Consider the following 71,488-nt stretch of genomic DNA (forward strand, 5'->3'; position numbering starts at 1 on the left):
CTTGCATGTCGATGAGTATAACAACCGGCTGGAGCCATAGGAGTTGTCTTTATTTATTTATGACCTGCGTGTCAACATAAACATCATGTAATTACTTTACTTTATTGCTAAAGCGTTAGCCATAGTGGTAGAAGTAATAGATGACGAGACAACTTCAAGAAGACACGATGATGGAGAGCATGATGATGGAGATCATGGTGTCATGCCGGTGACAGCGATGATCATGGAGCCCCGAAGATGGAGATCAAAAGGACCAAATGATATTGGCCATATCATGTCACTATTTGATTGCATGTGATGTTTATCATGTTTTACATCTTATTTGCTTAGAATGACGGTAGCTTAAATAAGATGATCCCTCATAATAATTTCAAGAAAGTGTTCCCCCTAACTGTGCACCGTTGCGAAGGTTCGTTGTTTCGAAGCACCACGCGATGATCGGGTGTGATAGATTCTAACATTCGAATACAACGGGTGTAAGCCAGATTTACACACGCAATACACTTAGGTTGACTTGACGAGCCTAGTATGTACAGACATGGCCTCGGAACATGGAAGACTGAAAGGTCGAGCATGAGTCGTATAGAAGATACGATCAACATGAAGATGTTCACCGATGTTGGCTAGTCCGTCTCACGTGATGATCGGACATGGCCTAGTTAACTCGGATCATGTTTCACTTAGATGACTGGAGGGATGTCTATCTGAGTGGGAGTTCATTGAATAATTTGATTAGATGAACTTAATTATCATGAACTTAGTCTAAAATCTTTACAATATGTCTTGTAGATCAAATGGCCCATGTTGTCCTCAACTTCAACGCGTTCCTAGAGAAAACCAAGCTGAAAGACGATGGCAGCAACTATACGGACTGGGTCCGGAACCTGAGGATCATCCTCATAGCTACCAAGAAAGATTATGTCCTATAAGCACTGCTAGGTGACGCACCTGTCCCAGAGAACCAAGACGTTATGAATGCTTGGCAGTCACGTGCTGATGATTACTCCCTCGTTCAGTGCGGCATGCTTTACAGCTTAGAACCGGGGCTCCAAAAGTGTTTTGAGAGACACGGAGCATATGAGATGTTCGAAGAGCTGAAAATGGTTTTTCAAGCTCATGCCCGGGTCGAGAGATATGAAGTCTCCGACAAGTTCTTCATCTGTAAGATGGAGGAAAATAGTCCTGTCAGTGAGCACATACTCAAAATGTCTGGGTTGCATAACCGCTTGACTCAGCGGGAGTTAATCTCCCGCATGACGCGGTCATTGACGGAATCCTTCAGTCGCTTCCACCAAGCTACAAGAGCTTTGTGATGAACTTCAATATGCAGGGGATGGAAAAGACCATTCCTGAGGTATATTCAATACTGAAATCAGCATAGGTGGAAATCAAAAAGGAACATCAAGTGTTGATGGTGAATAAAACCACTAAGTTCAAGAAAGGCAAGGGTAAGAAGAACTTCAAGAAGGACGGCAAGGGAGTTGCCGCGCCCGGTAATCAAGCTGCCGGGAAGAAGCCAAAGAATGGACCCAAGCCCGAGACTGAGTGTTTTTATTGCAAGGGAAGTGGTCACTGGAAGCGGAACTGCCCCAAATACTTAGCGGACAAGAAGGCCGGAAACACTAAAGGTATATGTGATATACATGTAATTTATGTGTACCTTACCAGTACTCGTAGTAGCTCCTGGGTATTTGATACCGGTGCGGTTGCTCACATTTGTAACTCAAAGCAGGAGCTGCGGAATAAATGGAGACTGGCGAAGGATGAGGTGACGATGCGCGTCGGGAATGGTTCCAAGGTCGATGTGATCGCCGTCGGCACGCTACCTCTACATTTACCTATGGGATTAGTTTTAAACCTCAATAGTTGTTATTTAGTGCCAGCTTTGAGCATGAACATTGTATCAGGATCTCCTTTAATTCAAGATGGCTACTCATTTAAATCCAAGAATAATGGTTGTTCTATTTATATAAGAGATATGTTTTATGGTCATGCTCCGTTGGTGAATGGTTTATTCTTAATTAATCTCGAGTGTAATGTTACACATATTCATAGTGTGAATACCAAAAGATGTAAGGTTGACAATGATAGTCCCACATACTTGTGGCACTGCCGCCTTGGTCACATAGGTGTCAAACGCTTGAAGAAGCTCCATGCAGATGGACTTTTGGAGTCTCTTGATTACGAATCATTTGACACGTGTGAACCATGCCTCATGGGTAAAATGACCAAGACTCCGTTCTCAGGAACAATGGAGCGAGCAACCAACTTATTGGAAATCATACATACTGATGTGTGCGGTCCAATGAGTGTTGAGGCTCGCGGTGGCTGTCATTATGTTCTCACCCTCACTGATGACTTGAGTAGATATGGGTATGTCTACTTAATGAAACACAAGTTTGAGACTTTTGAAAAGTTCAAGGAATTTTAGAGTGAGGTTGAGAATCAACATGACAGAAAAATCAAGTTCTTGCGATCAGATCGTGGGGGAGAATACTTGAGTCACGAATTTGGCACACACTTAAGAAAATATGGAATAGTTTCACAACTCACGCCGCCTGGAACACCTCAGTGTAATGGTGTGTCCGAACGTCGTAATTGCACTCTATTAGATATGGTGCGATCTATGATGTCTCTTACCGATTTACCGCTGTCATTTTGGGGCTATGCTTTAGAGACTGCCGCATTAACTTTAAATAGGGCTCCGTCGAAATCCGTTGAGACGACACCGTATGAATTATGGTTTGGGAAGAAACCTAAGCTGTCGTTTCTAAAAGTTTGGGGATGCGATGCTTATGTCAAGAAACTTCAACCAGAAAAGCTCGAACCCAAATCAAAAAAATGCGTCTTCATAAGATACCCTAAAGAAACAATTGGGTATACCTTCTACCTCAGATCCGAAGGCAAGATCTTTGTTGCCAAGAATGGGTCCTTTCTGGAGAAAGAGTTTCTCTTGAAAGAAATAAGTGGGAGGAAAGTAGAACTTGATGAAGTATTACCTCTTGAACCGGTAAGTGGCGCAGCTCAAAAAAATGTTCCTGAGGTGCCTCCTGTTGGGGAACGTAGCAGAAATTCAAAAAATTTCCTACGTAACACCAAGATCTATCTATGGAGAGACCAGCAACGAGTAGAAAGGGGAGTGCATCTACATACCCTTGTAGATCGCTAAGCAGAAGCGTTCAACTGAACGGGGTTGATGGATTCGTACTCGTCGTGATTCAGATCACCGATGATCCTAGTGCCGAACGGACGGCACCTCCGCGTTCAACACACGTACAGCTCGACGATGTCTCCCACGCCTTGATCCAGCAAGGAGAGAGGGAGAGGTTGAGGAAGACTCCATCCAGCAGCAGCACAACGGCGTGGTGGTGATGGAGGAGCGTGGCAATCCTGCAGGGCTTCGCCAAGCACCTACGGGAGAGGAGGAGGTGTCACGGGAGGGAGGGAGGCGCCAAGGGCTCAGGTATGGATGCCCTCCCTCCCCTCCACTATATATAGGGGCAGGGGAGAGGGGGGAGGCGCAGCCTTGCCCCTTCCTCCAAGGAAGGGGTGCGGCTAAGAGGGGGGAGGAGTCCATCCTCCCCAAGGCACCTCGGAGGTGCCTTCCCCCTTTAGGACTCTCCCCTTTTTCCTATATCTTGGCGCATGGGCCTCTAGGGGCTGGTGCCCTTGGCCCATGTAGGCCAAGGCGCACCCCCTACAGCCCATGTGGCCCCCCGGGGCAGGTGGCCCCACCCGGTGGGCCCCCGGGACCCTTCCGGTGGTCCCGGTACAATACCGATGACCCCGAAACTTGTCCCGATGGCCGAAACAGGACTTCCTATATATAAATCTTTACCTCCGGACCATTCCGGAACTCCTCGTGACGTCCGGGATCTCATCCGGGACTCCGAACAACATTCGGTAACCACATACAAACTTCCTTTATAACCCTAGCGTCATCGAACCTTAAGTGTGTAGACCCTACGGGTTCGGGAGACATGTAGTCATGACCGAGATGTTCTCCGGTCAATAACCAACAGCGGGATCTGGATACCCATGTTGGCTCCCACATGTTCCACGATGATCTCATCGGATGAACCACGATGTCAAGGACTCAATCAATCCCGTATACAATTCCCTTTGTCTAGCGGTATGGTACTTGCCCGAGATTCGATCGTCGGTATACCGATACCTTGTTCAATCTCGTTACCGGCAAGTCTCTTTACTCGTTCCGTAACACATCATCCCGTGATCAACCCCTTGGTCACATTGTGCACATTATGATGATGTCCTACCGAGTGGGCCCAGAGATACCTCTCCGTTTACACGGAGTGACAAAATCCCAATCTCGATTCGTGCCAACCCAACAGACACTTTCAGAGATACCCGTAGTGTACCTTTATAGCCACCCAGTTACGTTGTGACGTTTGGCACACCCAAAGCACTCCTACGGTATCCGGGAGTTGCACAATCTCATGGTCTAAGGAAATGATACTTGACATTAGAAAAGCTTTAGCATACGAACTACATGATCTTGTGCTAGGCTTAGGATTGGGTCTTGTCCATCACATCATTCTCCTAATGATGTGATCCCGTTATCAACGACATCCAATGTCCATGGTCAGGAAACCGTAACCATCTATTGATTAACGAGCTAGTCAACTAGAGGCTTACTAGGGACATGGTGTTGTCTATGTATCCACACATGTATCTGAGTTTCCTATCAATACAATTCTAGCATGGATAATAAACGATTATCATGAACAAGGAAATATAATAATAATCAATTTATTATTGCCTCTAGGGCATATTTCCAACAGTCTCCCACTTGCACTAGAGTCAATAATCTAGTTCACATCGATATGTGATTAACACTCACAGGTCACATCGCCATGTGACTAACACCCAAGAGTTTTGGGTTTGATCATGTTGCTTGTGAGAGAGGTTTTAGTCAACGGGTCTGAACCTTTCAGATCCGTGTGTGCTTTACAAATCTCTATGTCATCTCCTAGATGCAGCTACCACGTTCTATTTGGAGCTATTCCAAATAACTGTTCTACTTGGAGCTATTCTAAATTGTTGCTCCATTATACGTATCCGGTATCTCTACTCAGAGCTATCCGGATAGGTGTTAAGCTTGCATCGACGTAACCCTTTACGACGAACTCTTTTACCACCTCCATAATTGAGAAAATTCCTTAGTCCACTAGTTACTAAGGATAACTTTGACCGCTGTCCTGTGATCCATTCTTGGATCACTCTTGTACCCCTTGACTGACTCATGGTAAAGCACACTTCAGGTGCGGTACACAGCATAGCATACTGTAGAGCCTATGTCTTAAGCATAGGGGACGACCTTCGTTCCTTTCTCTCTATTCTGCCATGGTCGAGCTTTAAGTCTTAACTTCATACCTTACAACTCAGGCAAGAACTCCTTCTTTGACTGATCCATCTTGAACACCTTCAAGATCACATCAAGGCATGTGCTCATTTGAAAGTACTATTAAGCGTTTTGATCTATCCTTATAGATCTTGATGCTCAATGTTCAAGTAGCTTAATCCAGGTTTTCCATTGAAAACACTTTCCAAATAACCCTATATGCTTTCCAGAAATTCTACGTCATTTCTGATCATTAATATGTCAACAACATATACTCATCAGAAATTCTATAGTGCTCCCACTCACTTCTTTGGAAATACAAGTTTCTCATAAACTTTGTATACACCCAAAATCTTTGATCATCATCAAAGCATACATTCCAACTCCGAGATGCTCACTCCAGTCCTCAGAAGGATTGCTGGAGCTTTGCATACTTATTAGCATATTTCAGGATAGACAAAACCTTCCGGTTGTATCACATACAACCTTTCCTCAAGAATCGTCGAGGAAACAATGTTTTGACATCCTATCTGCAAGATTTCATAAATAATGCAGTAATTGCTAATATAATTCCAACAGACTCTTAGCATCGCTACGAGTGAGAAAGTCTCATCGTAGTCAACTCCTTGAACTTGTCGAAAAACATCTTAATGACAAGTCGAGCTTTCTCAATGGTGACACTTACCATCATTGTCTGTCTTCCTTTCAAAATCCATATGTACCTAACAGCCTTATGACCATCAAGTAGTTCTTCCAAAGTCTACACTTTGTTTTCATACATGGATCCTCTCTCGGGTTTTATGGCCTTGAGCCATTTATCGGAATCCGGGCCCACCATCGCTTCTCCATAGCTCGTAGGTTCATTGTTGTCTAGCAACATGACCTTCAAGACAGGATTACTGTACCACTCTGAAGTAGTACGCATCCTTGTCATCCCACGAGGTTTGGTAGTGACTCGATCCGAAGTTTCATGATCACTATCATAAGCTTCCACTTCAGTTGGTGTACGTGCCACAGGAACAACTTCCTGTGCCCTGCTACACACTTGTTGAAGTGACGGTTCAATAACCTCATCAAGTCTCCACCATCCTCCCACTCAACTTTTCGAGAGAAACCTTTCCTCGAAAAAGGACCCGATTCAAGAAACAATCCCTATTGCTTTCGGATCTGAATTAGGAGGTATACCCAACTGTTTTTGGGTGTCCCATGAAGATGCATTTTATCTGCTTTGGGTTCGAGCTTATCAACCTGAAACCTTTTCACATAAGCGTCGCAGCCCCAAACTTTCAAGAAACGGCAACTTAGGTTTCTCCAAATCATAGTTCATACGGTGTCGTCTCAACGAAATTATGTGGTGCCCTATTTAAAGTGAATGTGGTTGTCTCTAATGCCTAACCCATGAACGATAGTGGTAACTCGATAAGAGACATCATGGTATGCACCATATCCAATAGGGTGCAACTATGACGTTTGGACACACCATCACACTATGGTGTTCCAGGCTGTATTAGTTGTGAAACTATTTCCACAATGTCTTAATTCTGTGCCAAACTCGTAATTCAGATATTCATCTCCATGATCATATCATAGATATTTTATCCTCTTGTCTCGACGATCTTTCAACTTCACCCTGAAATTACTTGAACCTTTCAATAATTCAGACTCATGATTCATCAAGTAAATGTACTCAACATCCACTCAAATTATCTGTGAAGTAAGAACATAACAATATCCACTACATGCCTCAGCACTCATTGGACTGTACACATCAAAAATGTATTACTTCCAACAAGTTGCTTTCTTGTTCCATCTTACTGAAAACGAGGCTTTTTCAGTCATCTTGCCCATGTGGTATGATTTGCATATCTCAAGTGATTCATAATCAAGTGAGTCCAAACGATCCATTTGCATGGAGTTTCTTCATGCATATACACCAATAGACATGGTTCGCATGTCTCAAACTTTTCAAAAACGAGTGAGTCCAAAGATCCATCAACATGGAGCTTCTTCATGCGTTTTATACCATTATGACTTACATGGCAGTGCCACAAGTAAGTGGTACTATCATTACTATCTTATATCTTTTGGCATGAAAAATGTGTATCACTACGATCAAAATTCAATAAACCATTCCTTTAGGTGCAAGAGCACTTATTCAGGTTTAATACTAATCTTGATGGTAGAGGGAGCGTGCGATGCTTGATCATATCAAGCTTGGAAAAACTTCCAACACATATCGTCATCTCACCTTTAGCTAGTCTCCGTTTATTCCGTAGCCTTTTGTTTCGAGTTACTAACACTTAGCAACCGAACCGGTATCTAATACCCTGCTGCTACTAGGAGTACTAGCAAAGTACACATTAACACAATGTATATGCAATATACTTCTATCCACCTTGCCAGCCTTCTTATCTACCAAGTATCTAGGGTAATTCTGCTCTAGTGGTTGTTCCCCTTATTACAGAAGCACTTAGTCTCGGGTTTGGGTTTTACCTTGGGTTTCTTCACTAGAGCAGCAGCTGATTTGCCGTTTCATGAAGTATCCCTTCTTGCCCTTGCCCTTCTTGAAACTAGTGGTTTCACCAACCATCAACAATTGATGCTCCTTCTTGATTTCTACTTTCGCGGTGTCAAACATCGCGAATACCTCAAGGATCATCATATCTATCCCTGATATGTTATAGTTCATCACGAAGCTCTAACAGCTTGGTGGCAATGACTTTGGAGAACCATCACTGTCTTATCTGGAAGATCAACTCCCACTCGATTCAAATGATTGTTGTACTCAGACAATCTGAGCACAAGCTCAACAATTGAGCTTTTCTCCTTAGTTTGCAGGTTAAGAAAGTCATCGGAGGTCTTATACCTCTTGACATGGGCACGAGCCTGAAATCCCAATTTCAGCCCTCAAAACATCTCATATGTTTCGCGATGTTTCAAAAACATCTTTGGTGACTCAACTCTAAACCGTTTAACTGAACTATCACGTAGCTATCAAAACGTGTATGTCAGATGTTCGCAACAACCACAGACAACGTTCGAGGTTCAGCACACTGAGCGGTGCATTAAGGACATAAGCCTTCTATGAAGCAATGAGGACAATCCTCAGTTTACGGACCTAGTCCGCATAATTGCTACTATCAACTTTCAACTAATTTTTCTCTAGGAACATATCTAAACAGTAGAACTATAGCGTGAGCTACGACATAATTTGCAAAATCCTTTTGACTATGTTCAGGATAATTAAGTTCATCTTATGAACTCCCACTCAGATAGACATCCCTCTAGTCATCTAAGTGATTACATGATCCGAGTCAAACTAGGCCGTGTCCGATCATCACGTGAGACGGACTAGTCATCATCGGTGAACATCTTCATGTTGATCGTATCTTCTATACGACTCATGCTCGACCTTTCGGTCTCCGTGTTCCGAGGCCATGTCTGTACATGCTAGGCTCGTCAAGTTAACCCTAAGTGTTTCGTGTGTGTAAATCTGTCTTACACCCGTTGTATGTGAACGTTAGAATCTAACACCCGATCATCACGTGGTGCTTCGAAACACGAACTGTCGCAACGGTGCACAGTTAGGGGAGAACACTTCTTGAAATTGTTTTAAGGGATCATCTTATTTACTACCGTCGTCCTAAGTAAACAAGATGCATAAACATGATAAACATCACATGCAATCAAATAGTGACATGATATGGCCATCATCACTTTGCTCCTTTTGATCTCCATCTTCGGGGCTCCATGATCATCATCGTCACCGGCATGACACCATGATCTCCATCATCATGATCTCCATCATCGTGTCTTCATGAAGTTGCCTCGCCAACTATTACTTCTACTACTATGGCTAACGGTTAGCAATAAAGTAAAGTAATTACATGATGTTTAAGTTGACACGCAGGTCACAAATAAATAAAGACAACTCCTATGGCTCCTGCCGGTTGTCATACTCATCGACATGCAAGTCGTGATTCCTATTACAAGAACATGATCAATCTCATACATCACATATATCATTCATCACATCCTTTTTGGCCATATCACATCACATAGCATACCCTGCAAAAACAAGTTAGACGTCCTCTAATTGTTGTTTGCATGTTTTACGTGGCTGCTATGGGTTTCTAGCAAGAACGTTTCTTACCTACGCATGAACCACAACGTGATATGCCAATTGCTATTTACCCTTCATAAGGACCCTTTTCATCGAATCCGATCCGACTAAAGTGGGAGAGACAGACACTCGCCAGCCACCTTATGCAACTAGTGCATGTTTGTCGGTGGAACCGGTCTCACGTAAGCGTACGTGTAAGGTTGGTCCGGGCCGCTTCATCCCACGATGCCGCCGAATCAAGATAAGACTAGTAACGGCAAGCATATTGAACAATATCGACGCCCACAACTACTTTGTGTTCTACTCGTGCAAAGAATCTACGCAATAGACCTAGCTCATGATGCCACTGTTGGGGAACGTAGCAGAAATTCAAAAAAATTCCTACGTAACACCAAGATCTATCTATGGAGAGACCAGCAACGAGTAGAAAGGGGAGTGCATCTACATACCCTTGTAGATCGCTAAGCGGAAGCGTTCAACTGAACGGGGTTGATGGAGTCGTACTCGTCGTGATTCAGATCACCGATGATCCTAGTGCCGAACGGACGACACCTCCGTGTTCAACACACGTACAGCTCGACGATGTCTCCCACGCCTTGATCCAGCAAGGAGAGAGGGAGAGGTTGAGGAAGACTCCATCCAGCAGCAGCACAACGGCGTGGTGGTGATGGAGGAGCGTGGCAATCCTGCAGGGCTTCGCCAAGCACCTACGGGAGAGGAGGAGGTGTCACGGGAGGGAGGGAGGCGCCAAGGGCTCAGGTATGGATGCCCTCCCTCCCCTCCACTATATATAGGGGCAGGGGAGAGGGGGGAGGCGCAGCCTTGCCCCTTCCTCCAAGGAAGGGGTGCGGCTAAGAGGGGGGGAGGAGTCCATCCTCCCCAAGGCACCTCGGAGGTGCCTTCCCCCTTTAGGACTCTCCCCTTTTTCCTATATCTTGGCGCATGGGCCTCTAGGGGCTGGTGCCCTTGGCCCATGTAGGCCAAGGCGCACCCCCTACAGCCCATGTGGCCCCCCGGGGCAGGTGGCCCCACCCGGTGGGCCCCCGGGACCCTTCCGGTGGTCCCGGTACAATACCGATGACCCCGAAACTTGTCCCGATGGCCGAAACAGCTTCCTATATATAAATCTTTACCTCCGGACCATTCCGGAACTCCTCGTGACGTCCAGGATCTCATCTGGGACTCCGAACAACATTCGGTAACCATATACAAACTTCCTTTATAACCCTAGCGTCATCGAACCTTAAGTGTGTAGACCCTACGGGTTCGGGAGACATGTAGTCATGACCGAGATGTTCTCCGGTCAATAACCAACAGCGGGATCTGGATACCCATGTTGGCTCCCACATGTTCCACGATGATCTCATCGGATGAACCACGATGTCAAGGACTCAATCAATCCCGTATACAATTCCCTTTGTCTAGCGGTATGGTACTTGCCCGAGATTCGATCGTCGGTATACCGATACCTTGTTCAATCTCGTTACCGGCAAGTCTCTTTACTCGTTCCGTAACACATCATCCCGTGATCAACCCCTTGGTCACATTGTGCACATTATGATGATGTCCTACCGAGTGGGCCCAGAGATACCTCTCCGTTTACACGGAGTGACAAAATCCCAATCTCGATTCGTGCCAACCCAACAGACACTTTCAGAGATACCCGTAGTGTACCTTTATAGCCACCCAGTTACGTTGTGACGTTTGGCACACCCAAAGCACTCCTACGGTATCCAGGAGTTGCACAATCTCATGGTCTAAGGAAATGATACTTGACATTAGAAAAGCTTTAGCATACGAACTACATGATCTTGTGCTAGGCTTAGGATTGGGTCTTGTCCATCACATCATTCTCCTAATGATGTGATCCCGTTATCAACAACATCCAATGTCCATGGTCAGGAAACCGTAACCATCTATTGATTAACGAGCTAGTCAACTAGAGGCTTACTAGGGACATGGTGTTGTCTATGTATCCACACATGTATCTGAGTTTCCTATCAATACAATTCTAGCATGGATAATAAACGATTATCATGAACAAGGAAATATAATAATAATCAATTTATTATTGCCTCTAGGGCATATTTCCAACACCTGCACCGACTAGAGAGAAAGTTGATGATGATGATCATGAAACTTCAGATCAAGTTGCTACTGAACTTCGTAGGTCCACGAGGACACGTTCCGCACCAGAGTGGTACGGCAACCCTGTCTTGGAAATCGTGTTGTTAGACAACGGTGAACCTTCGAACTATGAAGAAGCGATGGCGGGCCCGGATTCCGACAAGTGGCTGGAAGCCATGAAATCCGAGATAGGATCCATGTATGAAAACGAAGTATGGACTTTGACTGACTTGCCCGATGATCGGCGAGCCATAGAAAATAAATGGATCTTTAAGAAGAAGACAAGCGCGGATGGTAATGTGACCATCTATAAAGCTCGGCTTGTCGCTAAGGGTTATCGACAAGTTCAAGGGATTGACTACGATGAGACTTTCTCACCTGTAGCGAAGCTGAAGTCCGTCCGAATCATGTTAGCAATTGCCGCATTCTATGATTATGAGATATGGCAAATAGACGTCAAAACGGCATTCCTTAATGGTTTCCTAAGGAAGAATTGTATGTGATGCAGCCGGAAGGTTTTGTCGACCCTAAGAATGCTGACAAGGTGTGCAAGCTCCAACACTCGATTTATGGGCTGGTGCAAGCATCTCGGAGTTGGGACATTCGTTTTGATGAGATGATCAAAGCGTTTGGGTTTACGCAAACTTATGGAGATGCCTGCATTTACAAGAAAGTGAGTGGGAGCTCTGTAGCATTTCTCATATTGTATGTGGATGACATACAGTTGATGGGAAATGATATAGAATTCTTGGAAAGCATAAAGGCCTACTAGAACAAGTGTTTTTCAATGAAGGACCTTGGAGAAGCTGCTTATATATTAGGCATCAAGATCTATAGAGATAGGTCGAGACGCCTCATTGGTCTTTCACAGAGTACGTACCTTGACAAGATATTGAAGAAGTTCAAAATGGATCAGTCAAAGAAGGGGTTCTTGCCTGTATTGCAAGGTACAAGATTGAGCACGGCTCAATGCCCGACCACGGCAGAAGATAGAGAAAAGATGAGTGTCGTCCCCTATGCCTCGGCCATAGGGTCTATCATGTATGCTATGCTATGTACTAGACCTAATGTAAACCTTGCCGTAAGTTTGGTAGGAAGGTACCAAAGTAATCCCGGCATGGAACACTGGACAGCGGTCAAGAATATCCTAAAGTACCTGAAAAGGACTAAGGAAATGTTTCTCGTTTATGGAGGTGACGAAGAGCTCGTCGTAAAGGGTTACGTCGATGCTAGCTTCAACACAGATCTGGATGACTCTAAGTCACAAACCGGATACGTGTATATTTTGAATGGTGGGGCAGTAATCTGGTGCAGTTGCAAGCAAAGCGTTGTGGCGGGATCTACATGTGAAGTAGAGTACATGGCAGCCTCGCAGGCAGCACAAGAAGCAGTCTGGGTGAAGGAGTTCATTACCGACCTAGGAGTCATACCCAATGTGTCGGGCCCGATGACTCTATTCCGTGACAACACTGGAGCTATTGCCCTTGCCAAGGAGCCCAGGTTTCACAGCAAGACCAGACATATTAAGCGTCGCTTCAACTCCATTCGTGAAAGTGTTCAAAATGGAGACATAGAGATTTGTCAAGTACATACAGACCTGAATGTGGCAGATCCGTTGACTAAACCTCTCCCTAGAGCACAACATGATCAACACCAGAACTGCATGGGTGTTCGATTCATCACAATGTAACTAGAATATTGACTCTAGTGCAAGTGGGAGACTGTTGGAAATATGCCCTAGAGGCAATAATAAAATGGTTATTATTATATTTCTTTGCTCATGATAATTGTCTATTATTCATGCTATGATTGTGTTATCCAGAAATCGTAATACATGGGTGAATACATAGACCACAACACGTCCCTAGTGAGCCTCTAGTTGACTAGCTCGTTGATCAAAAGATAGTCATGGTTTCCTAACTATGGACATTGGATGTCATTGATAACGGGATCGCATCATTAGGAGAATGATGTGATGGACAAGACCCAATCCTAAGCATAGCTCAAAGATCGTGTAGTTCGTTTGCTGTAGCTTTTCCGAATGTCAAGTATCATTTTCTTAGACCATGAGATTGTGCAACTCCCGGATACCGTAGGAGTGCCTTGGGTGTGCCAAATGTCACAACGTAACTGGGTGACTATAAAGGTACATTACAGGTATCTCCGAAAGTGTCTGTTGGGTTGACACGAATCGAGACTGGGATTTGTCACTCCGTGTGACGGAGAGGTATCTCTGGGCCCACTCGGTAACGCATCATCATAATGAGCTCAATGTGACCAAGTGGTTGATCACGGGGTCATGCATTACGACACGAGTAAAGTGACTTGCCGGTAACGAGATTGAATGAGGTATTGGGATACCGACGATCGAGTCTCGGGAAAGTAACGTACCGATTGACAAAGGGAATTGTATACGGATTGATTGAATCCTCGACATCGTGGTTCATCCGATGAGATCATCGTGGAGCATCTGGGAGCCAACATGGGTATCCAGATCCCGCTGTTGGTTATTGACCGGAGAGGCGTCTCGGTCATGTCTGCATGTCTCCCGAACCCGTAGGGTCTACACACTTAAGGTTCGGTGATGCTGGGGTTGTAGAGATATTAGTATGTAGTAACCCAAAAGTTGTTCGAAGTCCCGGATGAGATCCCGGACGTCACGAGGAGTTCCGGAATGGTCCGGAGGTAAAGATTTCTATATAGGAAGTCCAGTTTCGGCCATCGGGAAGGTTTCGTGGGTCATCGGTATTGTACCGGGACCACCGGAAGGGTCCCGGGGGTCCATCGGGTGGGGCCACCTATCCCGGAGGGCCCCATGGGCTGAGTTGGGAGGGGAACCAGCCCATAGTGGGCTGGTGCGCCCCCCCCTTGGGCCTCCCCTGCGCCTAGGGTTGGGAAACCCTAGGGGTGGGGGCGCCCCCCACTTGGCTTGGGGGGGGGGGGGAAGCCACCCCTTGGCCGCCGCCCCCTTGGAGATCCATCTCCTAGGGCCGGCGCCCCCCCAAGGCCCCTATATAAAGAGTGGGGAGGGAGGGCAGCCGCACACCCTTGCTCTTGGCACCTCCTCTCCGTCCGTTACACCTCTCCTCCCCGCTTGCGCTTGGCGAAGCCCTGCCGGGATCCTGCTGCATCCACCACCACGCCGTCGTGCTGCTGGATCTTCATCAACCTCTCCTTCCCCCTTGCTGGATCAAGAAGGAGGAGACGTCTCCCAACCGTCCGTGTGTTGAACGCGGAGGTGCTATCCGTTCGGCACTTGGTCATCGGTGATTTGGATCACGTCGAGTACGACTCCATCAACCCCGTTCTCTTGAACGCTTCCGCACGCGATCTACAAGGGTATGTAGAAGCACTCCTCTCTCCCTCGTTGCTAGATGACTCCATAGATTGATCTTGGTGATGCGTAGAAAATTTTAAAATTCTGTTACGTTCCCCAACACCGTCCCTGTCGCACTCGCGGGAATTTTGCTCCTCATCATCTTTTGTTCGGCACGCCACCTTCCTACACTGAGCTTCACATTTTCGGTTGCTTGTGCTACCCTAGCATCGCTTCCACTACTTCTCATAAGCTCGCACCACGGTCCGTGGCCTGTATTTTCTTGGCTATCCCCCCAACAACAAAGGCTACCGCTGCTATGATCCTCTCTCACATTGGTTCGTCACTTCCCGACACGTTTACATTGATGAGATGGTTTTTCCGTTTTAGCAGGTACCTTCGGATGTTGCGGCCTTGCCCGCTCCTAGTGACGGCCGCTCGGGCGCTTCTCTCGGGCCGCCTCCTGGCTTTGAGGGTGCCCCCCGTTCCCCGGGTCGAGTTCCTCCCCGGCCGGTTCCCTTAGGGGCTGCACCCCTCCCGGCGCCTGCGACGCCCCCTGCGCCACCATCGGCATGGGCCTCCTCGGTGCCCCCCGCGCCCTCGCCGGCGGCCTCGCCCACGGTGGCCTCACCCGTGGTCTCACCCGCGGCATCCGTGGCGGCGGGCTCTTCTTCGTCCTCGCCCGTCGTCCCGGACTCGCTGCCCCGCCCGATGACTCGCTCTCGGGCCGGTACCTTCCGCCCGAGTACGCGGTACACCAGCAATGAGTATCTTCTTGCCGCTTCCGTCTCCGAGTCGTCCCCTCTCCCATCTTCAGCTCGAGCCGCCCTTCGGGACCCTCATTGGCTCGCTGCGATGCAGGAAGAGTTCGATGCGCTCCAATGGAACTGCACCTGGCAGCTTGTCCCTCGGCCACCTCGTGCCAACATCATCACGAGCAAGTGGGTCTTTCGGCATAAGACTCGTCCCGACGGGACTCTCAAGCGCTACAAAGCTCGCTGGGTGGTTTGAGGCTTTCGGCAACATGCGGGCGTGGACTTCATCGACACTTTTGCTCCGGTTGTTAAACCGGGCACGACCCACATCGTGCTTCAGCTGGCCGTCTCCCGAGCTTGGCCCGTGCATCAGTTGGATGTCTCCAACGCCTTCTTGCACGGCCACCTCACCGAGCAGGTGTTCTGTGAGCAGCCCACCGGCTTCGTCGACGCCACACATCCGGACCATGTGTGCTTGCTCTCCCGTTCTCTTTACGGGTTGAAGCAGGCGCCTCGGGCCTGGTACCAGCGCATCACTGCCTTCCTACAGACGCTCGGATTTACATCAACCCACTCCGACGCGTCCCTCTTCGTGTACCATCACGGGGTTGACATGGCCTACTTGTTGCTCTACGTCGACGACATCATCCTGACGGCTTCCACTGTCGCGCTTCTCCAGCGGCTTACTGCTCGTCTTCGCGATGAGTTTGCCCTGAAGGACTTGGGGCCCCTCCACTACTTCCTCGGCATTGAGGTGGTTCGACGGCCAGATGGGTTCTTTCTGCATCAGCAGTGTTACGCCCATGAGCTTCTCGATCGTGCCGGCATGCTTAACTGCAAGCCTGCTCCCACGCCTATTGACACCAAGGCCAAGGTTTCAGCTCTGGAGGGCTCTCTCGCATCCGACGCGGCCTTCTATCGCTCCATTGTGGGTGCCTTGCAGTACCTCACTCTTACGCGCCCCGACTTGCAGTATCCCGTTCAGCAGGTCTGTCTTCACATGCATGCTCCGCGTGACTCTCACTGGACCTTGGTGAAGCATATCCTCCGTTACATACGCGGCACTACGTCCATGGGACTTACACTGACGGACTCTGCCTCTACCGACCTCGTCGCCTACTCTGATGCGGACTGGGCTGGCTGCCCGGACACACGGCGCTCCACTTCGGGGTACTGTGTCTACCTTGGGCCGTCTCTGATCTCTTGGTCCTCCAAGCGACAGCCCATAGTCTCTCACTCGAGTGCTGAGGCAGAGTATCGGGCAGTGGCTAACGCTGTTGCCGAATGCTCTTGGCTTCATCAGCTGCTCCAGGAGTTGCTTTGTGATGTTCACAAGGCCACACTCATCTACTGCGACAACGTCTTTGCCGTGTACCTCTCCGCCAACCCGGTCCATCGTCGACGAACGAAGCACATTGAGCTCGACATACACTTTGTTCGTGAGCAGGTGGCCCTTGGGCGCATCCGGGTCCTCCACGTCCCGACGGCGCAACAGTTTGCCAATGTTATGACAAAAGGACTGCCTACTTCTGTTTTCGAGGAGTTCAGGTCCAGTCTTTGCGTCTCCGGCGACGCTTCAACTGCGGGGGGGGGGGGGTGTTGCATATATGGTTTGTGCATGTATATTGTATAGTCCGGCCCACCTCCTAGTCATTTTATAGTTGAGGCTGTGGCACACCTTGTACTCCACATATACGTGCGCTATGCACCGATCAATACATCGAGTTGCATTGCCAAAATATTCGTTTCCAACAATGATCCTCCGCAAAATGGCCAGCAGATCAGCCCTCATTCTCCTTCAATTGGCCTTCTCGACGCATCACAAATCCTGATCAGGTTCACAGTATGGCTACTACTACTTGAACTGACTTTAACCCTACTTTGTAAGGTACGGAGTAGGGATTCTTCAAACTAGCTTGATCTCACTCACGAATTCGAGTCCAGTATCTCGATTACAGGGAAATTGCGATTACAGAGAGGGGAATGGACTAGGGTAGCCGCCGCCGTTGTTGCCTTGATCCACTAGATGCTGATCCAGTCGGTGGTCTCGCCTTAAGTAGTGGCCGCCTCGCCTGGGCTTCACTTAGTCCATTCGGGCCCAGTGACGCGGGTGTTGGGCCTGCGAGCCCGTGGTGCTGGTTCGGCAGCAGTGGCGCCACGCAAGCTGCTGCCGTGTGGACTTGGCCCGTTGGTGACGCTGGGTGTGACGGGGGTGCTAACATCCCCTCCTCCTTGGGATGAGGCTTGCCCCCAAGCCTCTGCACCAGGGAAGTGCGCCTGTAACGCCACCTTGTCCTCCCAAGTGTCTTCCAACACTGATGGGTCCGACCATCGTATCAGGACCTGCTCCACGAGGGTCCCGTTCTTCCGGCGCCAGCGACGCTGCAGAACTGCGACTGGTACCACTGGGATGTTAGTAGGATGGGGAAGAACATCAGAGGTTGGCGTACCCGTGCCAAGGCAGCGGCGAAGCTGGGAAACGTGAAACACGGGGTGCACTTGCGAGTGCGATGGCAGTTCCAATGTCACACCCTAGCTAGTCATGCATTAGAGTGTTGCATCATGTTTACTCTTTCATCAGAAACTTGAAATGGGGATCTGTGAAACCCTCAGAATCATTTTGAAAATGATCCAAATAAAAATTTCTCCAAAAGGGTCCAAGAAAATGCTCATGTGGCTCTCTGAAAATATTGGACAGAGATAAAAATCAAACCAATATTTTTAAGAGCTCATAGGTATTTATTTTGGGCATTTGGAATTAATGCATAAATATTTGCTTTGGAAATATATTAATTATATATATTAATATATGTCCAAATATTATGCCATTTATAAAGGAGCTCTGAAATAATATATCTAGCCCCTGCAAAAATTGGCATAAGTTAAATAAATGATTTAATATATTATTTAAATCAAAACAAATGTCAGAAATTAGAAAACAGAAAAAAATAAAAGGGAGAAGCTTACCTGGGCTCCTCCCTGTGCAGCCCATCCAGCTGGCCGGCCCAGCCAGCTGGCGGCCCAGCCCGTCTCCCTCCTCTGTCGTCTTCGTCCCGACAGAGGGAGGGGAGTGTGGCCGGCGCGCGCGCGCGCCACCGCGCCACGCCACCTCTCTCCCTGCCTGCCTGCCCTCCCCTCCTCGCTCGTTGCCCCGGACGACGCCACGCCTCCCCCCTGCTCTCTCTCACTCTCCCCCGGCTCTCCCCTCCTCTCCCTCGCTCTCTCTCTCACACGGCCGAACACCACCGTCGCCGCCGTTCGCCATAGCAGCCATCTCCGGCCACCCCTCGCTCCCCCGACTAGCTCAGAAGCTCCGCCACAACCCCCTCTTCCTCCCCACCGCTCCACGGGCCTCCGGAAGCCCTGCATCGCCGCCACATCGCCGTTCCCCTCCTCGGGCTCCGACCACCGTCGCCGTCGATTCACCGTCTCCAGCGCGTCCCCGAGCCCGCTTCGATGCCCACTGCAACCGCGGTGAGCTACGCCACCGTTTCCCCCTCTCCTCCCCCTCGTTCCCTCACCGTAGCCTCCTCCCCACCATGGCCGAACCTCCGCCGTCGCCGAGCTCGCCGCCGACGCAGCTCCGGTGACCATTTGGTCACCCCGGCGAGTCCAACGAGTTCGTAAGACCCCGTAGAGCATCCCTAGCGCCTCGCTTCGCTCGCCTTCGAGCTCCAACCCCGTTCCCGTGCACGACCGAACCCCGGCGGCCGCAGCCGAGCTCGCCGCCGTCGATTCCGGCCACCTCCGGCACGACCACCACCACCATTCGATGCGCGGGAGCAAGGGCTCTTCAACGAGCCCAAGAACGGCCTCGCCCGTGCCCTGTGGCGCGATCCCGCATCGCGCCGCCGTCTCGGGCCTCGCCGGCGTCACGTCGCCGGTGGGTTTGACCCACTTTGACCACGGCAGGACCCCTCCTGAGTCCCTGACAGGTGGGCCCAGCCCTGTAGCTAATTAGGATTAGCGCTAACCACTGTTAGTTAACCCCCTGACACTGACCAGTGGGCCCCAGCGCCACTAATTAGTAATTAGGATTAATTTAACCCTATTTAACCCCCCCTGTCACTGACGTGTGGGCCCCACACGTCAGGTTTGACTTCAGCCAGCCGCAGTTGACCACTGACATCATGCTGACGTCATGCTGGCGCAATAATTGTATTTCTGGATTTAATTTAAATCAGGAAATTCCAGAATATTATTTAAACTTCAAAAATTCATAACTTTTATTCTGTAACTCCAAATTGGACAAATTATATATGAAAAATGATCAGAAAAATCCAATCTATCCATCTGTACTATTTTCATGCATGATCAAACAAGTTAAATTGATGTTTCAAGCAGAACAAGGAAAAGCACTTTAAAAGGCCATATTTGAATTTGAAATTTGAATCCTTGATTCAAATTTGCTCAAACCCTTCTGGTTTTAGTTGCATTAGCCCAACACACTCATATTGCCATGTTTCATGCATGCATCATATTGTTGCACATTGTTTGGTGATGGTTGTGTGTCGGTGTCCTTTGCGACAGGTTCTGCCTCCGAGGAGTACCGTGATTACCCTAACGAAGAACCGTATCAGTGCATCGAACCATCAGGCAAGCAACCAACCATTTGATCATATCGATACAATCCCATGTTCTCGCTCCTGCTCTCTTTTACTGCATTAAGACAACGCGTTTCAAACTGCTGTGTGCTACGGTAGTTGAACCCATTTCCTCTGCATGACCTGTCATTGCCACAGTAACTAGATGAAACCCACTAGCATGTGTAGGAGTTGATTGAGCCATATGTATGTGTTGTTCCTACCTTGCTATGCCTGCTATGCTTAGAGTCGTGTCAGGTCTGGTTCATCTGGGTGATGGGCTAGAGTGAAATGATTATGTCGGTAATGAGAGTGGTGTGGTGAACACGATTTGGTAAAGGTATCGATGAGAGGCCATGTAGGAGTACATGGTGGGTTGTTTCATTGAAGCCGACCTTAAGCACTGAGATCTGTATGTGTGATTTAAGATACAGCTACTACCATGCATTGGGCCCTGAAATACGACCCCGCTCGACTTCTTAATCACCCTAGCTCTCTGTCCAGGAGTTGCAAGTAGTTTCTGGTGTTTGTAGCCTACTGGAGGCCGTGGACAGCGCTGACCATAGGGGTGGGCTGTGATGCGGTAGGTACGTGGCACGGTGTACCGAATACCCGTTAGGTATCTCGGGAACCCTGTTCACATCGTTCGGGGCCGTATGGGAAACCTCGGCCGGACTCCCTGCGGATGGAACCTGAATAGGCGATAAACCTGGACTAGAGGCTTAAGTGTTTAGGTAGGTCGTGGTCTACACCCACGTCGGCTTTCGCTTGAAGTCTGCCGAGCACATGTCGTGTGCAGACGCTAAGTGGTGGAAACATGTATGAAGAAGTACACCCCTGCAGGGTTATCATAATCTATTCGAATAGCCGCGTCCGCGGTAAAGGACTACTTGGTTGCCTATACAGTTCATAGACAAGTAAATGGAAACTACTAAAAGCTTCAAGATAAGTGTGAGTGCCGAGGATGGCTCTTCCGTAGGAAGACGGAGGTGGATCCTCGGTAGTGTATTGAATTGGTGAATAGTGGACTCGTGTGCGCAAAACCATTTCAAGTTGGAGTATCGTAGGATAGTCTAGCCAAGAGTCAAAGCTGGCATTGCTGCAATAACTCCACCAACCCTTCTTGATAACATGCATGTATGTAGGATCTGATGTAAGTCTTGCTGAGTACCTTTGTACTCATGTTGCTATAATTTACATTTTTACAGAAGACGCTGCAACCCCTTCTGATGGGTTCTATGTAGACGTTGACATCAACGAGTAGGCTTAAGACCCAGGTGGTGACCCTGAGCTTGTGAAGGACCACGTAGTATAGTTAGGCTTCCAAGCCTCTTTTATTTTACTAGTTGTCTGTACTCAGACAAGTTACTTCCGCTGCTGGTTTGTATGACTGTATGACTTGTATGTTGGGTCGTGAGACCCGCACCTTTGTGTATGTTATGTATGGCTCCCTGAGCCTTAAATAAAGTACTTGTGTCGTAGAGTCATGTTGTGATGCTTCGTTGTATTTGCACATATCGAGCATATTGTGTGTATGATTGAAATGCTTGGTATGTGTGGGATCTGACCATCTAGTTGTTTATCTTTAGTAGCCTCTCTTACCGGGAAATGTCTCCTAGTGTTACCGCTGAGCCATGGTAGCTTGCTACTTCTCTGGAACACTTAGGCTGGCCGGCATGTGTCCTTCTTCGTTCCTGTGTCTGTCCCTTTGGGGAAATGTCACGCTTTGAGTACCGGAGTCCTGTTAGCCCGCTACAGCCCGGTTTACCGGAGTCCTGCTAGCCCAGTGCTACAGCCCGGACCCACTTGCTGATGACCGACACGTTCGAAGCTGGGTCATGGATGCCTGTCCCTGTAAGTCTGTGCCACTTTGGGTTTACGACTAGTCATGTCAGCCCGGGCTCTTTATCATATGGATGCTAGCGACACTATCATATACGTGAGCCAAAAGGCGCAAACGGTCCCGGGCAAAGGTAAGGCGACACCCGTGGGGATACCGTGCGTGAGGCCGCAAAGTGATATGAGGTGTTACCGGCTAGATCGATGTGACATCGAGTCGGGGTCCTGACATCCAACTTGTAGGCAGCATCATTTATCTTGGCGATGATCGGAAATGGTCCATAGTACTTGAAGGAGAGCTTGTGGTTTGCCCTTCTCGCCACCGAGGTTTGTATATACGGCTGCAGCTTGAGATAGACAACTTCACCCACCTCGAAGACGCGCGACGACCGGCGTTTGTCAGCTTGCGCCTTCATGTGCTGTTGCGCCCGATGCAAGTGTTGCTGTAGTAGATCCTGGACGATTGCTCGTTCATCCAACCACGCGTGGAGGGAAGGAACCATGCAGTCAGAAGTGGGTGCCAACCCCCATTGTCTTGGTTCATACCCGAACATTGCTTTGAACGGAGACATGCCGATGCTAGAGTGGTAAGAGGAGTTGTACCAGAACTGCGCCAATGGGATCCAGTGACTCCAGCGCCCCGGGCAAGCATGAACGAAGCAACGCAGGTAAGTCTCAACGCACTGGTTCACCCTCTCCGTCTGGCCGTCAGTTTGTGGGTGATTCGTTGAGCTCATCCTCAAATCTGTGTCGGCATACTTGAAAAGTTCACGCCAAAAATTGCTGGTGAAGACTGGGTCTCAATCTGACACAATTGAAGCAGGGAAGCCATGAATGCTATAGATGCTGGACATGTATAATAGTGCCACCTTCGAGGCTGTATAAGGATGCGCCAACGGTAGAAAGTGAGCGAACTTGGTCCTCTTGTCGACAACCACCCAGAGGCAATTGAACTTGCCCGACTGCGGTAGGCCGTCTATGAAATCCATGGTAATCATGTCCCACGGCTGCTTTGGAATTGGTAATGGTTCAAGCAGTCCTGGGGATGCTGACCTGTCGGGTTTGGCCTGTTGGCAGACTGGGCAGCATCGGACGTATTGCAGGATGTGCACCTTCATCTTAGGCCACGCAAACAGGCGACGAACGCGCCTGAAAGTGGTTGGGAACCCACTATGACCCCCCATGGGGTTGTCATGGAAGGCTGAGATGATGCGTTGCTGTAAAGCTGTCGAACCCCCGAGCCAGATTCGGTCTCGAAAGTACAGTATGCCATTCTGCAGGGCAAAGCATTTCTTTGGATCCTCTCGCAGTGCGAGCTGCTGAAGTAGTTTCTGCGCCTAGGGATTGCAGTTATAGCTGGCCAGCACGTCATCCAACCAGCTAGGCTGACATGAAGTGATATCAAACAGCAGTTCTGGAGACTACGAACGTGACAGCGCGTCAGCCACAGTGTTGACGGCCCCTTTCTTGTATCGAATGACATACCGCAAACCCAGAAGCTTTGTAAACGCGCGCTGTTGCCAAGGCGTTGTCAAACGCTATTCTTCCAGATGAATAAGACTTTTTTGGTCTGTGAAGATGACAAACTCGCTGTGCTGCAGGTAGGGTCGCCACTGATCGACGGCAACCACAATAGCCAGGTACTCTTTTTCATATGTTGACAGGCCCTGGTAACGAGGGCTCAAGCCTTTACTCATGAATGCAATTGGATACCCCTCCTGTTGCAAAACTGCCCCGATACCTTTGTCGCATGCGCCAGTCTCGATCGTGAAGGGTTTACTAAAGTCTGGCATTGCCAACACCGGTGCCGACACCAACTGTTGTTTGAGAAGGGTAAAAGCTTGGTCGATGTTCTCTGTCCAGACAAACAAAACGCCCTTCTTCAAAAGATTGAACAGGGGGTGAGCTATGATGCCGAATCCGCGCACAAATCTGCGGTAATAGCCCGCCAGTCCCAAGAAACGACGCACCTCCTTCGCGTCCGTAGGGGTTGGCCATGCTTCCACTGCTTGAATCTTCCCTGGGTCTGTGGCCACTCCTTCACTGCTAATCACATGCCCCAAATAAGATAATTGTCGCTGTCCAAATTCACACTTGGACTCCTTCACTTTCCATTGGTCTCTGCGCAGAAGCTCGAGAACCTATCGGAGGTGGGCTAAATGATCCTCCCAAGTCTTGCTAAAAACAAGGATGTCGTCGAAGAAAAGCAAGATGCAGCGCCTCAAGAGGGGGTGCATTGTTTCAGTAATTGCTCCATTAAAGGTACCAGGTCCTCCTGCCAGTCCAAACGAAAGCACTTTGAATTCGTAGTGACCTGAGTGGGTTTGGAAAGCTGTTTTAAATTCCTCCCCTTCGGCCAAACAAATTTGGTGGTACCCCGCGCGCAAATCCAGCTTGGAGAACCACACTGCACCGTGCAACTCATCTAACAGTTCTTCAATAATCGGAACAGGAAACTTGCTGACGTGTGTCATCGCGTTGAGGTGTCTGTAATCGACGCACATTCTCCATGTGACGTCTTTCTTCTTAACTAAAATGACAGGGGAAGAGAACATGCTGTGGCTGCGCTGAATTACTTCGGACTGCAATAGTTCTTGGACCTGCCGCTCGATCTCTGACTTGTGTTCTGGTTTATGATGATAGGGCCTAATGTTAACAGGTTGCGCCCCGGGCATGAGAGGAATCTTATGATCACAAGCCCGTCGGGGGGGTAGTCCCTGTGGCTCACCAAACACATCCTCAAATTCTTCCAGTAACTGTTGCAGACCAGTGGCTTCAGGCACTGAGTGTTTCGGCTTCTCATTGATTGGGTAGAGCAGACAGAGATGCAACAGAGCCCCCTGTCGATGCAGTTGTTGCAGCTGAGCACTATTGATGACATGGCATTGGGTGGACTGCGCTTCGTGCCCGAATAAACTGGCTGGCCCGAGAGCTGTTGGGATACGCAAATGCTTGTTCCTCCAATCAACAGTCATCGGGCTGTGTTGCTCCAGCCAATCCATCCCAAGAATGGCATCATACACTCCGAGCGGTAAAATCTTCATATCCGTGACTAATTCCAGTCCTTGCGATGACCACTGGCAATCGGGAATAGATGCCGAACAAACTAGTTCACCTCCATCAGCCACTTTGGCCCGACATGGCTGGCACAGAGCTCGGGCCCCTGACAGGCGTTCGGCCAGACGCTGGTTGATGAAAGATGTGGAAATCCCACTATCCACCAAAATGAGCACCTCCTGATCTTGCATGGTTGCCAGCAATTGGAACGCTTTGGGTGACACACCCCCATCAAGAGCTGGTCGGGAGATCGCGTGAACTTGTTGTACTTCTCCCTCGACCTCGTTGCTAGTTTCAACGCCGAATAGCTTGAGCATTTCTTCTACCACATGCAATTGGACGGTGGTCGGGCAGACATGATCCTGTCCCCAGCGCTCACCACACTTGAAACACAACCCCCGTGCGCGGCGGTAGTCTCTGAGAGCCTTGATCTTTGACATGTCCGCTCGAGCAGCCTCGGTGCCCCGGCGATCTGCTGCAGGTGCAGCGGGCACCAGACGTGCCGGAGGAGGAGGCAAGGGCAGGGGTGTGCCCGTGCACGGCGCCGCATCCGGTGGGCGCGGCAGGTTGCCGAGGACGCCATCGGCCACTTCCTCCTGAAGCAAGGCCAGCGCACACGCGGTGTCCAAGTCCGGTGGCCTCTGGATGAGCACCACCGCTCGTATGTCCTTCCGTAGCTCCTCGACAAAACGGGTCAGGAAATAGAAGGGATGAATTGTGTCAGAATACGAAGATAAATGATTAATGATCAATTCAAATTGCTCTATGTATTGAGCGACTGAACCCATTTGGCGGATAGTGTAAAACTGCCTGATTAGCGTTTGATGCCGATCGCGCCCAAAACGAGTACAACGGAGTGTGGTAAAAGCATCCCAATCATAATCCTCGAGTCATTTCTGAATGGACTGTAACCAAACAGAGGCTGCCCCCGAAAAATTCAGAGCTGCCATGGGGACCCAAAATGATGGTAAAATCCCAAACATCTAGAAGTATTGCTCGCACAATGTTTTCCACAGATTCGGGTTGTCTCCCGTAAATTGAGGAAACGAAATGGACGGATGCGTTTGTCCCAGTCCCGAGAGGAGTTGACTGGCATGAGCGAAGGGAGACAACGAGGAAGGGGATGGCGCCAGGGAATTGAACTGACCCGATGCCGGGGGCGGGGGCGGCGTCTGGAATGACACCGCCGGGGGCCCCCGTGGTAGGTTGAAGACGCCGTGGCCATTTGGCCCTTGAGGAGCGTCGGCCGCGCCGGTCCCGGCCCCGAGGTGGGTACCGGTCGTCGCTGGCGGGATGTAGCTCGATGCGGGTGCTCGATTCCCCTCGATCTCCTTGGTTTGCGCGAGTTGGAGCGCCGCCACCGCCTCGCCCAGATCGGAGACGCGCTTCTCCAGATCGGGTCGCCAATGGACGAGGTCGTCGATCTTGGCTGTGGACGCCTGGATCTCGGCGATGGCCTTGTTCTGGGCCTTGAGAGTATTGTCGAGGCGTTTGAGGAAAGCTTCAACGGTTGGATCCATGGCGACGAGCTGTGATCGTGCTTGGCGCAGTCGCCGCGTCTCGATGATCTTGGCCAGAGTGGACGGTGGAAGGGGATGGGATTGGTCTCTGATACCAGATGTAAGGTACGGAGTAGGGATTCTTCGAACTAGCTTGATCTCACTCACGAATTCGAGTCCAGTATCTCGATTACAGGGAAATTGCGATTACAGAGAGGGGAATGGACTAGGGTAGCCGCCGCCGTTGTTGCCTTGATCCACTGGATGCCGATCCAGTCGGTGGTCTCGCCTTAAGTAGTGGCCGCCTCGCCTGGGCTTCACTTAGTCCATTCGGGCCCAGTGACGCGGGTGTTGGGCCTGCGAGCCCGTGGTGCTGGTTGGGCAGCAGCGGCGCCACGCAAGCTGCTGCCGTGTGGACTTGGCCCGTTGGTGACGCTGGGTGCGGCGGGGGCGCTGACATACTTGCTGTCTATTTTTTGTAGATAAGTTTGAGTTTTAAATGTGGTGCCGTGTTTTACGCACGTACGACGAAAAGCAGCTAGCGGATCGTTTCGCGGCCGGGCCTGGCTGGCTGGCTGGCTTCTTCCTGCCTTGTGCATGCGTCCATCCATCCATCTATGCATGCATTTTGCTCAAAAGAAAAAAGAAAAGAGAGAGATCCATGCATATGCATATGCATGCCTCTACTGCCTCCCTATGAACGGAGCAGGCGCACTGCTCGTGTGGACAAAGAAAAAGAAGAAGCAGATGGATGGAACAAACGTACAGTACTGTATACTTAGGCCCTGTTTGGATCATGGGGTTAGAGCTAATTTGGGTTAGTTGGAGGCTCAAATAATCCAAAAGTATCCAAACAGGAAGGGTTAGAGTGGGTTAGTTCCATCTAACCCAACTATCCCGATGGAGAGATGCTTATTTGGGTTAGAGTGGGTTAGAAAATAACTCTAACTCTAACTGTGTTAAAGTATCCAAACAGATATTAACAACAAGAATCTGCTTTTCAGGTTTGGCCGCTTCCGCCTGTGTGCCTCTGAAGTCTGAACCCAACTCAGCCCAGCTGACAGTGTGCCCCGCATGCTTTTGCATTGCAGTCGGTTGGGTTGGGATACAGTCGGCCTGCCGGCCTCTCCTCTGCTCACAAGGAGACAACAAAACCTCTACTGTTCCCGTTGGATCGGTCGAGAGAGAGGGAGGGAATGGGTCCAAATCGTTCCAGCGGCGCAGGAGCGTACGTGCCGTATCACTGCTACTACTACCACTACTGGATCAACCAGCTGATAATTAACTCTTTTTTTTTTTGCGGGTGAGCTGATAATTAACTCAACTGAGATGTACCACTAGTACTAGTAGTACATACATACAGTACTACAAAAGGAGTACGCATATGTATATGCCATCGTCGTCTGCTGCTCCGCATCCCTGTTGGTGTGGACCCTGGCCGGTGGACGCCTCCATGGATTTGGTGGCCGTCAATCGCTCTCGCGGGCTGTGGCTGGCTTGGCGAGGGTGCGTGGGAGAGCTAGCCTAGCATCTTTGACCGGGAGCACGGTCCAAGCCAAGGAACCGAACACCGATGCAAATGAGTTAATGATAAAAACCGGGGATTGCTTTTGGAGGCCTCCAAATGCAAAATCCGAATTTTTGGAAAATTCATATTTTTAGATTCAAAAAATTCGGAAAAACAATATAGAGATAGATGAAGGCATGGCGCACAAGCGTGTTAATTTTCAGGACGGGATACGTTGAAATGAGGGCTCTGCAAAAATAACAAATCTGCGGCTTTTTACTCCCTCCATTCCACAATGTAGTGCTTCCTCTATCCATGTGCTTCAACTTTGACCGTAAATTTAACTACCAAGACCGATTTCGGCGGGAGCAAAAATTATATCAGTGAATTCGTATTCGAAAGAAGTTTTTAATTATATAATTTTTTTCTCCCGCCGCAGTTGGTCTCGTTGGTTAAATTTATGGTCAAAGTTGGACCTTGGGAAGCGCGGGCGCACTATATTTTGGAATGGAGGGAGTAACACATTATACTATTCATCCTCCTAGAACATGAATTTGTCCTTTTTCAAAGGTCGCATTTCAACGTATTTCATCCTGAAATTGTACACACATACGCCTCACATCGTTGTTTACTTACACAATTTTCCAGATTTTTTTCGAAACAGAAAAGTTTGATTTTTTTTTTATTTTCTTTCAAAGAATCGGCCTCCATGGAGGCCGAGAGCCAAAACGCCATGCTCCACAAAAACTAGCTATACAACTGTGGCTAGTTTAACGGATTGGTGCTATTCTTCATTTTTCTTTTGGAGCATCTATATACGTTAGGTATCTGAATTTTTTTTTATGTTTCAGTCACATTGAATTTGGTCCATTAGATAATAAATCAATGGATATGAAAGAAAACAAAAGAAAAGGTGAGTGAATTCTGTTTCTTTTTCAGACAAATTACCTGGAGGCCACAAAAACCGAGTTGGCAAACTAACCGGGTTAAAGGTGCGATCCTTTAACCCATTATTAATTCTGTCCCCCACGTCATCGAGCGCGCTCGTCCCCTAGCCGCCGCCGGTAGCAAGCAGGGAAAGATGGATGAAGATGAAGAAAATCAAAAGATCAAAAAAATGAAAGGGAAACAAATTGTAGAGGGGGCATCAGAACCTAAGATATGGATGGGGCTGCTCAATAGGTCAAAATTATCTAAAACCCTACATGCTAAAACCCTAGATGAGACATGATCAAGAAAACAAGCTTATCTAACAAAAAAACATAGATCACAGAAACATTTAAAAAAAGATGTTGCTTAGTCCATCCATACAATATAACTAGGGGATCATCACCAACTTTTCTTGAACCATGAACCGTAGAACAATTGTTCTACGGTGTATTTAATTAATAATAATGTACATCAACTTTTAACCGAGCAACTAGTTACAAACCATATCTAACCATTATATCTGTGTAGGCAGTCAAATTTGAGCCTAATTTTTACAAAAATTAGCAAAATATTGTTTATGATATTTGTAAGTGGATCTTCATCATGAGTAAAAAAAAAGGCGACGAGTTGCTGCTACGTGGAATGTTCATTTCAACATTCCGGATAACCAAAAGTTTGCCATCAAATGACTTACAATATCTGGAGATTGGATGGATCAGGGCGATGAGATTCGAACCTTGAGCAGTATGGACGTTGGATGGATCAGTTGCGTGTTAATGTCGTCACCATATTCACCCGAGCAAAACGAAATTTTGAAAGCAGACGAGCACCGTGATCTTGTCTTGCGTCTCGGAAATCGGTCTTGCTCGTGGACGAGCGCGGCCTGGGTGGGATCTTGAAACACGTCGGCTCTGCCTGCCTGCGTTTCTGGGCTGTGCTGGTGTTTCTTCAGCGATTAGTTGCCCTGTGATTTACAGAAACCTCTATCTAGTCTGAAGTTTGAACCTGTGTTTTTTCTTTCTTTGTTTCGCGAATGCACCCTGGACCTGTCTGTCTGTCTGTTTGCATCGTCCAAGCTTGAGCATAAGGATTTCATTTTATTCATTTATCACTCGAGCTGTTGATGGTTTTCCAGCCGGCTGCATCTAGCCACCTCAACTTAGGTGCTGAGGTTTCACGATTGTGATTGATCTTTTTATTTATTTATCTGCAGTAATTTGTGCAACTCTGAATAATATATCCTTCAGAAATGCAGTTCAGTGTTATCCTCACAGCCGTGCCCAACTTTTGCCACCGGGATGCTTCTCTTAGTTTTTTAATGAGCACTTTTCAAAAGACTGAGCCGACATGTCATGGTGAGACCAAAAAAGTCATCAAAGGTGTATCGTAGTTGAATAAATGCAGAAATCAGAAATAAATTCGAGCGCCAAGATTTAATTGAATGAAAATACTCCTACATGTCTAGTATCCGGAAAGGCCAAACGTAAATAAGCTGTTGGCTTACTTTTACAACCAACGTTTTCTGTCAGGCAGGTGTACCTCGTAGTTGCCTTCAACTATTTTATCTAACCTGCAAAATCATTTGTCTTTATCCGCACAATTCTATTATGTTTAATTAATCAACGGGACATTATCTTTTGCTTCTGTTTTGAAAAAAGAAATAATTTTTTGCCGGGCCTCCGTAGTGATTTTCACTCCGCTTTTTTCTAAGTAACTAAATAATTTTTTATTTTTTGTAAAGAAATATAGGATCGTTTAGGTCACTATTTTAATCCGAAGCTGAAAAATATTAATTTGTGGAAGTCTCTGTTGGGTGGATTTTGTTTGCACTATGGTACGGTGGCGGAGAAGAAGATACCGTGGAAAAGATACCTCCAACCCCCGGGCGACAGATTCCGTTACGGCAGCCTCCAAAATCCGGCGAGTCGCCGTCGTCGTCGTCGCCGCCTCGTATCCGTTAGCAACAACAACAGACGGAGCACCCAACCCCACGTCCCCCCCTCCTCTTCTCTCCACTCTCCGCTCTCCACGCACGCGCGCACGCACCTCACCTCATCCCCTCTCCCCCTCCCCCTCCCCCCTGCCCCGACACAGCGGCAGCGCCCGCCCCATGCCGCTGCCGCTGCACCCCTGCTGCGCCGCGGCGACGCCCGCCATGGCCACCACGGCCGGCAGCTGCAACGTGTCCTCCGCCCCGCCGCCCCGGTACCTCGGCTCCGGCCAGGGCCGGCTCCGCCTCGCTCCGGCCGCCAGCCGGCGTAACAGCCCGCTCCTCCGCTGCTCCGCGTCCGGCGGTGACGGGCCCGACAAGGTTCTTGAGAAGCGCCGGGCCGAGCTCACCGCCCGCATTTCCTCCGGCGAGTTCACCGCCCAGGGCCCCGGGTCAGTGCTCCCCGCCTAATTCCTCATCCTCTCCGCGCATTTCTTTCCCCTCGCGTAGCTCCGGTGCTGATTGGATTGGGCGCGGTGCTTGAATTGTTCTGTTCAGATGGCTCGCGCCCGTCGCGGCGAGGCTGGCCAAGCTGGGCCCGCCGGGGGAGCTCGCGGCCGGGCTGCTCACCAAGGTAGCGGGCGGCGAGCGCAGGGGCCCGGAGCTGCCGCAGGCGGTCGGGTCGCTGGCCTCCGTCGCCGGGGAGGCCTTCTTCCTGCCGCTCTACGACCTCTTCCTCACCTACGGCGGCGTCTTCCGCCTCAACTTCGGGCCCAAGGTGAGCGAGCCATCCATCGAATTGCCCACAAAATTTCAGTCTTCTGAACCCTGCCATGTTGCTAATGCTCCGCACCTTCTTTTTCATCTGCTTCCTCCAGTCTTTCCTCATCGTCTCTGATCCGGATGTAGCTAAGCATATCCTGAGGGACAACTCCAAGGCTTATTCCAAGGTTTGGTTCTGAATTTGGTCGTACTCATTTTCAAACAGTACAGAAATGTTTCAAAAGGCTTCAGAAATGAGTAGCATGATGTTTGATTCAGTCCTGGTTTGATAATGGTGGGTGCAGGGTATCCTTGCGGAGATACTGGAGTTTGTGATGGGCACAGGTCTGATCCCGGCTGATGGGGAGATCTGGCGTGTTCGACGGCGTGCCATTGTACCAGCATTACATCAGAAGGTTCTAGCTCTCTACTCACTGTCGAGGTTCTGTGGGTATTGCTTTCTTTATAGTGTAACTTTACTCACCTGAATTATGCATGGCAGTATGTTACAGCAATGATAGGTCTCTTCGGAAATGCTTCAGACCGGCTTTGCCAGAAGCTGGACAAGGCGGCATCCGACGGGGAGGATGTGGAGATGGAATCTCTCTTCTCTCGACTAACACTGGATGTCATCGGGAAGGCAGTGTTCAATTATGATTTTGATTCATTATCTTACGATAATGGAATAGTTGAGGTTATTGCTCAGATTTTGTCGTATTCCTGAGTACATTATGAAATTTAATTTGCTTATGTTTTCTGTCAACTTTACTTATTCGGTTTGCTGGTTCATCATCAGGCTGTGTATGTAACATTACGGGAAGCGGAAATGCGGAGTACATCTCCTATTCCAACTTGGGAAATACCCATATGGAAAGACATCTCCCCTCGGCAGAGGAAGGTCAATGAAGCTCTCGCACTGATAAATAATATTCTTGATGAACTAATTGCTACTTGCAAGGTAAGCCTTCTCTTATACTTTGACATTAGTAAATAGTAATTATTGTGTTTAGAAAAATCATGACACTGGGACAATTACTGCAGAGGATGGTAGATGAAGAAGATTTGCAGTTTCATGAGGAATACATGAATGAGAAAGATCCTAGTATTCTTCATTTTCTATTGGCATCTGGAGATGATGTATGGGACATCTGCACTGACAAAGTCGTTTAGATATTTTAACCTGCTGATATTCACATTGCTCCATTGTTCAATCCATCTATCTTAGGTGTCCAGCAAGCAGCTCCGTGATGATCTGATGACAATGCTCATAGCTGGCCATGAGACCTCTGCAGCAGTCTTGACTTGGACATTTTATCTTCTGTCTAAGGTGTGATACTGCCAATAACTGAAAACCCAGTGCTATAGTAGTATAGCAATGTTACATGATAATGTGTCGTTCATCATTTTTATATTCATCAAGCCATCAATATTGGTACTTATTCTCACTGTGTTATCTATTGCTAACTTGCAGTATCCGAATGTAATGTCCAAGCTCCAAGCTGAGGTAGACTTAACTTTTATGCTCAATGTGGGTTTCCATGGAGGTACACTTCTGAATCGTACGAATGCCAATTAACTTTTCTTTGCTCAATTATCCACAGGCTGATGCTGTTCTAGGAGATGGTTTACCAACACTTGATGATGTGAAGAAACTTAAATATACTACTCGAGTTATTAACGAAGTAAGTACCAAAAACTGTTGCCTTGCCACATAATGAGTTTCGTCGTTGAATGATAACATTACATTTATTGCAGTCTTTGAGACTATATCCACAGCCGCCAGTTTTAATTCGCCGCTCCCTTGAGGATGATATGCTAGGGGAGTACCCGATCGGCAAGTAAGCATTTTCCAGCAGAATTCCATCTGTTAAGTCACTAAAGAAAAGGCTAGCTTAGTCTCTAGTCAAGTGTCTACTCCTTTTGTCACAAAACCACCTTGATTACCATGGGAGTTCTACTCCTTTTGTCTTATTTGGGCTTTTCCACATCTTTTTCCCTTATTTAGATACCGTGTGAGTAACATTAGGGTGTTCCAGCATTTTCCCAGTCTTGTGCAAACTATTTACTCAACATGTTCTGTTTTCTGCTTGTACTTATGCTGTTGCTGGTAGCGAAGTTTGTTTAGTTGTTGCTGTTGGGTATTTGTATGTCTGATACTGTTTATTTATATTTAGCATTTCTATGGGAAGCTAAACTTTTCGTATTTCTGAAAATATATATTGCTCTTCTCTAGGGGAGAAGACATTTTTATATCCATCTGGAACCTTCATCGCTGCCCAAAGCATTGGGATGATGCGGATGTTTTCAATCCAGAAAGGTGGCCTTTGGACGGACCGAATCCAAATGAGACAAACCAAAAATTCAGGTTCCATCCCTATTACTGTAATAAAATGCTTTTTGGTAAACCATGTGTCACTCTAGTTAGTACTCCATCCATTCCTAAATATAAGTCTTTTTAGAGATTCCAATGAGGACTACATACGGATGTATATAGCTATATTTCTTCTTGTTTTAGAAAATGTATTTGGACAGTAGCATGGAATATAGTTAGGTGGATCTTATTGAGGGTGAACATGATGCAGAGATAAATGAGATGAATATTAAAATGCTACTCCAATGAGCAACAGGAAATCACACTTCTGATCAAACGAATCAGCAATTATTTTTCACCTTAAGATTTTACCAAAAGCAAGAAGCCGTCACACTTAACGTCCTCTGTTGCATTTTTTTATGACTGTTGTTCCTTTATGAGTGTCCCAGAAAAGATTCTTCCAGTAAACGTAGGATATTATAAAGAGAAATGTATTAGAAATTGTAACTTTTCATAGATTGGATATTACCTTAATGGGAGATACATTAATGGGGTTATATATATTGTTTAGTGTTACGGGTGATAAATTATAATGCTCAATGGGTACATTCTAAGAGTATGGACTATGTGGTATCTTCAGCTGCGATGAATCTAACAATTTGAAATATTACGGTGGGTTGGTGCAATGGCATATTGGTTGATAAAGAAGTGATGACTGTTGTTCCTTTATGGCATATTGGTGTGATGAATCTAACAAGTATCTACTAACCATATAGTAGATAAAAGTCGTCTTCTAAACATACCATTGAAACTCGAAATTAGTAATAGATAAATAAATATGCAATACAGTTACGTTCTTGTGTTTTTTAGGCTTTTGCTTCTCTGTGTCGCTATGTTCTGTTACATACATGAGCACCATTATAACGTTGTGATCCTAGTTGCCACTGTCAAACTCTTAGAGATCCATTGTGTGATTGTGGTTGCTTTCCTTCTTCAGAATAGTGGTGGCATCTGCTTGCTACACTGTTTAATTAATGCCTAACAAACCTGCTTTAAGTTATAACTCACTTGTATTCATAAAATCTTGCTGAATTTTCAGTTATTTGCCATTTGGTGGCGGGCCAAGGAAATGTGTAGGCGATATGTTTGCTACTTTTGAGGTAATCCATTTTGATTATTTAGGGTTTCAGCTGATAATATTGAAATAGCGTTTTGCCATTTCATGAATTTTGCTGGTAATTAGTAATTTGATTTAGTCGTATTAAGGCCTTCTTTCTTTCGGCTTCTTGGGATATGAGACATTTTTTTTGTGAAAACAAAGATTTGTTGCTATCCCAGCCTATGCGCTACGAGGATGCACTGCTCACAGTCATTTGTTCCTTGACTATTCGGAGAATCACTGACATTCTGCAATTTCTGTGCAGACTGTGGTGGCAACAGCAATGCTTGTCAAGCGATTTGATTTTCATATGGCTCCAGGAGCACCTCCGGTATGTTTCCCACCAGCTTTCTGATTCATCATAGCTGATAAAATATATTTATCATAGCTCTTTTGTAGGTCGAGATGACAACCGGAGCAACGATTCACACAACTAAGGGACTGAACATGACTGTTACTCGGAGGATAAAGCCACCTGTAATTCCAAACTTAGAGATGAAAATCGTTTCCGATTCAGAAGGAAGCACAAGTTCTACTGCGTCAGTGGCTGTTTCTGCTGCTAGTATTGCATCTGGAGAAGGTCAACAAGTAGAGGTGTCGACAAGTCAAGTGTGATTTATCATTTTTGATGCTCAGATTGCAATGAGATACATAATGAGTACGTTCTCATCTCAGTTATACTTGGAAATTTTAATAGTTATAGTTCCTTCACATTTGAATTGGCTATATTCTCTGGTATGGGCATTCATTGGCCTTTTCCCCTCCTTTCTCTTGCATTGTCCTACTGTAGTTTTCGTATGGCACACTTCATTTACCTGAAGTGCTCAAAGATGTTGGATGTCCAATAAATAAAGGCACTGTTTTTTCTTCAAAAAAATGAAGTGCTCAAAGGCATATAGTCCTCGGCTGTTGAGTGTCTAGGGCAAAGGAACTTCGTTTGCACTTCTTGTTGTTAATCATGAAATCATATATTTTATTTGTTAAATTATATCGTGCTATACATCTTTCGTGATAAAACTATTGTACTGCTTCTGGAAACCGTATGATATATCATCATTGTCCATGAACACACGTGGCTGCACGTAATTATATTTCATGATCAATTTATAGGCATGCCCTTTTTTAAGCATATTGCCTCCATTCCTCTTAAATATTACAATGAGTTTTTGTTTTTCTTGCCGTGGAATCTGGAAGTCATTGCTCATGGAAACATTTTCGTGTGCAGATACCAAACAGTACAGTACAGAGCAGAAGCTTCCTGGCGTGCTTCTTTACAAGGAAAAGCTCTCCTAAATGCTCCCAGGCTTATTTTTTGCGATACAGACTGCAAACACTTTTACAGACTATAGGATCTGCCTGCTACTCAAAGTACCGCGGACACACATATTTACAGATCCACAAGTACCGGGCATGGACTCCTGCATCTCTAAAACTTCAGCATGGCCTCCAACGCGCGAAGAACGTCATCGCGGGTAACTATACCTGTTAGCAGTGTTTAGAATATCCCGTTAAGCTTGAAACATACTCCAAACAATAGTCGATGTTAAGGGGATGATAGTAGTATTATATACAAGTCATTCGCTGCTGGTTTTGTCGCGTTTTCTGTTACTCACCTATTACTTGATTGTCCTGGTTTACTATCGGTAATCTGTGGATCTTCTTCCTGAGCATCAGAGCTGCGGCATCTGTTGGCATCACATGTGTGTACTGTTAATTAACTGGAAACAAATATGGAAAAAAAATTATGAGTGGAAACAACAATTACCGGTCACTGTTTTATCGCATGATAGCGTGATTGCTGGAGATGTCATCACATCTGCAATCTTCGTCTTTGGCTGTTACAACAGATAGCAACTAGATTAGCAAACACAAGATGGTGGTGCTGAGTTAGCAACTTGTATATGTGGGTGTGGTTGTGTTTTCTTTTTCTGTCTGTTTTAGTTCTTCTGTCGGGCCTGAAAGGCGGCAAAGAGTTGTGTGTAAATAAAACAGATAAAGAGAGAAGGGGGAGGAGCTGAGCTGACCCCATGTGAAGCCCTCACGTGATCGCTCTTGACGACGACCCCGACACATCGGCGGGCACTGTCGACAACCGGGAGGCCTGACACGAGCTGGAAGTGGCCTTCAACCTCCACCAGCGCCTGCTCCGCTGTGACCATCAGCACGGGCGTCGACATGGCCTCACGCAGGAGAGGCCCCCGCTGCTGCAACCAGCCAACCGAGTACAAAGTCAAGCAAGGGGTCAAGAAGAAGAAGCATCATCAAGAGAGGAGATGACAGAGACTACAAGATCAGCAGGAAGAAGAAGCATCATCAAGAGAGGAGATGAAAGAGACTACAAGATCAGCAGGAAGAAGAAGCATCAAGAGAGGAGATGAGCAGAGACCACAAGATCAGCAAGAAGAAGAACCTGATCGCCGGCATGGGATGGTTGTCGTTGTTGCTGCTGCTGCTGTGACTGGAGGTATGCGCGGAGGTCGTCGTAGCTGAGGAGGGAGAAGTTCTCGGGCCACTCCCCGGAGATGATGGCATCGGGGTTCTCGTCGAGCCCGAGCCGGAGCCCGCTCCCGTCCATGAACGTGGACGCCCGGCACTCAAAGGTCCCGCCACTGGCTCTACCTCTTCTGGCCTTACTCTTGGCCCCTTTGAACATGGAGCAGCTCTGCAAGGTATTGATGCACGCCATGGATGCTAGCTACTCTTCACTGCTTCCTTGTCTTGTGTTGTGGATGTTGTCTGACTGTGTTCTCTTGCAGATCCCAGCAGGAGGGCTCCATTTATAGCAAATGGAGCTGGAGGTGCACTCACTTGCTCCATGCCTATTGTCTGTCATTGAGCCGAGGTGGATGGGCTTGCTTGCTTGCATGGGAGGGAAGGGCTGGCCCACCAGCGAGTGAGCGACTGGTGCTGCTGAGATCCCACTTTGACTTGATGACTGATGAGTGTGCTGATAGATAAATATCTCTGAATGATCAGTGAGCTCAGTCAAGGTAGGTAGAATCATGGCAGTGAATTCCTTGGGAGAAAGAGTGGCAGAAGCTGGGTGGCTGATCATGGCGTTTTAAGTTTTAACCCCTGGCCTGGGCCTGGGGTGGTAATTCATGGAGGCTGGGGTGACGGATCTGGATGTGCACCTAACTCACAAGTTGGATCTCAGCGTTTCTTGTCATCGCCCGGAATCTCTGGTCCTCGGATGTGGATTGACGTGGAGCCATGGACACGCGGTGCTTCCCGCCGGAGCGGGGCCTGGCGGCCGGCGTGGCGCACGGGGAGTGGCCGGCGGGATTCCCGTGGGGCCCGGTCACGTGGCGCCGGATAAGGATGGAGGAGTGCCGACCCTTCCCTCCGGTACGGCTGGCGGAGAGCCGGAGGTCGACGTTGCATGCCGTTTTCTTCCGCCAACTCCGGCCAGTGGGTTGGGTTGTCGCCGTGCGTGCCGGGTCTGCTGACCTGTCGGAGCCGGAAGGGACGATGAATGAGCCCACGGTTTCGCGTGGATCAATCTGGGGCGGACAACATGCGAGCGAGGAATAGAGGAACCAGCGCTCCAAAACGGGGCCGGAAGATCATGATGCTGCGCAGAATCTCCCGTTCATGGGAATTGGGAACGATGCAGAATCAGCACGAATCTTCTTCGTTCCTGTTGCACTGGTAAAGTGCCCGTGAATTGCAACAGATGCACATCATCAGAGTTATAACTTATATAAACATCCGGTGGTAACAACTGGGATGCCTTGCCACCTCTCCTTTTCTTCTCCTCTCGCGCGACCGCGTCGTCCCCGCGGGCGACCGGCCGCGCTCCGGCGCCCCCCCTCCTCTAGAGCCCCCCCTTCCCTCCCTCCCTCCCCGCCGCCGTCGCTGGCACCCGCGGCCAGGCCTGGCCCCTGGGTTGCTGGCGGCGGCGGCCTCCTGCCCTTCCCCTCTCGGTGCTCCCCGGCGCGGGGCGGTGTGCGCCGGGGGGTGCTCTTCGGCGGCGGCGGTCCGACGTGGCGGCGGAGATCCTGGCGCGGCGTGGGTGGACGACTGGGCGACGGCGTCGCCGTTGGCGGCGGGGCGGCGCGGCGGCGCGGCCTGAACCAGCCCGCTCGGCCCAGATCTGGGCCCTTCGGGCCCCATCTGGGTTTGGGCGGGCCGGCGGCGGGACGGGCCGGCGGCGTGGCCTCCAGGAGGCGGGAGAGCGGCGTTGACGACTGGGAGTGGGCGGCGCAGGTGCCGGCTTGCTGCAACATGGCCGGCGGGGCTTTGCGGGTCCGTTGTGGACCTGGCCGGGCCAGGGGTGGCCCGGTGTGCCCTGCTGCCACGTCCGGTCGGCGACCACGACGTCGCCGGGGGCTCGGGCCTCCCGCACGTCGGCGGGGGAGGTGGTTCCCTCCCGCTTGGCTTCTGTGTGGTTCCTCCCGTCGCTTGGCGCTTCTTTCCGGCCTCCTTGGCCTCGTGATGGTGTTCGCAGCGGGGCGGCGTGGATGTGTCCAAGACCGTGGTGGCGCGTGCTTGCGGGTGGCTTGATGGTTGGATGGCCCCGGTTCGAGTGGGTAGCGATGCTTGGGGATGTGGGAGAAATCTTTGCCGGTTCTTCCGGCTCCGACGCGGTGACACCTGAGGGTGCCATCATTCCTTCTTGAAGGGCGTCGGCGCTACCCATCACCTGCTCCCCTCCGTATGCCAGGGGAAACCCTAGGACTCGTCCGGGCAGCAGCGTCGTTGGCGTCGCATTCCTTCTTGGAGGTGCTGCTTGGTATGCGGCGGGCCGGTGCCATGGCGTGTGGTGGGACGAAGGTGGAGGGCGCAGCGGTGGCGGATCATTTGTGCTTGCCGAGCTGCCGTTGTTGGCTTTTATTTCTTCTTTTTCCCTTTTGGGCTTGTTGTGCCGTTCGCCCCGGCAGTTACCCTGTGATCGTGTGTCTGGTGCTTTATAATATAAAGCGGGGGGAAACCCTTTTTCGGTATATAAACATCCAACTCGCAAAAAAGCCATTTACATCTATCTATATCTGTACCAATATATAAAAAGATCCTAATCTCGGCCATCAAATCATGTCAATCAAACGACCTAGGCTGCTTCAATATCGAGCGTTCAACACGTTTAACATGCATTTAATTTCATAATGACATGTGCATCTGTTAGAATACATATTAAATAATATCCTACTTAATATCCTACTTAATATCGAGTGCTAATTACATGATGACATGCAAATAATATCCTACTTAATATCCGCATGCACTTAATATACTTTTAAATTAACCTGCATTGCACGTACACATTTTTCCTTTTTTTTTGAGAATCAAATGCATTACACGTACACATTGACTAGTAACCACAATCATCGGAAAAATATACATATTTTTTGTTTTTAATTACTAATAAAAAATTATATTTATATTTACACCTTTTATTATTACAAATATTTTTTAGTACTTTATTTTGTTCCCTGGATAACTACCTTAAATATATAAAGTTTATAAAATCAAAAAGTATAGTGGTCTAGAATACGCTATATTGCACAATAAAATACAAATGTGGTGGTCTAGAATGAGAGCGGTGTTTTATAGGACGGGCTCCACGTAGACCATTTTACAATTTTTGTAGAAATTTCAAAGAATATGTTTTTGTACAAATACATGTACATGTTCTCTAAGTATGTGTAAATCATTAAAATGATATGATTATTTGCATGATACAAAAAAAGAAAAAATCTAGCCTAAAATACAACAAAGAAAAAGCCCCTTTTAATCTATGTATTTTTCTTTGTTTTTGTACATCACATATGAAGATATATGTTCATGAAATTTTGTACATATATACTTACATTTATTTATTTCTCAGACTTTTTAAGATGTAGAAACTATATTTTCTCTGGAAAAAGAATACCAAGCTCCCTGGAGCCTAGTCACCATATGCACTTTTCACGTCTAGAATAACAAACACTGATAGGACACGATAGGGCTATTAATAAATATAAATATAGGTAATCACATCTTGATTTTTGTACAATTTGCTAAGGCCGGTCACAATGGGAAGGAAATTAGGAGTAACATCACACACTCCAATACAACTTTGCTTATGTGACACATATTTAATAAAAAGAGATGTGCTTGTGGTAACTAGCTAAGTTATCGGAACATCACACACTCCAAGAAACAATGAGTCTATAACCTAATAAATACATCTTTGCATGGCACTACATAGATGTTCCTATCCATTATGGAGGTAGTAACATAGTCTAGGGAAGTGTGTAAGTTACTAGCTTATGTTCTTGCCCATTGTGACCAGCCTAATAGAACCTTTTTAATCATTTTTTGCTTCAACATGAAAGCATTTATTTCATTTCTAAAATATTAGCCTCCCTTTGAGCCATTTGATAGGATTTGAAGTAGGACGCCGCTAACTGCCACACGTGTGGCATATACGACATGTGCCCACACATTGTGTGTGGTGTGAACAGGAGACAACCCATACGGGCTGTGTGTGGGCTGATATTGGAATTGCCCACACGTGTGGGCGCAGCTACTTCGTGCCACACGCCCAACAAGTACTACTCATCTTCACCCCGTGCGTGTGGCACGAAGCAAAAATGTTCACATGTCCTGACGCAGCTACGTTAGGTACCCCGCGGGATGACTATTTAGTTGCCATCCTGGTTGGCAGATGTAGTTATCCGAGATGACAAGTGTAGTTGTAAAAGCATGACAACTCTATTTGTTTTGGTTAATTATAGTTGTCATGTCTGATTTATGGTAGTTGTCGCGTGTAATCAAACCGTAGTTGCCGTGTGTGATTAACTACTTGCCACATATGGTCAAAACAGTAGTTGCCATGTGTGTTTACCTAGTTGCCACGTGTGGTCCAACCATAGTTGACATGTATTGTTAATCACAGTTGCCATGTGTGTTTATCTGGTTGCCACGTACGCGCAACTGCAGTTGCCGTGTAGCAAAGAATCACAGTTGCCATGTGTGTGTACCAAGTTGCCACGTTCGCGTAACTGCAATTGCCGTGTAACAGAGAATCACAGTTGCCGTGTGTGTACCAAGTTGCCACGTTCGCGTAACTGCAGTTGCCGTCCACAACATAAGAGTGTCGTGTGGGCGAAAAGCAGTTCACCCACACGCGCATGACCTAGGTGGTGGCTGTGTGGGCAGAAACTAGTTCGCCCACACAACGCAGCTGGCAAACAGCGTGGTGCGGGCGTGTGGGAAAATTTTCCAACGCCCACACACCAGCCCCATCCTACGTGGCACAAAAAATCAACCTTTTCGTGCCAAGATTCATGCAAAAGGCACTGGACGACGATCCAGACGTGTGGGCGAGTTGGAGAACGCCTACACGTGTGGGCCTTAGACTTTTCGTTGAAGCATTGTCATCCTGACATTACTCCACATTTAACATGAACACATTTTTTTCACGTCCGGTCTAAGTCAAAACAATGAACCTATTTGATGAAAATTCAACTACTTAGTTGACATCCATGATGTCGCACCGGGCAATGAAATAGCCATACTTTAGATTGACCAATCTTTCATGGGCATCTTCTTTTACAAACTTGTCGTAGCCTCAACAAGGATCACGCTTGGAGAAAGGAGATGAGGAGGGGAAGGTACATGTGCTTCCGCCGCAGTCGGTCTTGATTAAATTTATGGTCAAAATTAAAGTACGGAAATAGAGAAAACACTATATTTCAAAATGAATGGAGTACTATATAGTACTTATCTAGCACTAGATACATCCATTTGAGCGACAAATAATTCCAGACATAACAAGTATTATTTTTCGTTTCCAAAGTTCATTCTAAAAAGCTTCCAGTTGACTAGAACAATTTATTTTAACAAAAGAACCTAAAAAAAACTGGGCTGATCTAAAACAATTTGGTTCGGCCCTAACAATTCCGGGGGTTTCTCTGGTCGCCATCAGCGCCGCCGCCGACCTCCTCGTCGTCGCCGGCCGTCACGATTCGCCTTACCGCACGCGCGCCCGATCCCTGAAATTCTCGACGGGGACAAACCGAAGTATCCTTCCGTCAATGGAAGCAGCAGCTCCGTCCGCCGCACTGAGGGTCTACGGGCCGAGCAACTTCAGGGACGACGAGCTCGTCTTCAACAGCGGGGAGATAGGGAGGCTAGAGTCGGAGCTTCGCGCCAAGATCGAGAGCTGCTACGGGCGGGTGAGGCAGCTCCCCGGGGTCCTCGACGCCGGCTTCTGCTTCGGCCTCCTGGACCCCGTTTCCAACATCGTCGCCGGCGCCTCCATCGCCCGCGCCGCCGTCGAAGCCAAGGAGGAGGAGGAGGAGGAGGAGCGTTCTCTCCCGGGGGCGCGGCTGGGCGAGCCAGATCTGATCGGGGACATGAACCGGCGGTCGTTCCACGGCCTCGTCGACTTCCTGACCGCCCTCTTCCCGCACCTCACCAACGCCATGGCCCGGCTGGATCCCCTCGTCGCCGCCCTCCTCATCGTCAAGCGCCGCGGCATGGAGCGGAGCTTCGGCTTCGCGTCCGACACCACCGCGGCCGCCGTCGAGACTGCCCTCAGATGCGCCGCGGCCTCCGCCCAGCACCCCAATCCCAGCCAGTTCGCGCTAGGGTGGAAGTTGCTTTCGCATTCCGAACTCAACAATGTCGCCGCCGTGCTGCCATCGTCGGCCAACTCCGATTACTCTGACGAGTCCTTTGCCGCTGCCATTGCCATGGTAGATGATGTTCTGCTCAAGAAACAGCCTCAGCCCACCTCAGTTTTAAGCCTGGAGAAATCATGGGAGCTTGCCTCTGCTCGCCTCCGCAACCTCGGTCCAGACCTGTCTCCCATCGTCTTAGAGAAGAAGGTGTTTCTTGAGCGGGCAGCCGTCTGGCGTATGCTCCTCACCACCATCCATGGATACTATCTTCAGGCACTGGCCAGGCTGCCCAAGGACAAGCTGCAGTCTCACTACCACCACAGCTTGCTTCAGGCCGGGCACTGCTACGGCCCGCTGGATCCTGTCGGCAACATCATCCTCAACACCATCTGGTATAGCCGAGCCTACCCTCCAGCGAAGAATGTCGAGATATCGGCGATCAGCACCAGAGGCCTTCTGCGGATCGCTGTCCGGTCCTTATATGGTCTTGTCTCCTTTCTCTGCACCCGGTGTGCCGCGACACACCTCACGCCTGATGAAGCAATTCGACGACTGCAGGCTGTCGCTGCTGATCTCCGACTCGCTGATCCCAACCTCCTCCTTGATGATGATAAGAACGATGATGATATGGTGGTATCTGCCACTGTCGAACAAGCCTACACTGCTGCGGCTGCAGCGGCTCGACACCCTGAGCCTCATCACCAGGTAGAGCTTCTCAGGCCATGTAATTCAGTGTTGCGGATGGCCTCCGACCGTCTCAAAGGTGATGCCATGCTCCCCCATGAGGATGCTGAGCACCTCTCTGAATCCATGAGGATGCTGAGCATGTTATTATCAGAACACCAGCAGCAGCCAGAAACAAAGATCAAGGTTCTAGACCGGTGGGCACACATAAGGGTGCAACATCGGATTAACAAGTTCTGGGACCAGCATGCTAGGCTCGTCGGAATGGCGAAATCTGCAATGGACTCATACAGCAATGAACTTGGGGTTGGTTTCCTTCTCTTTAAGACTTTGCTCTCTCTGCAAAACAATCCATGTTTCCAGTTAACCTTTCTTTTGTGTCTTACTGATGATTCAAGGTACCCAGTTACAAGCTCCATGTTATCTGCGGTGCCAATGAGTATGTTGATGGTCCTGTGTGCACAAGGCCTGGCAAAGGCTACTACCGTTGCTCCCACATCAACTTCCTTGCTGCCCAATCTGCTGCTACACCTCCGACGCTCTTCTTTGCTGAATGTGCCAATGATGGCACAGAGGTACGCTTGTGCTGCCCTGTGCGTGTGCTGCCTCCAGGCACTGGTATGTCGCTGTTTTGCCCTTGCTATTAATGTTCTCCACCAATCAGATATATAGTTCCCTTTCTTGTATCAAGCTGATAAGTTAGGCAGGTATGTACACTACGAGTAATGATTCATTCTGCGCCAGAGGCGGGAGAATCGTCCTGACAGATAACTGAACACAATGGATAATTACTGAAGTGAGTAGTTAGAAGTTGAAAAAAATCAAGAAAATGCCAAAAGGCAAGATGTCTAACCAAAAATAGTACCAACTCTGTTTCCACATGCCGGAGCCTCTGGAGGTTCAAAACAGAGCAAAGCAAATAATGGAATAACAGACGCTCAGTTCAGCGGTCAAGTTCAGTAATGGTAGATAATTATAAAAGGTGAAAACCAAGCTTTAGCACCCGAGCTCTTGCCCTGGTCCTATTTTTGACGGAAGAAAATAATCATGTTCATACATATTCATACTAGGTGATCCCATTGGGATCTGCAAGACAATGCCAGCTGAAAAATCTGAAGTATCCTTTCTTTCTGAAGACAGACTATCACTACTGCACCTTATGTGAACTTTGTTTCTAGAAGATCAATTTCTAGAAGAAAGCCACCGTCAAGCACTGTATTATGTACACACCATAGGTATTATAAGTCGTCATCCCTATAAAGTACTGTTATGTGTTGTGTGACACCACATGTTTTAGCTCATCCTCTGTACAGCATGAGGTTTCCGATTCAGTCACCAAGCAGCATAGGCTTCTTTATAAGATACCACCTTCAGAATACACCTTTAACAAGGTGTTCAATGAACTCTGCAAGTGTAAGTATATTTCAGTCTTATAGGACGACAATATTAGCAGCTCTATCATCATCCAATGAAAGCTGCTACCCACTCCCCAACCATCTATGCCGCTCACGGCTCGCCCCTTGCTCCCTGAGCGCCATGAATTATAAAGATTTTCTGACACAAACAGTGTAGAAAGGCTCTCTGTATAGGTAAATTTCTGTTCACTCTACCATCCAAAACTAACTATAAATAACATGATGTCTCTGTATGTTTGCATGGCAGAACAAGTCCGTTGCATGTACTGTGAGTACCATGGGTGTAGGATTGTACACCCAACAAGGGAGAGTTTCCGTGGGCGCGACATTGAGTTTGAGAAGATGCTGTGTGGAGTGTATTCACAGTCATTCACCAACAATGGGATCATCGCACACAGCCGCGAGGTAAGTGGCTGTGTTGGTGCTGTGGTTGACGACTGCATCTACGACGTCTACCGACTTGACGATACACCTATAAAGGCAGAGGACTTTGTACGCATGTCAGATGCTAATGTGGTGTTTGACTGATTCAAGAGCTCGTGCCATTTGCCAATGCAAGCAGCAAAGGTGAGCTGCATGCATGATGATGCCAGCCTTTGTATTTGCTTGCTAGCTAGAGAGACAGAGAAAATTAACCACCACTTCAGTTAGTGCCATGCGAAATGCTGCTTGCGGTTCATCAAGGGATGCCTTGTGTTGTTTTTGTATCAGGTTCCCGCTTCTTTGCTGAGATATTTTTTGTAGATGTATGGTTTCTGCATGCCAAAGTTTTTGACCTGTTGGTGTAATCAGAATAGATTGGTCCAAGAAAGTTGCATGGGTCCTTCTTTATACTATGATCACACCCGTGCGTATTCGAGAAAAGAAAAGATGCGTGGGTCTTTTGCTGTCATGCAAAAATTACTCACTGGCTATATACTGATATACTTCCTCCGTAACTTAATATATGACTTTTTTTGACACTGTCATACTGTAAAAAAATGTCGTGTATTAAATTATGGAGGGAGTACGTGCTTTATGTTCATCTGCAGTGTTACTATGCAGTCTAATTCGAGTGTCGGGGAGAAGTTGCAATTTCTTGTCAAGGTAAAGAAACAAAAAGCAGAGAAAGTTCATGTCTCAAGTTTGGTGTCTAGCTGGTGCGCTCGCTTAAGCTCTTGTGAGCCAGAAGACCTATTAGGCAAGTCCTTGCGAAATAATTTTGATAGAGAGAAAAAGTGGCACGCCGCCGTCTTTAGAGAAGAGAAGCATGAGCGGGTGACCTGATCTTTACAGCGTAGGATTGATGAATGAAGGGATAATTGTCGCTCCCTCTTCATGGTGTAGGATCGATGAATGGAGGGATAACTATCGCCCCCTCTTCACGACGTAGGATCCAGTGGCGGAGCTATGTGTATTACTGCAGGTGCCATGCCCCCCCCCCTCCCCCCAGCTCTTGGACTTTTTGTGAAGAAACTTTGTATTTGGGTGCCATAAATTGAGAGAAATGTAGTTTTTGACCCCTTAAAAAAATATTTGGTCATTTGCCCCTCAGTCATCTGTCGCTAGCTCCGCCACTGGTAGGATCGATGAATGGAGGGATAACTAGTTGCAAGTTGCCAAAAAAAGAGATGGTGGCCCAGCGAGGAGGATGCCAACCATAGCATGCAATCCGAGTTCAAGAGGTGGAGCACGGGATAGATGCAATCTTTGCAAGGGAAATCATGAACACTAACCCACACAACCACACAAATTATGAGCAACTCCACATGGAATCATGAGAATAAAGGTAGCAATAAGTCTCCAATCTCACGATGAGTCTTATGCCTTTGTCTATTAATAGAAATACCAAAAGTCCTCTATGAATGAATGCACTAATCTATTTATATTGGGGACACCCCTCCAATATGTGTGAAAGCAAACTAGCTTCGAGAACCAACGTAGGTGTGAAAACCGAACTAGCTTAGAGCATCTCTAGCCGCGCCCCAAACAGCCCCCATGCCACTTTTTTGGCGCAAAACGCCCCATTCGCGCCCACAGGACGTCGAAAAGCGCAGGTTCGGCCCGTTTTTGGGCCCGGCGGTCGCAGGCCAAACCCGGCGCACTGGGGGGCGATCGGGGGCTCCGGCACAAGGGAAAAGCGCGGTTGGCCCACACCGTCAGGTGAAAAGTCAAGTTTTTCTTCCCCGACTTGCCTCCCACCCCCCCGCGCACTCGGCCGTCACTAGCTGTATCCTGGCGCCGCCCGCCGCCCTTCACCGCTAGATAGCCAATCCTTGCCGGAAAAATAGCAGAGGTTCGCTGAGGCAGCCCTTCCACCAGCAGCTGGGCGTTTTCGGCCGCCGTTTCTGGCCGCGGAGGGGCAGTTTAGCGGCAAGTACACGCCCGCCGGGCGCAAAGTGTTCGGCGATTTGCCTGCCTCGGCGATGGACTCAGATGACGAGGAAGCGCCCGCCGCGCTGCTGGAGGAGGAAGCCGAGGCCGACGTCCAGGAAGAAGAGCATCTCATGGTGCTCGCCGCCCTCGCCCAGCTGCTGGCGAGCAATGAAAAGCCGCAGCGAGGTGGCTCGGCGCCGGAGCGGGTGAAAGCAAAGAACCGACATCGTCTCGAAGGCTACTGCATCACTACTAGGGAAAAGCCTATACACAAAATCTTACCAGCAGCGCGCTTTAAAATCAGGCGCTGCTGCTAAGTAGCAGTAGCGCGGGCTATAGAAACTCGCTGCTAAAACAAGTTTATCAGTAGCGCATGCACTCCAAGAAGCGCTACTGCTAAAATTCCCACGACGCCGCCGCGAGGCCAATTATAGCAGCAGCGCGTTAAACTAAACAGCGCTACTGCTACGAAACTCAGGCAATAATCGCTACTGCTAAATTAACTACAAAAATTTAGTCCCACCTCGCTCCGTGAAAAGAGTTTTACCCACCTTAAATATGTTTCTTCTACAACTTTCACAAGCACTTGGTCTTCATTGAACTCTATGTGTAGGATCTGTGGCCGCAATAGGAATCCTCGCCAGTTCTTAAACCAACCGGCGAGGATTCCTATTGACAAATCAGATTATACACAAAAAGACCATTGATGATCAATGTATTTTTTATGTCTATGTCTATTTTTACATACTGACACATAACAGTAGCGCGTTCACGACGAAAGGCGCTACTGATAGGTCGTTTAGCAGTAGCGCATTTCCCTATAGCGCGCTACTGCTATGCCATTCCATCTCCCCCACTCACTAGCCTCATCCACAGATCACACTCACACACACTCACTCGGTCTCCTCCTCACCCCCCGCGCCGCCTGTCATCCCCCGTCGCCCCTCCCCCGATCTGCACCGCTGTCGCCTCATCCTCCTCGCTGGACTCGGTACCGGCCTCCTCCTCCGTCCTCCCTCCACTCGCCACTGGCGGCCCCTCCTCGCTCCGCCTTCCTCCTTGATCCGTCCTTCCTCCACTCGCCGCCGGCCGGCCCCTCCTCGCTCCGCCTTCCTTCTCCGTCCTACTATCTTCTCCCTCCTCGAGTCGCCCCTCCTTGTCCCTCCTCCCTGATACATTTTGATTTAGTAGGCTTTCATATGTAACATTTTGATTTAGTTGATATGATTCAGTTGATTTAGTAGGCTAGTTGATTTAGTTGATTTAGTAGGCTAGTTGATTTAGTTGATTTAGAACATTTTGATTTAGTTTATTTAGTAGGCTAGTTGATTTAGTAGGCTAGTTGATTTAGAACATTTTGATTTAGTTGATTTAGTATGCCAGTGGATTTAGTATGCTAGTTGATTTAGTTGATTTAGTATGCTCGATTTAGTTTTTTTGTAATAAGTTATTTTTTGGCAAAATGTAGGTGCCACTTTAGTTAAATTTGCCACTTGTTTGTTTAAACAATTATCTTAGGCAATAGGGGCCAAATTAGGATTATAATTGTCCATAAAATTGTTTCTCGCGGAAGAACCAAAAATATCACATGCTACTGTTTTTCTTTCCTATGAAGTGAATCGTTAATCCTTTGCTCATATTGCTTTAGGAAAATGGCGCCACCACCAGCACCACTATGTCGACTGTGCAAGTCAAGGTGTGCCAGCAGCCTTGCAACTGGCAAGCTGTTCGACATCTACTTCCATCCTAGTTTTCGTCATGCGGCGGTAAGAAATTAGATGAAATGTAACAAGTATTTTATTTTTAGTGTTGGCATTACTGCATTGTGTCATTTTGCTTTTCTTACACAGATCGTCCCATGCAATGTGAGGTTGAAATTCAACAAGCTGACAGGAGACACTGTGACATTTGAGGCTCCTGGGGGGCCGTACACTATGGAGGTCGAGAAAGGACGCAATATGTCGTAGATTGGAGGAGATGGATGGGCCCGTTTCCTAGCTCGGATGCGTCTTACTGGTGGTGAGTTGATCAGATTCTCCTTCAGAGCAGAAAGACCCAAGCTGGTTGTCATTTATATCAACCTGGTGGAAGATGATGAATATGACGAAGATGATGAAGATAATGAGGACCCACTCAATGAAGATGATGAGAACCCACTTCATGAAGCCATCATAGCTCAAAGAATGAGGCTGAGCGAGGAGGTGTGCAACCTATGTGACATAATTCCGCCACGTGATGACTTTGTCGGGGTGCCATTCGTGACCCGCCTGACAAGTACCATGGTCGATCGGCATGAAATGGTATGTTATACGTACTGCATGTAGTAATTTGATGATATATATATATATATATATATATATATATATATATATATATATATATATATATATATATATATATATATATATATGCTTTATAGTTATACTTACAAATGAAAATTATTCGATTATATGCTTAGTGAATCCGATGATATGCTTAGTGTAGAGTCCAATGATATGCTTTGTGGAATCTAGTCGATGATATACTTTAGTGTAGAGTCTGATCACATGCTTATTAGTGTAGAATCCAAGGAACTATTAATAGTGTAGATAATCCATATATACTTATTAGTAGAATTCATGATTAATTAGTACAAATGCGTAGTACTGTGTCTTTTGATAGTGTAGAAATCTAGACTTAATAGAAATATATTTGCAAGAGTATGTGTGAGGCTATTTATTAATTGATATGTTTTTCTTATTCAGAGATTGCCAAAGAACCTATCTGTGAGTTGTGGTATCGAGCCTGATGAAGAAGGCTCAGTTGGACTACGCCTTACCGCAAGGGGCTCCATCACCACCTGTACTTACCGCATGGACAAAGATGATCGCACACACTTGAACTCGGTTGGGTGGAAGAGATTCCTCGTTGGCAAGAATCTTCGTGTTGGATAGGTCATCCTAATTACTATCAGGAACACCCACTGCCCAGTCTTGAGGATGATGATCGTCGTCGATATCATCTAGAACTACATATATGTGTGTGGCTATATCATCTAGAACTACATATGATGATCGTCGTCGATATCATGTAGAACTACATATGATGATCGTCGTCGATATCATCTAGAACTAAATATGATGATTGTCGTCGATGTCACCTTGTACTGCTTGAGGATGCATGTTGAGTATATATGAAATTGTTATCTAGTACTCCCTCGGTTCGAAATTACTCGTCGTGGTTTGAGTTCAAATTTGAACTAAAACCACGACGAGTAATTTCGAACCGAGGGAGTACTACCTAGTACCTATAATGCTTTATGAAATTGATATCTAGTAGTACCTAGTATCTGGAAATTGCAGTTTATCGAAGCTGGAGTGGGGAAATGGTGAAAGATATAACAATAGCGCGGGACCAGGAAATCGCTATAGCTAACTAATAGCAGCGCGTTCCTGAAAAGCGCTGCTGCTATAGTCAATAGTAGTAGCGCGGGTACATGCAGCGCTACTACTAAGAGTTAGCTGTAGCGCCTTATTGGTAGCACGGGCACCCGCGCCGCTGATAGGCCTAAAACCCGCGCTGCTGCTAGCCTTTTCCCTAGTAGTGCATGCTCTACTCCGACTACTTCGCCGATGCTCCACTGCACAGTGATAAAACATTTCGGCGTCGTTATCAGATGAGATGAAAGCTTTTCCTCAAGATTGTGAATTCCATCCGGAAGTTCGACAACTACTTCAAGTGCAAGAAGGATTGCACCGGCAAACTTAGATTCACCTCGATCCAGAAGTGCACGACAGCGATGAGGATGCTTGCATACGGAGCTCCCGGTGATTCGCTCGACGACTATGGGTGCATGGTCGAGTCCACCACCATTGAGTGTTTCTACAAGTTCTGTCGGGCAGTCGTGGCAGTGTTTGGACCGCAATACTTGCGAACACCCAATGCGGAAGACACTGCTCGGATCCTAGCACAGAATGCAGCAAGAGAATTTCCTGAGATGCTTGGAAGCATCGACTGCATGCATTGGAAATGTAAGAACTGCCCATTTGCTTGGCAGGGGATGTACAAAGGCGCCAAAGGCGGTTGCAGGGTGGTACTTGAGGCGGTGGCCACACAGGACCTCTGGATTCGGCACTCCTTCTTTGATACGCTAGGAACTCACAATGACATCAACGTGCTGCAGTGCTCCCCTGTCTTTGCCAAGCTTATTGAAGGTCATTCTCCTCCGGTGAACTTCGAGGTCAATGGGCGGCACTACAACAAGGGGTACTACCTAGTTGATGGCATCTATCCGAGATGGTCTACATTTGTGAAGACTATCTCAAACGCTGTGCCAGGAGGCAAGAAGTCCCACTTTGCCAAGGTGCAGGAGGCTTACAGGAAGGATGTCGAGCGGGCTTTTGGTGTGCTCCAATCTCGATTTGCTGTTGTCCTCTACCCTACTTAGACCTGGTTGAAAGATCAAATGTGGCAGATCATGACTTGCTATGTCATCTTGCACAACATGATTATCGAGAGCGAGCAGGAAGATCCAGTGTTTGACACTGAACCATACTACAAGCAGGGTCCTCTAGCCGAAGTTGATGACCAGCTACCAGCAACCTGGACTGCCTACCTCAGTATGCGTCAGGAGATCCGAGACCCAAAGGTGCATCATCAACTGCAGCAGAATCTGGTGGAGCACCTATGGAGGCTCAAGGGCGACGCCGGGCTCGACGTGTGATGAAATATTAGTTTTTATTTGTTGAACTATATAATTTGTATCGAACTATTTGTTGTTGCACTATTTTGATTTTCTGTGATGAACTATGTGATAAAAAATATTTATGTTCATAATTGAACACCGAGTCACGTCGAACCACGCCGAATATGGGCTGATTCTCGCTCATATGGGGCCTTTATTCGCCGAAAGTGGGCAGAAAACTGGGCCAATCTCGGCGCCTGGGGGTGACCGGGGGGCGACGACTGGACGCCCAATCGCCCCCAGCGCTGATTGTATCGCCGGCTCGCCCCCAAGGGGCGATTTTTATGCCTCCTGGGGGGGGGGGGCAACGGGTGGAGATGCTCTTAGGTGTGAAACGAAACCATCTTAGGGAATTTATGAGGTAACTTCTGGAATTCTCTTGTAAGGTGTAGTTAGCTTATTTCATCATCAAACATTGTTTCGTCGGAGTTGGAACATTATTTTTTAGCAGCAAACTTGTTTTTTCTAACTCCTAACTATGTTTATTCGAAACAAAACATTGTTTCTTCATGGCTGAGATGTTGTGGTCCCTCTTTGACATTGCACCTGATCATGCATTGGCTTCATGTGACTTCTTGTGATTGATCTAACAACTATCGGTGTAGTGTGAATGGTTGTGATATCATCCTCATCATCTCTCTCTTGAGAAGGAGTTGTCCTCAATTCTAAAGGGCCAAGGTATAAGAAAAGATCAAAGAAGTTGAATGTTGGGCTAACACAATAATCTTCTAGAAGGTCAATCTTGTAGGCATTATCATTTATTTCTCAAGCACCTTGAATAGGCCATCACTGTGAACGACAACTTGCACTTGTGTTGCTCAAGAAAACGGTCCTTCAGTAGATGTATCTGTACCAAATTTCCTTGCTCAACAACATCCTCTTCCCTTTGCCTTCTCATGAAGTTGCCTGACAAAATAAACATTCTTACTTGCAAAGTTGGTTCGTTCCCAAAACAGGAAATGGAAACAGATCTACGGGAGCAATAGGTTTTAAACCATAAACAAGCTCAAAGGGGGTAAAATTTAGTGGTTGAATTTACCACCATGTTATATGCAAACTCCACTTGAGGTAGACGCTCATCCCACACCTCCAAATTCTTCTTTAGGACAACTCTTAGCATCATGGACAATGTTCAATTTACAAATTCGGTTTGCTTATCAATTTGTGGGTGGCACGTTGTGGAAAATATGTTCCTTATTCCAAGTTTCTCCACAAAGGTCCCCTAAAGTAGCCCAAGAACTTAGTGTCACGATTTAAAACAACTAGATAACGCCTCCTGCGCTGCTGCGGAAATTTTTAGAAATAAACTTATCAAAAATAAAATTAAAATATATGAGAATAGTACTGCACCATGGTCAACCTAGAGGTAAATGGAGGTGGATGCATGTTATATTGTCTTGTGACATTGAAGATCAATTATTTATTGTTGAAACAAAAAATGATGTGGAGGACCTTCATGTGCTTGATGATGTGGAGGGCTTGCATGTGGTGGAAAGTGAAAAATGGAAAGTTGAATGGTTCCATGACGCTTGATGATGTGGAGGGCATGCATGTGGTGAAAAGTGAAATGGTTGCATGCATTTGTTGATGCGGATGACTTGTATGTACATTTAAATGGGAGGTGACATGCGTGGGGAATATGTGATGAGGTAGGTAGTCTGCATGTTAAGATAAATAAGATAGTGAGAACATAATCCTTATATATAAGATGTGTGCGCGGTACTCCATATAGTCACATAACTTTTCCAAAGAATAATTCAACAATGTGTGAAGCATCCTCACTCTTTAACATGGGATACAATTTTGTCATCTATATCTACATACCAAAATAAAAAGACTTAAAAGGCAGATCCAACTAATCTCGGCCATCAAATCATGTTAATCCAACGACTTAGATTACTTCAATAGCGAGCGTTCAACATGTTTAGCATGTAATTAATATCATACCAAATTAGTATGAGCAAGAATCACATTTAGTTGACATGCAATTAATATCTTGCCTAATATCAGCATGCAATCAATATTCTACCAAATACCAACATTCATTGCAAGTACGCATTTACTAGTTTTACTAAAAAGATCAACTACCACAAACACGGAGCTGAGAGGGAGTCACTCTCGCTCTTAGTCTGTGGTAAGTCAAGAACAAAATAAAAAAAAAATACTCGCTTGGAACCATCAAATTAGGACGTCGTAAGCCACTACCGCCCATCTACCCGCATATGGGATCATGGCCATCGATATATCACAGTAGAGATCGCCTACACGGCTAGAAAATCCAGGGCCATCGTTGGACATCCATGCCCTCCACCTCAAGCCATCGTCCATAGATTAAACATACAGAGCAATGCCACCAACGCTGGAAAAGGATTGATTCGTCCAGCCGCAACGTCCCTAAGAACCACAATGATGACAGGCTTGCTACCTCTTGAGCTTGCATTGGCTTTTCCCTTGAAGAGGAAAGGGTGATGCAGCAAAGTAGCGTAAGTATTTCCCTCAGTTTTGAGAACCAAGGTATCAATCCAGTAGGAGACAACGCGACAACAAGCCACCGAATACCTGCACAAACAAACACCAACTTGCAACCAACGCGACAAAGGGGTTGTTAATCCCTTCACGGTTATTCGCAAAGTGAGATTTGATAGAGATGGATAATCGGTAGATAATATTTTTGGTTTATAGAAGGAAAGTAAAAGATTGCAAAAGAAAGTAAATAGGAAACTAGAATTGTAGATCAGAAACTTATATGATGGAAAATAGACCCGGGGGCCATAGGCACTAGAGGCTTCTCTAAAGAAAGGAATTATTACGGTGGGTGAACAAATTACTGCCGAGCAATTGATAGAAAAGCGCAAAGTTATGACGATATCTAAGGCAATGATCATGAACATAGGCATCATGTCCGTGTCAAGTAGATCGAAACGATTCTGCATCTACTATATTACTCCACACATCGACCGACTCCTGCTTGCATCTAGACTATTAAGTTCATAAGAACAGAGTAACACATTAAGTGAGATGACATGATGTAGCGGAATTAACTCAAGCAATATGATGAAAACCCCATCTTGTTATCCTCGATGGTAACAATACAATACGTGTCGGTTCCCCTTCTGTCACTAGGATCGAGCACCATAAGATTGAACCCAAAGCTAAGCACTTCTCCCATTGCAAGAAAAACCAATTTAGTTGGCCAAACCAAATCGATAGTTCGAAGAGACTTGCAAAGATACCAAATCATGCATAAAAGAATTCAGAGGAGATTCAAATAATATTCATAGATAAGCTAATCATAAATCCACAATTCATCGGATCTCGGCAAACACACCGCAAAAGAGTATTACATCAAATAGATCTCCAAGAACATCGAGGAGAACATGGTATCGAGAATCAAAGAGAGAGAAGAAGCCATCTAGCTACTAGCTATGGACTCGTAGGTCTGAGGTAAACTACTCACGCTTCATCGGAGAGGCAATGGTGTTGATGTAGAAGCCCTCCGTGATTGAATCCCCCTCCGGCAGGATGCCGGAAAAGGCCCCTAGATGGGATCTCATGGGTACAGAAGGTTGCGGCGGTGGAAAAGTGGTTTCGTGGCTCCCCTGGAAGTTTTTTTGGGTATAAGAGTATATATAGGAGTAAGATCTAGGTCAGGAGGCCACCGAAGGGCCCACAAGGTTGGGGGGCACGCCCCACCCCCTAGGCGCGCCCTCCGCCCTTGTGGCCGCCTCGTGGCTCTTCTGACTTGCATTCCAAGTCTCATGGGTGCCATCTGGTCCAAGAAAGATCATCACGAAAGTTTTATTTCATTTGGTCTCCGTTTGGTATTCTTTGTCTGTGAAACTCTAAAACAAGGAAAAAACAGAAACTAACACTGGGCTCTAGGTTAATAGGTTAGTCCCAAAAGTCATATAAAATAGTATATTAATGCATATAAAACATCCAAAACAGGTAATATAATAGCATGGAACAATCAAAAATTATAGATACGTTGGAGACGTATCGAGCATCCCGAAGCTTAATTCCTGCTCGTCCTCGAGTAGGTAAATGATAAGAACATAATTTTTGATGTGGAATGCTACTTAACATATTTATCAATGTAATTCTCTTTATTGTGGCATGAATGTTCAGATCCATAAGATTCAAAACAAAAGTTTAATATTGACATAAAAACAATAATACTTCAAGCATACTAACAAAATAATTATGTCTTCTCAAAATGACATGGCCAAACAAAGCTTATCCCTACAAAATCATATAGTCTGGCTATGCTCCATCTTCATCACACAAAATATTTAAATCATGTACAACCCCGATGACAAGCCAAGCAATTGTTTCATACTTTTGTCGTGTTCAAACTTTTTCAACTTTCACGCAATACATGAGCGTGAGCCATGAACATAACACTATAGGTGGAATAGACGGTGGTTGTGGAGAAGACAAAAAGAAGGAGATAGTCTCACATCAACTAGGCATATCAACGGGCTATGGAGATGCCCATCAATAGATACCAATTTGAGTGAGTAGGGATTGCCATGCAATGGATGCACTCGAGCTATAAGTTTATGAAAGCTCAAAAAGAAACTAAGTGGGTCTGCATCCAACTCGCTTGCTCACGAAGACCTAGGGCATTTTGAGGAAGCCCATGATACGTCTCCAACGTATCTATAATTTTTGATTGTTCCATGCTATTTTATTATCAATCTTGGATGTTTTATAATCATTTTATATCATTTTTTGGTACTAACCTATTGACATATTGCCAAGTGTCAGTTGTTGTTTTTTTCCATGTTTTTTACATCACAGAAAATCAATATCAAACGGATTCCAAATGCCACGAAACTTTATGGAGATTTTTTATGGGCCAGAAGGAAGGCAATGGGCTCTGGTTGCACTTGGGGGTTCCCCGAGGGGGCACAACCCACCAGGGCGCGCCAGGAGGCCCAGGCGCGCCCTGGTGGGTTGTGCCCACCCCGGGTGCCCCCCGGACTGCCTCTTTGCTCTATAAATACCCCAAAAATACCAGAACCCTAGGGGAGTCGATGAAATATTCATCCAGCCGTCGCAGAGTCCAAAATCACCAGATCCAATCTAGACACCATCTCGGATGGGGTTCACCACATCCATTGGTGCCTCTCCGATGATGCGTGAGTAGTTCTTTGTAGACCTTCGGGTCCGTAGTTAGTAGCTAGATGGCTTCATCTCTCTCTCTTGATCCTCAATACAATGGTCTCTTGGAGATCCATATGATGTAACTCTTTTGCGTGTGTTTGTTGGGATCTGATGAACTTCAAGTTTATGATTAGATCTATGTTTTTAATATCCATGAAAGTATTTGAGTTTCTTTAATCTCTTTTATGCATGATCTCTTATAGCCTCGTATTTCTTCTCCGATATTTGTGTTTTGTCTGGCCAACATGATCTATTTATCTTGCAATGGGAAGAGGTGCACGGTAGTGGGTTCGATCTTACGGTGCTTGATCCCAGTGACAGAAAGGGGACTCACACGTATGTATCGTTGCCACTAAGGATAAAAAGACGAGATCTATATCTACCGCCATATAGATAAACGTATCTTGTCTACATCATGTCATCGTTCTTATTGCATTACTCCGTTTTTCCATGAACTTAATACACTAGATGCATGCTGGATAGCGGTCGATGTGTGGAGTAATAGTAATGGATGTAGGCAGGAGTGGGTCTACTAATCTTGGACGTGATGCCTATGTAATGATCATTGCCTGGATATCTTCATAATTATTTGAAGTTCTATCAATTGCCCATCAGTAATTTTTTTACCCACCGTTTGCTATTTTTCTCGAGAGAAGCCACTAGTGAAACCTATGGCCCCCGAGTCTTCTTCCTCATATATTTGCCTTGCGATCTACTTTTCCTTTGCATTTTTATTCAGATCTATTAAACCAAAAATCCAAAAATACCTTGCTGCAATTTATTTTATTTGGCATTCAATCTATCAATCTACTACAATTTACCTCACATCCATTTGCCTATCTTGAGGCGCCGTACCCCGGAAGGGATTGACAACCCCTTTAACACGTCGGGTTGCAAGGTGCTGTTATTTGTGTGCAGGTGGTGCTTACGTTGTGTTTCTTGGTTCTCCTACTAGTTCAATACCTTGGTTTCATAACCGAGGGAATTACCTACCGTCGCTGTGCTACATCATCCCTCCCTCTCCAGGGAAATACCGACGTAGTTCCAGCTACCATCAGCCCATCATTGGAGTATACAAGCCAAGTTCTACAATAAAAATTCCCACTAGTATATGAAAGTGATATCATAGGAGACTCTCTATCATGAAGATCATGGTGCTACTTTGAAGCACAAGTGTGGTAAAAGGATAGTAACATTGCCCCTTCTCTCTTTTCTCTCATTTTTTTCTTTGGGCATTCTCTCATCTTTTGGCCTCTTTTTTTATTTTTTGTGCGGAGTCTCATCCCAACTTGTGGGGGAATCATAGTCTCCATCATACTTTCCTCACATGGGACAATGCTCTAATAATGAAGATCATCACACTTTTATTTACTTACAACTCGATACTTAGAACAAAATATGACTATAGGAATGCCTCGGCGGTGTACCGGGATCTGCGAGCTGTTTGGTTGCCTGCATATGGACTTCCTGCATTAGGGGATCAACTTTGGCATGTTGTTTGGTTGCCTGCATTGTCTCGGCGCATGCAACTACATGTTGTTTGGTTGCCCGCATGGGGTATGATTAAGAGTTAGCACTTGCACTTAGCACACATGGCTAAGAGCTAGCAGAGGAAGGAGGATAAGAAATGTAGTGTGCTCGGACCATGGCGACTACGGTGGATAGTGGCCGTGGTGCCGTGTCCGACATGACGAGCATGGAGTCGTGGACGAGCGACCCCGCCTGCGGCACGGCGAGCGACACAGTCGGTGAACTAGTTGCGGTGCTCGCACAATGACAGTGGACAGAGGAGGAAAATGCAGTGCTTGCGCCATGGTATCGTTGTTGGGGATCGTAGCAGAAATTTAAAATTTTCTACGCATCACCAAGATCAATCTATGGAGTAATCTAGCAACGAGGGGAAGGAGAGTGCATCTACATACCCTTGTAGATCGCTAAGAGGAAGCGTTCAAGTGAACGGGGTTGATGGAGTCGTACTCGTCGTGATCCAAATCACCGATGATCCTAGTGCCGAACGGACGACACCTCCGCATTCAACACACGTACAGCCCGGTGACGTCTCCTACGCCTTGATCCAGCAAGGGGAGAAGGAGAGGTTGGGGAAGGCTCCATCCAGCAGCAGCACGACGGCATGGTGGTGAAGGAGGAGCACGGGACTCCAGCAGGGCTTCGCCAAGCACTACGAGATGTTGGGGATCGTAGCAGAAATTTAAAATTTTCTACGCATCACCAAGATCAATCTATAGAGTAATCTAGCAACGAGGGGAAGGAGAGTGCATCTACATACCCTTGTAGATCGCTAAGCGGAAGCGTTCAAGTGAACGGGGTTGATGGAGTCGTACTCGTCGTGATCCAAATCACCGATGATCCTAGTGCCGAACGGACGGCACCTCTGCGTTCAACACACGTATAGCCCGGTGACGTCTTCTACGCCTTGATCCAGCAAGGGGAGAAGGAGAGGTTGGGGAAGACTCCATCCAGCAGCAGCACGATGGCATGGTGGTGAAGGAGGAGCGTGGTAATCCTGCAGGGCTTCGCCAAGCACCGTAGGAGAAGAGGAGGACTTGGGAGAGGGGGAGGGCTGCGCTAGAACTTGGGTGCGGCTGCCCTCCCAACCCCCACATATATATAGGGGCAAGGGATAGGGGGCCCGGCCCCTCAGATCCAATCTGAGGAGGGGGCGGCGGCCAAGGGGGGTTACCTTGCCCCCCAAGGCAAGGGGGGCGCCCCCTTTAGGGTTCCCCCAAACCCTAGGCGCATGGGCCCTAGGGGGGGAGGCGCCCAGCCCACTAAGGGGCTGGTCCCTCTCCACATACAGCCCATAGGGCCCTTCGGGGCAGGTGGACCCTCCCGGTGGACCCCCGGAACCCCTCCGGTGGTCCCGGTACAATACCGGTAACCCCCGAATTATTCCGGTGACCATATGATGACTTCCCATATATAAATCTTTACCTCCGGACCATTCCGGAACTCCTCATGACGTCTGGGATCTCATCCGGGACTCCGAACAACATTCGGTAACAACATACATCTATTCCCTATAACCCTAGCGTCATCGAACCTTAAGTGTGTAGACCCTACGGGCTCGGGAGTCATGCAGACATGGCCGAGACAACTCTCTGGTGAATAACCAATAGCGGGATCTGGATACCCATGTTGGCTCCCACATGCTCCACGATGATCTCATCGGATGAACCACGATGTCAAGGATTCAATCAATCCCGTATACAATTCCCTTTGTCCATCAGTATGATACTTGCCCGAGATTCGATCGTCGGTATCCCGATACCTTGTTCAATCTCATTACCAGCAAGTCTCTTTACTCGTTCCGTAACACATCATCCCGTGATCAACTCCTTGGTCACATTGTGCACATTATGATGATGTCCTACCGAGTGGGCCCAGAGATACCTCCCCGTTTACACGGAGTGACAAATCCCAGTCTCGATTTGTGCCAACCCAACAGACACTTTCAGAGATACCTATAGTGAACCTTTATAGCCACCCAGTTACGTTGTGACGTTTGGTACACCCAAAGCATTCCTACGGTATCCGGGAGTTGCACAATCTCATGGTCTAAGGAAATGATACTTGACATTAGAAAAGCTTTAGCATACGAACTACACGATCTTTGTGCTAGGCTTATGATTGGGTCTTGTCCATCACATCATTCTCCTAATGATGTGATCCCGTTATCAACGACATCCAATGTCCATGGTTAGGAAACCGTAACCATCTATAGATCAACGAGCTAGTCAACTAGAGGCTTACTAGGGACATGGTGTTGTCTATGTATCCACACATGTATCTGAGTTTCCTTTCAATACAATTCTAGCATGGATAATAAACGATTATCATGAACAATGAAATATGATATAATAATAACTAATTTATTATTGCCTCTAGGGCATATTTCCAACAGTCTCCCACTTGCACTAGAGTCAATAATCTAGTTCACATCGCCATGTGATTAACACTCACAGGTCACATCGCCATGTGACCAACATCCAAGAGTCTACTAGACTCAATGATCTAGTTCACATCACTATGTGATAAACACTCAAAGAGTTCTGGGTTTGATCATGTTATGCTTGTGAGAGAGGTTGTAGTCAACGGGTCCTGCCATATTCAGATCCCTATGTATTTCGCAAAACTTTATATCGTAGATGCTCCTACCACGTTCCACTTGGAGCTATTCCAAATTATTGCTCCATTATACGTATCCGGCATCTCTACTCAGAGCTATCCGGATAGGTGTTAAGCTTGCATCGACATAACTCTTTACGTCGAACTCTTTATCACCTCCATAACCGAGAAACATTTCCTTATTCCTCTGAGGATAATTTTGACCGCTATCTGGTGATCTACTCCTAGATCACCTTTGTACCCTCATGCCAGACATGTGGCAAGGCACACATCAGGTGCGGTACTTCAGCATGGCATACCGTATAGAGCCTATGACAAAAGCATAGGGGACGACCTTCGTCCTTTCTCTTTCTTATGCCGTGGTCAAGCTTTGATCTTACTCAACTTCACACCTTACAACTCAGGTAAGAACCCCCTTCTTTGACTGATCTATTTTGAACTCCTTCAAAAACATGTCAAGGTGTGCGTTCTTTGAAAGTACCATCAGGCGTCTTGATCTATCTCTATAGATCTTGATGCCCAATATGTAAGCAGCTTTATCCAGGTCTTCCTTTGAAAAACACTCTTCAAACAACCGTTTATGCTTTCCAGAAATTCTACATTATTTTTGATCAACAATATGTCATCCACATATACTTATCAGAAATGTTGTAGTGCTCCCACTCACTTTCTTGTAAATACAAGTTTCTAGCCAACATTGTATAAACCTAAAAGCTTTGATCACTCCATCAAAACATATATTCCGATTCCGAGATGCTTGCTCTAGTCCATAGAAGGATTGCTGGAGCCAGCATACCTTTTAGCATCCTTAGGATCAACAAAACCTTTTATTGTATCACATACACCTTTTCTTACGAAAACTGGTAAGAAAACTTGTTTTGACATCCATCTGTAAGATTTCATAATCGAAAAATACAGCTAATGCTATCATGATTCCGACGGACTTAAGCATCGCTACGGGTGAGAAATTCTCATCATAGTCAACTCCTTGAACTTGTGAAAAGACTCTTTCCCACAAGTCGAGCTTCATAGACGGTAACATTACCGCCCACGTCCGTCTTCTTCTTAAAGATCCATTTATCTCAATGGCTTGCCGATCATCGGGCAAGTCCACCAAAGTCCATACTTTGTTCTGATATATGGATCCTATTTTGGATTTCATGGCTTCTAACCATTTGTCGGAATACGGGCCCACCATCGCTTCTCCATAGCTCGTAGGTTCATTGTTGTCTAATAACATGATATCTAAGACAGGATTACCGTACCACTTAGGAGTAGTACATATCCTTGTCGACCTACGAGGTTCGATAGCAACTTGATCCGAAGCTTCATGATCACTATCATTAACTTCCTATTCAACAGACGTAGGCGCCACAGAAAACATCTTTCTGTGTTGCATCACTCTCTGGTTGAAGTAAAGGTTCGACAACCTCATCAAGTTCTATCTTCCTCCCACTCAATTCTTTCAAGAGAAACTCCTTCTCAAGAAAGGACCCGTTCTTAGCGACAAACAATTTGCCCTCGGATCTGAGATAGAAGGTATACCCTACTGTCACCTTTAGGTATCCTATGAAGATGTGTTTGTCCGCTTTGGGTTCGAGCTTCTCCGGCTGAAGCCTTAAGCATCGCAGCCCCAAACATTAAGAAACGACAACTTTGGTTTCTTGCCAAACCAATGTTCATACGACGCCGTCTCAACGGACTTAGATGGTGTTCTATCTAAAGTGAATGCAGTTGTCTCTAACGCATAACCTCAAAATGAAAACGGTAGATTCATAAGAGACATCATAGATCGCACCATATCTCATAAGGTTCGATTACGACGTCCGGACACACCATAACCCAGTGGTGTTTCAGGTGGCTTCAACTGTGAAACAATTCCACAATGTCTTAAGTGATTGCCAAACTCATAACTCAGATATTCTCATTGATCAGATCATAGGAATTTGATCTTCTTTTTATGATGATTCTTAACTTCACTCTGAAATCGCTTGAACTTTTCAAATGTTTCAGACTTGTGCTTCATTAAGTAAATATACCTATATCTACTCAAATCGTCAGTGAAGATGAGAAAATAGCGATATCCACCACACACTTCAATTCTCATTGGATCACACGCATCAGCATGTATGATTTCGAACAAGTCACTTGCCCATTTCATTGTACCTGAAAGCGGGGTCTTAGTCATCCTGCCCATGAGGCATGGCTCGCATGTGTCAAGCGATTCAAAATCAAGTGACTCCAAACATCCATCGACATGGAGTTTCTTCATGCATCTTATGCCAATATGACCTAAGTGGTAGTGCCACGAGAAAGTGGTACTATCATTATTAACTCTACATCTTTTGGCGTGAACATGTGTATTACCATGACCGAGATTCAATGAACCATTCACATAGGGTGCATGACCATGAAAGGTATCATTCATGTAAACAGAATAACCATTATTCTCTAACATAAATGAATGACCGTATTGCAATGAACATGATCTAATCATATTCATGCTCAACGTAGACACCTGATAACATTTATCTAGGTTCAATACTAATCCCGAAGGCAGATGGAGCGTGCGATGGTGATCTCATCAACTTTGGAAACACTTCCAACACACATCGTCACCTCGCCCTTAGCCAGTGTCAGGTGGTAGGTGCGACATATGCCAACGGGTGGCTTATCATTGTGGGAGCCAGTAAGACATCGCCGGTGCCTGGAAACGGGATAAGGCGAAGACATGCACGCCGGCGGATCTTACCCAGCTTCGGGGATCTCCGTGGAGATAACACCCCTACTGCTGCTCTGCGGGGTCTCCGCATGTTCACTAGATGAATCGAGTAGCAATACAACGCTCCTTGAGCTGTTTGGTGGGAGGAGGAAGAAGGGCACGGCTAGCCTGCTTCTTCTCCTTGTGTGGTGTCTAGGACTAGCAAGGGGTCCAACCCTTTGCATGGGTGCTCCGGGGGGTTTATATAGGCCTACCCCCCGGGGTACAATGGTAATCCGAGTGGGCACGGGGCCCAGCCGTCGGTGACTGCGCTCACCGGCTTCTGCGCCGGCTGCTGGGGCCCGCCGACTGGTGGGTCCCGCCGGCTGCCGGCCCCTTGGTCGACAGGCAGGCCCCACTGTCCAGGGCCTGGTCGGAGGTTGGTTAATATGGCTCCATCTTGTTGACGTGGGCTTCGTCGTGGTAAGCGCGGCTACAGTACCGCCGCCTGTCAGGCGATCGCTGTAGCCTCACCGCGTCTTGTCTCCTTAATGGGGTGTCTTCTTCGAGGGAGGCGGCAAGCCGGCTGCAGGGAGCCGGCTCTGTCTTGGGCCGACTGGTTGGAGGCGTGGCCGCCTTCGGGCGTCTCTCTGCTCGAAGGGGCCCACCGTCTGTGGGCCACGCTGGCGGCCCGTCGTGGGTGATGCCAGGGTCAAAATGGCAATAGTGCCGCGCCGGACGGGTCATGCCTACCCCATACGGCGCACTGTGCCAGGCGTTCTCCGGGATTCGGGGGTGGCAGGCTTTACTGTAGCCACGCCCCGTCACACCGCTGTTAGGTGGGTGCAAACTTTTGTGGGTACGGTCTGGACCGCTTTATGGGGAGCCGGCTTCTTGGAGTCGGCCTTCTCATGGCCGGCTTCTTGGAGTCGGCCTTCTCATGAGGGCTAAAGTTGGACCGCCTTCCGAAAGCCGGCCTGGATGGCAGCCAGCAAGGGGAAGGAGGCCCCATGTCTTGGATTTCTTGAGAGCCGGGCGGGCTCGTAACTTTTTCAGAAGGGCCAGGGAAAGCCGGCTAGGCTACCCATGGCTATTTACTCCGACAGTAGTCCCCGAAGCTGATCGAGCTCCAAGGCGAGCAGGGGGACGAGAAGCTTGGTCGGCTTCCCATCTTGAAGAGCCGGCTTAGCGGGCGAACGCCGACTTCAGAGAGCCCCGCGTCTTGCAGGCGGGAGGAGAGGGGGGACCTGCATGCTGACTACGGGCCCTCCCGCGGCCACGTGGCGGCGAGATCCTGCGAGCGCACGCGCGCGACGGGACGCCGCCGCAGGCCCGGGCCCGCCACTCGCGAGCCTTGGTTCGGGCGCGGATCTTTCGTGGCCCACAGGGGCCGCTCGCCTTCTCGAGGCAGTTTTGTTTCGCCGTTAAGGCTCAATAATCGCGGGACGTGGGGAGTGGGCACGATCGATCCCCACGCTTCCCCACGCCGCGCCTCCTTGGCTCCGCCACGTGAGCCTATAAGTAGGGGGAGGAGGGAGAGCGACAGAGGTTCGCACGCTCTCTCCCGCTCCGCCCCTCCTAACCCTCATTTCTTCCTCTCGCTGCCGTCGCAGCTTCCTGTCTCAGCGCCACCGCGTCTCTACACCGCCTCACTCCCATGGCGTTGTCAAGCTCGTGGGACGGCTCCAACGTCCATGAAGACCATGTGGAGTTCCTCCGCCAGACTCGGCGCCTGCCCGACGCCGACCTCGTATAGGTCCGCCTGGCGCCGGAGAAGGAGATCTCGCCGGCACCGGAGGAGGGCGAGCGGGTCATCTTCCGCTCGCACTGCCTACGAGGCTTCGGCCTTCCGGAGAGCGGATTTCTGCGCTCTCTCCTGGAGTTCTACAACCTCCAGCCGCATCACCTCACGCCCAATGCGGTGATGCTGCTGTCGGCCTTCGTCTCCCTCTGCGAAGGCTTCTTGGGGCTGCTCCCCACGCTGGAGCTCTGGGGAGAGTTCTTCCAGAGCAAGCTCGGCACAGTCGTTGCCGGCGTGCCCGCCCCCTGCGGGGCCTTTATTGCCATGAGGAGGGTGAGCGAGAACAACCCGTTCCTGCCCATCCCCCTGATCCAATCGGTGAAGGTCTGGCAGAGGTCATATTTCTACATGAAGAACGTCGCCGAGCAAGGAGACTACATCAACCTGCCGGCTTACGTAGCCGGCCCGCCGGCTGGGAGGCAGCCCTCGTGGAGTTTCCGGTCCCGGTCATTGTCTCCGGCCAGGAACGCCGCCATCTTCCGGCTTCGGGTGATGATTCAGTCGGAAGGCCTGCGCGGGGCCGACTTGGTAGCCGCCTTCGTGGAGCGCCGGATCCTTCCTCTCCAAAGCCGGCCCCATATGATGTGTCAGATGAGCGGCCACTTCGACCCAAGCCGGCTGAGCACATGGGAAATGCCTCACGCGGAGGTGGCGCTCATGGTTAACTACATCGCCAACTGCAAGCTCGCCGGGGACTGGCAATACGGCAAGGTGCCATATTCTCGCGCCAATCCTCCGCCCGTGGTAAGCTTCTCTCTCTATCTTCTTTTTGTCGTCAGCCGGCTTCATGACGACCGGCTTCTGACCAGTCGGTTCCTTTGAGCAGAACCCTCTTCTTGCGCTGCCGGCCGGGGCAGCAGGGATTGAACGCCAGTATGCCCCCGACCGCATGGTGGACGATGTTGACGACCCGGACTTGGGGGCAGCCGCCATGGAAGACGCCGTGGTGGGGGACAGCGCCGAGCCCGGAGGCTCAAGGTTCACCGCGAGCTTCGAGTACTGGCCGGACGATTTCGAAGCCGAAGTCGCCCCGCGTCGCCAGCCGGCGGCCGACCATCAGGGCGCGGGCTCGTCTATCGCGCCGGCTGCCGGCGGCGGCGCACAGAAGCGCCGGGCCGCTTCAGGCCTCTTCGGCAGTCGGCCGAAGAAGTCCAAAGCCTCCGCCGCGGCGACCAAGCGAGACGAGGTGGCTGCGAAAGCGGCCCGCTTCCGCAAGGCGGTGAAGCAGCCTCCGGCCGTCTCAGCGTAAGTCTTCGATTGCCTTGCCACATGTTCGTCATCATTCTCTTTCTCTTCAAATATTCTTCTTAACTTTTTCTCGCTTGCTGGACAGGGCGCCGCTTTCCCTTGAGCGAGGTCCGGGCAGCTCCGTCGTGGGGCCGGCTGGAGGGTCTTCGAGCTCCCGCCGTGTGGACCCCCGCGCCGATCTTAGGGAGGCCATAGAGCGGAACACCCGCGAAGCGCGGGAGGAGCGCGAGGCGGCGGAGAAGGTGGCCGCCCAGGCGGCGAGGGAGCAGGCCGACGCGGCAGCCAAGGCCCAGACGGAGGCGGCTACCGCGGAGACGGAGGCAGAAAGCTCGCACAACCAGCCTCCGCTGCTCGCCATTCCTCTCCGAGCCGTAGCCCCCGACACCCCATTGCCCTTGGAAGAGGAGATCGTCCCAGACCCGCCGCTGATGGAGAGGGGGGAGGACCCCGTGGCCTTTGCAAGGAGAGCGCCACCAGCAGCGCCAACCGGAGCGGGCCAAGGCGGCCAATCGTCAGCGGCGCCAGAGGGGCCGGCCGGAGGTGAGCCGGAGAACAGAGCCGGCCTTGAGGTGCAGCCGGTGGCGAGCCGACACGCAGGGGGAGGCGCCGCTCCGCCGGAGTTGTGCCGAGTTGCGGGCGTAGGCCAGTTGGCGGAAGATCTGGAGGCGGCCAGCATCGCCACGTCCGAGTGGACTCCTAGCGGGGGGACTGGCGAGCTGGATGTGGCGGCTCAAGGGGTCCGGAGCCGGCTGCAAGCTCAGGCCGCCCTGCTGCAACAGTTCACCCAGGAGTTCTTGTCAACGCGAGCCACTATCCGGGTGAGTCCTTCGTTCTTGGCTGCTTTGCTTTCTTAACTTCTTCCGTGGGGGCGCGTCAGCGCACCCACTGGGTGTAGTCCCCGAGATTCGGGCCGACTGCTGCGCAGTCGGGTCGGATCTTTCTCGACGGCTACCTTACTTTGCTTTTTTCTGAACTTTCAGGAATACCACAACCTTCGTGCTGCCGCCTTCAACTCCCAGGCTCGGGAGTTGAGCCGGAGGACCGACGACCTGGCCGACAGCCGAAGTAAGTACTCGATTTTGTCTGTCTCCTGTGGGGGCGCGTCAGCGCACCCACTGGGTGTAGTCCCCGAGATTCGGGCCGACTGCTGCGCAGTCGGGTCGGATCTTTCTTGACGACTCTTTCCTTATTGGTTTTTCTTTTTCTTTGTCTTCAGGGGCCAACGTCGACTTGAGGAAGGAGCTCGGCGAAGCGAAGGCCGCCCTTCATACCAAGGAGGCCGAGTGCGCCGCCTTGGTCCAGGAACGAGATCGCCTAGACAAGAAGCTGGCCGACCAAGAGGAGAGCCACAAGGCGGCCCTGCAGGCGGCGCAGGAAAGCAAAGCCGCCTTGAAGGCGGAGTATGAGACCGAGGCGGCGAGCTGGTCTGAGACCCGGCGAGCCCTGGACGAAGGCTTCGGCCGGATCGAGGATTTGATCAATGGTAAGCCGCCTTCCTCGGCCCTCCCCTGCCCCTTGCCGCCTGGGTTTTTTGACTTATCTTGAGCTGTTGCTTGTTTTTTGGTACAGACTACTTCCCCGGCTACTCCGCCTTCGCCGCCCAAAGCATTGAGGCCCATCGCGAGGCGCGTCGTCAGGCGGGGGCCAACATCGCGCCAGATGCGAACCGGACACTTGAGGAGCAGCTCCTGGCTGTCCAGGCGCGGTTGCAGCCGGCTCATCGGATGCTTCGCCGGCTCCAATGTGCCAGGGCGCAAGTGTTGGCCGCCCTCTGGCCCAGCGAGACGATCCCCCGCACCCCAAGCCGAACTGCGACTGGCTGGAGGTCGCAGTTGGTCGCTTTGAGGCTTGGAAGGCGTCGACGGCCCGCCTCGGAGCCGGGCGGGCATTGGAGTTTGTTCGGGCTTGGTACCCAGGGCGGATGGAGGCCGACGCGGAGCTGGAGGAGGTGAGGCCGGCTATCGCCGAGCGAGCTTCGACGATCGCCGAGTGCACCGACATCAGCGTTTTCGCACCCGAAATCGATGATGACGGTGTTGCTCAGCCGGAGGAGTGGTTCGGGCTGAACCCGGCGGTGGGCGAGGACTCGGCGGAGGAGATTGCCTCCAGCGACGAAGGCGAGGATGACGAAGAGGAGGACAACGAAGACGTCGAGCCGGCTGGTGGAACAACCGGCCGACCTCAGGCCGACCGTGCCTCCAGCAACGAGGCGCGTGGAAGCGCGCCCTCTGCGGGAGGCGGCGACAAAGCTGAAGTTCGCCAGCCGGCCACTCCTTCAGCCGGCACGACCGTCTCCGCCAACCAGTCTGGCTTGTCGGCCGCTCCGCCAGCTTGACCTGCCGTCTTTATCTTTCCTGCTTTGTTGTCTTTGAACAATCTTTGTTAAATTTTCGCAGTTCCACCCACTGGGGGTGTATTCAAACTATGTTGAATGCTGGCCTCTCGGAGGTCTTTTTATGTAAATATTATTATGTGCATGTTTGGTTTCCATTCGCGTATGCTTTTTTATCCTTAGGCTTTTTCCTTTGCCGCCTTCCCTCTTTGGGGAGGCAAGTACTTGAGCTTTCTTGGATTGAAGTGAAGTGAATGGAAACCGGCCGGCCGGCTACTCTGGTAGCCGGTCGGCGGTGGGAGAAAAACCGGCTTTTGTTATATTAGTCCGTTAGTCCCTAGCCGTTTTTCGTGTGGGCGCCCGTTCCTGCCTTTAACTCTTGCCAGCCGGACAGCCGGTTCTTCGAACTGTGACTTTTGGCAAGAGAAGGCTCGGGAGCCGGCACACTACTTGTCTGACTGCGGGTAGGACTTCTAACATAACTCCAGTCGGCCAGTCCCCGAGCCGACTAGTCGAACTCGGTGCCAGACGGAACAAGTAAAAGAAATGACAAGGTCATAAGCATGATACTTTTCGTTCATAAATAAGGGATGGCAGTCCCCGAGCCCTCCTCGGGGGGCCTATTGTCTTGTACTTAATACAAAAGTTAGCGTGATACATACTGCCTTTCAACTATAAAACCTTCGAAGGAGGTTGGCGTTCCATGGTCGTTCCGACTCCTTGCCGGAGTCGTCTCTCTTGCGTGCCTTCGGCTTCTGTGCATCGATCAGGTAGTAGGAGTCGTTGCCTAGAGCTCTGCTGATGACGAAGGGGCCTTCCCAAGGGGCTGAGAGCTTGTGCTGGCCAGCCGTTCGCTGGATCAGCCGGAGCACAAGATCACCCTCTTGGAAAGATCTTGGCCTGACCTTCCGGCTGTGGTAGCGGCACAAACCTTGCTGGTAGATGGCAGACCGGCTGAGGTCTAACAGCCGGCTTTCTTCCAGCAGGTCGACGCCGTCTTCTCCTGCTTCCTTGGCCTCTGCTTCCGTGTACATGGTTACTCGAG

At 48.4% G+C, this 71,488-nt stretch overlaps 3 protein-coding genes across 4 annotated transcripts; 2 read left to right on the plus strand and 1 right to left on the minus strand.

Annotated features, from left to right (window-relative positions):
* Positions 1-31,016: 31,016 nt before the first annotated feature.
* LOC123128994 (protein LUTEIN DEFICIENT 5, chloroplastic) lies at positions 31,017-36,851 on the plus strand. The gene is made up of 16 exons (XM_044549121.1): positions 31,017-31,480; positions 31,587-31,806; positions 31,907-31,978; positions 32,096-32,206; positions 32,293-32,484; positions 32,587-32,748; positions 32,832-32,927; positions 33,016-33,117; positions 33,262-33,294; positions 33,392-33,472; positions 33,546-33,628; positions 34,024-34,155; positions 35,201-35,261; positions 35,526-35,591; positions 35,660-35,918; positions 36,486-36,851. The coding sequence occupies exons 1-15, from the start codon at positions 31,209-31,211 to the stop codon at positions 35,873-35,875; spliced, it is 1,899 nt and encodes a 632-aa protein (XP_044405056.1). The 5' UTR covers positions 31,017-31,208; the 3' UTR covers positions 35,876-35,918; positions 36,486-36,851.
* Positions 36,458-38,055, minus strand: LOC123128995 (magnesium transporter MgtE). Of its 2 annotated transcripts, none has more exons than XM_044549122.1 (5): positions 37,671-38,055; positions 37,285-37,464; positions 37,026-37,095; positions 36,874-36,945; positions 36,458-36,742 (listed from the first exon to the last, which is right to left on the minus strand). In XM_044549122.1, exons 1-5 carry the CDS (start codon positions 37,944-37,946, stop codon positions 36,687-36,689), a joined length of 654 nt encoding a protein of 217 aa, XP_044405057.1. In that variant the 5' UTR covers positions 37,947-38,055; the 3' UTR covers positions 36,458-36,686. The 2 variants fall into 2 exon arrangements, with proteins under 2 accessions (XP_044405057.1, XP_044405058.1); XM_044549123.1 differs by having other exon boundaries at positions 37,303-37,464; positions 37,671-38,023.
* Positions 38,056-43,105: 5,050 nt separating this feature from the next.
* Positions 43,106-46,779, plus strand: LOC123128996 (uncharacterized). The gene is made up of 3 exons (XM_044549124.1): positions 43,106-44,859; positions 44,952-45,171; positions 46,216-46,779. The coding sequence occupies exons 1-3, from the start codon at positions 43,282-43,284 to the stop codon at positions 46,494-46,496; spliced, it is 2,079 nt and encodes a 692-aa protein (XP_044405059.1). The 5' UTR covers positions 43,106-43,281; the 3' UTR covers positions 46,497-46,779.
* The last annotated feature ends 24,709 nt before the right edge of the window (positions 46,780-71,488 follow it).

Source organism: Triticum aestivum, chromosome 6A (genome assembly GCF_018294505.1).
Source record: "Triticum aestivum cultivar Chinese Spring chromosome 6A, IWGSC CS RefSeq v2.1, whole genome shotgun sequence".
Lineage (NCBI taxonomy): Eukaryota > Viridiplantae > Streptophyta > Magnoliopsida > Poales > Poaceae > Triticum > Triticum aestivum.

Bases quoted from the DNA above. Each gene is read 5' to 3' on its own strand.
- LOC123128994 (XM_044549121.1), top strand. From the start codon at position 31,209: ATGCCGCTGCCGCTGCACCCCTGCTGCGCCGCGGCGACGCCCGCCATG. The intron at 31,979-32,095 runs GTTTGGTTCTGA...TGGTGGGTGCAG, and splicing joins ACTCCAAGGCTTATTCCAAG to GGTATCCTTGCGGAGATACT. The intron at 32,749-32,831 runs GTAAGCCTTCTC...CAATTACTGCAG, and splicing joins AACTAATTGCTACTTGCAAG to AGGATGGTAGATGAAGAAGA.
- LOC123128995 (XM_044549122.1), bottom strand. From the start codon at position 37,946: ATGGCGTGCATCAATACCTTGCAGAGCTGCTCCATGTTCAAAGGGGCC. The intron at 37,096-37,284 runs GTCAGCTCAGCT...CTGTTGTAACAG, and splicing joins ACGTGAGGGCTTCACATGGG to CCAAAGACGAAGATTGCAGA. The intron at 36,946-37,025 runs GTAATTGTTGTT...TGATGCCAACAG, and splicing joins ATGCGATAAAACAGTGACCG to ATGCCGCAGCTCTGATGCTC.
- LOC123128996 (XM_044549124.1), top strand. From the start codon at position 43,282: ATGGAAGCAGCAGCTCCGTCCGCCGCACTGAGGGTCTACGGGCCGAGC. The intron at 44,860-44,951 runs GTTGGTTTCCTT...TGATGATTCAAG, and splicing joins CATACAGCAATGAACTTGGG to GTACCCAGTTACAAGCTCCA. The intron at 45,172-46,215 runs GTATGTCGCTGT...TTTGCATGGCAG, and splicing joins TGTGCTGCCTCCAGGCACTG to AACAAGTCCGTTGCATGTAC.